The sequence below is a fragment of the Temnothorax curvispinosus genome, unplaced genomic scaffold (genome assembly GCF_003070985.1).
Source record: "Temnothorax curvispinosus isolate PA1 unplaced genomic scaffold, ASM307098v1 QBEX01017816.1, whole genome shotgun sequence".
NCBI lineage: Eukaryota > Metazoa > Arthropoda > Insecta > Hymenoptera > Formicidae > Temnothorax > Temnothorax curvispinosus.
Window position 1 is genome coordinate 357,613 of NW_020227596.1, and position 71,710 is coordinate 429,322.

The 71,710-nt window shown below is 43.7% G+C and overlaps 4 protein-coding genes across 12 annotated transcripts in view; 2 read left to right on the plus strand and 2 right to left on the minus strand.

The window, feature by feature from the left end:
* Positions 1-20,442: 20,442 nt before the first annotated feature.
* Positions 20,443-30,075, minus strand: LOC112467822 (sodium-coupled monocarboxylate transporter 1-like). 5 transcript variants are annotated; one of them, XM_025036664.1, is made up of 16 exons: positions 29,673-30,075; positions 29,279-29,424; positions 26,047-26,236; positions 24,893-25,085; positions 24,345-24,504; positions 24,200-24,265; positions 24,065-24,116; positions 23,917-23,984; positions 22,794-22,948; positions 22,580-22,720; positions 22,188-22,412; positions 21,620-21,803; positions 21,434-21,520; positions 21,183-21,346; positions 20,937-21,095; positions 20,443-20,876 (listed from the first exon to the last, which is right to left on the minus strand). In XM_025036664.1, the coding sequence occupies exons 4-16, from the start codon at positions 25,078-25,080 to the stop codon at positions 20,750-20,752; spliced, it is 1,776 nt and encodes a 591-aa protein (XP_024892432.1). In that variant the 5' UTR covers positions 25,081-25,085; positions 26,047-26,236; positions 29,279-29,424; positions 29,673-30,075; the 3' UTR covers positions 20,443-20,749. The 5 variants fall into 5 exon arrangements, with proteins under 5 accessions (XP_024892432.1, XP_024892434.1, XP_024892429.1 ...); XM_025036666.1 differs by having other exon boundaries at positions 24,893-25,080; positions 29,279-29,514; XM_025036661.1 differs by having other exon boundaries at positions 29,279-29,514.
* Positions 30,076-31,544: 1,469 nt separating this feature from the next.
* LOC112467796 (manganese-transporting ATPase 13A1) lies at positions 31,545-37,546 on the minus strand. The gene is made up of 18 exons (XM_025036612.1): positions 37,283-37,546; positions 36,781-37,046; positions 36,463-36,691; positions 36,232-36,385; positions 36,010-36,162; positions 35,753-35,935; positions 35,544-35,681; positions 35,332-35,452; positions 35,095-35,249; positions 34,847-35,022; positions 34,531-34,770; positions 34,203-34,418; positions 33,938-34,127; positions 33,611-33,868; positions 33,207-33,543; positions 32,982-33,144; positions 32,758-32,901; positions 31,545-32,654 (listed from the first exon to the last, which is right to left on the minus strand). The coding sequence occupies exons 1-18, from the start codon at positions 37,544-37,546 to the stop codon at positions 32,547-32,549; spliced, it is 3,495 nt and encodes a 1,164-aa protein (XP_024892380.1). The 3' UTR covers positions 31,545-32,546.
* A 1,365-nt stretch (positions 37,547-38,911) lies between these two features.
* Positions 38,912-44,204, plus strand: LOC112467830 (protein spaetzle 5). Of its 5 annotated transcripts, none has more exons than XM_025036683.1 (8): positions 38,912-39,217; positions 39,290-39,504; positions 40,068-40,222; positions 41,768-41,857; positions 42,545-42,673; positions 42,811-42,966; positions 43,067-43,309; positions 43,541-44,204. In XM_025036683.1, the coding sequence occupies exons 2-8, from the start codon at positions 39,472-39,474 to the stop codon at positions 43,710-43,712; spliced, it is 978 nt and encodes a 325-aa protein (XP_024892451.1). In that variant the 5' UTR covers positions 38,912-39,217; positions 39,290-39,471; the 3' UTR covers positions 43,713-44,204. The 5 variants fall into 5 exon arrangements, with proteins under 5 accessions (XP_024892451.1, XP_024892452.1, XP_024892453.1 ...); XM_025036684.1 differs by having other exon boundaries at positions 38,912-39,202; XM_025036685.1 differs by having other exon boundaries at positions 38,912-39,078; positions 39,218-39,504.
* A 12,613-nt stretch (positions 44,205-56,817) lies between these two features.
* Positions 56,818-71,710, plus strand: part of LOC112467832 (DNA N6-methyl adenine demethylase-like) — a 51,124-nt gene continuing 36,231 nt past the window's right edge. Inside the window, exons 1-2 of the mRNA XM_025036690.1 lie at positions 56,818-57,093; positions 63,803-66,273. Coding sequence (XP_024892458.1) covers positions 65,179-66,273 — 1,095 coding nt within the window. The 5' untranslated portion in view covers positions 56,818-57,093; positions 63,803-65,178. The remainder of the gene's footprint in view (positions 57,094-63,802; positions 66,274-71,710) is intronic.

The following is a 71,710-nucleotide window of genomic DNA, read 5'->3' on the forward strand; positions in this document are numbered from 1 at the left end:
GATGTTCCGCTTATACATGAGAAGAAAGAGGATAAGAGAGAAAGAGCGAGTGAGAGAGAGAGAGACAAAAAAGGGTCCGTGAGTATAGATTCGACGTGTGCACGCGAGCGAGTTTTTTAATCTTTCAATGGGCCTCCTATGCTCTGGAAAGCTTCGCTCTTCCTATCCACCCCGCCATCAGCCCTAGCCACTCGATTCTGCAAACCCCTCTCAAACCTTCATCCCACTTCAACCCTACCACCCGCTGCCCGCTCGACTGCCTGTCTCTCGATATATTTACATATTTTCGTGATATTTCGCGACGTTAATCCCTGAGCCTTCCTATCCCACCTCTTCCCCTTTCCCACCCCTTTACTCCAGCGAGCGCGAATTAAATGTGAAAACTCGCCTCTGGCTATTTTCTCTTTCTCTCTCTCTCTCTTTCTCTCTCCCCTGCTCCCTCCAACGAAGCTTTATTGTCAAATTCGCGCTCGGCTACGGCTTCCTCTCACTCACTCGGCGATTTTCTCTCGATGTTTTTTTTTTCGTCGTCAGTGCTCGGTTGTCGTTGTTATTGTGTGTCGTTGTACATACCAAGTCGTTCCACTTTTTTCAAGTTGACGTGGGCGAGATCAACGCGCAAAGCAAGGAGGACACTTGGTCCGAACAATTCGCCGACGTGAATTCTTCTGATAGCCGCCGACTGCAACGACGGATGATGGGCTCGATCGAGTATATTCGGTCGCTGAAATTTTTAGGGAACGCAAACGCGAGGCGAGAAGACCCCGAAGGGATTCAAAGGCGCGGAAATTGTGTCAGCCGTTATGAAATATGCAGGCGCGCGGCGCTGCTCGGCTGATCCGTCGTTTTACCTACCTTCGTATGGGGAAAGCAATGGGGGGGCTGATACCGCAAGCCGAAGAACATCTTCATAGCCGGAACTCACGTCAGATTCCTTACATGAAGCATGAGCTCCCACTGGGACTGGCTGAAGTACCAAACACAAGTATATGAGATACGCACAGCCAGGGAAGCTCAAAAATAAACTTTCGAGGATATATATTTTAACGCGATGACGTAGATACGCGTGTGTGTGCAATAAAACGCGTCTTGTCCACTCGAAATGCCATTTGTGATTTATTCGCTTCCCGAATGTTAAAACATCGAGCGTAAATCGATCTTGACGACGGTCAATCGCGATGGGACAACTCGTACTAATTTTTCGGAATGTCCGAGAGCCATTGGACGAAAGCCGGCAATCCGTCTAGCTCTCTCCTCGAGAGGATCTGATACGGGGAGGATTTCAAGGGGCGCGCGCGGTCAAAGAGCGATTTTGAAGGGTTTGCCGCGGAAGATCCAGTCGGGACGCAATCCCGCAAACACGGGAGCGAAATCGATTCTCTCGAAGCGAACAACCCGTAGGAGGCCTCTCTCTCAGCACGCTCGATTTACGAGCGATTCAACGACACCAGGGAGACGGACGAGCAGGACGAGATAAGATTAGACATGGCACGAAAGCCATCCTGCTTCCCGACGAGAATCGCGGAGGAACCGTATCAGACGTGCCAGTGAAACGTTGGACTTAATTACATCGAATATTCTACAGTTATTTTTACAAAAATTTAAATTGCGAAACAACATATTCTTTAGTATAAGTATATGAACGATTGCTCTCTTAATCGCAGTTTTTAAAATATTGACTCGTATGATTAAGACATCAAAGTTGTTGGGCTCTTTCCATTCTCGAAACAACAGTTCCTTAGCAGGCCCAAACCATCGAATTGCATTGCAAATTGCATGATTAAATTGTTGGAGAGTGTGTCGTTCTATGTTCTATCTGCGCGCCGATGGTTAATCGCGCGCTTTATGGGGACGATCGCGAGAGGCCGATCGTCGCAGCGGAAACCACTTCCTCTTTAGCGTCGCCCGCGATACGATCTCGGCGCGCCGCACTCACGAGGATCTAATACGGTCGGAGTCCCTAATCTGATCCCGTAGAACGCCGAGAACGAAACCGTTCGCAGTTATTACGCGCGACTACGTCCTCGATAGGGGATATACATGCACCCACACGCGTATCGCCGTTATGGATACAAACACGGATGATAGTTCGAGAGAGATCGGGATCGTCCCTCCGGGCGCCAGTTGCATGGGGAAGGGTGAAGAGGGAGAGGGCGCGAAGGAAGGACGCTTATTCCGTAAGCGCAATTTCTCACACGAACTCAAACCTCTATTCTGTTACGCACACAAGCATACGCCTTCACCGATTGCCGACGATGCGATTCTCTCACACATTCTCTCTCTCTCTTTCTCTCAGCATCTCTACGAAGATGCATCCTGCGTGATTGGCCGTTCGCACCACAAACGATTGTCAGTCTAACTACGGGAATGCGACTGCGATTTATGGTGAAGCGACAGCGAACGAATGATTTAGGCTTCGGACGATTGACTTTCAGGAAATATTCATTTGATGCGAGCAGCGTTTCTCGCGTAGTAGAATGTGAGGTGCGGTGTAAGAGATTGAGCTTTTTGCTGGACATGCGAATTACGCCTTTTTTTCCGAGTTATGAATTATAGTTATAATTATAGTTTGGATATAGAGTCGTCGATCGAAAGGGTCGCAAGTATGGCGAGAGATGCCTGTTGTCGGTACTCGGTGGTCCAAGGTTGTTGCAATGCGCGCACGACGTGGTATATACGCAAGGAAGGCATAAACCGAGACAATAGCCGCCTCGGGGTATTCGAGATGACCGCCATTAGAGGAACGCGTTCCCCATCCCCTTCGTTCTCTTCTCCGGTTCCTTGCCGGGCGTTCGCTCGGTCCGAACGACAAACTCCGCAACGGCGAAATTTCACGCGCGCGCCTGGCATTATGCACCTGCGAGAAAAGCCAACCGACAGCTAATCGCGTTACCCCATTACGCCCGCACGCCGGCATGGCATTTGGAAACGCGACTACGGGAGAAGCTCCTGTGATCAGCTTAGCGTGCCGCGCGCGGAAATTCGGAAGGTACCGATTAAGCCTTCGGCGATTGCGCGAGACCGACCTTAAAGACAAGAGAGGAGGACGTGGCCGAATTTGATTCACTCCTTGACACGATCGAAAACGCAAACGGTCTACGATCTACGATCGAACTCCGCGTGGAAATCTTGGCGTCGAACGGAACGGCACGGCGCGGCGCGGCGAAACTTGCAGATATCCGCGGTAATATCGGAATCGGAATCTGGAATTTCCAGCGGGAAGTTTGCGCTGGACTACGAACATTATTCTCACGCGCGATAATCGCGAGCTTTGCAACGAGGAAAGCGACGAGCGGGAGATAGTGGGCGAGAGAGAAAGAGAGATTTCCGAGGTATTCGAGGCGCGAACGATAAAGGAGGAGTTTCGGGCCGAAGCCGGAGGGCAAGGGAGGTTTCCGCGCGAGGATATATGGAAGGAAAGGAAGGAGAGGGAGAGGGGGTGGCGTACGTGGTCTCTACGAGTGAGTAATAAGCACCTGCCCGCCTTGGAACCAGCGACTTGATTCATTTCGCGGTAAGTACAGAGCGCGCCGGACGCCCAGGCCCGCAAACGCCTTAGGCCGAGTTCACCGAGACCTTCCTGTTCTTCTTCTTGTCCGCCTGCCCATAATACCTACGCATTCCCGATCTGACAGGCCCACGTTTTCTTCGCTTGCGATTTCGTCTCAGTTCCCGCTCGCGTTTGCTGCCTAGACTGCAGATACATCTTTGGATTCACACTTTGCGAGATAAAGCGAATAAATAGAATACGCTGAAAGTATCGCGAGGAATAAGACTTTTACAGTGTGATCTGATATACTTTGTATTACACTTGAAACTTATAAATGAAAAAAAAAGAAACATCTCTGGCTATAATACGTGGATTTGTCGGAAGCGTCCTCGCGGGAAAAACGCGCGATAGTTTAGCAACTCTACTGTAATATAATATAAAGGAAGCCACCATAATGTCTCATAGAGAAAAGAATATTCCGTTGGCGCGAAGGTGCTCGCATCACGAGGGAGTATATCGCCCCAGCGTATTTTGTAAAATTCAGAACCCGCCGCTAAGGCCTCGTTTCACGCGCAGTAAACGCGCTTCCAAATTCCGTCCGGGACTCAAGAATATTTCACGATCTCGCGAAACGATCGGTATAGCGCCGCGGAATCTTTATCGCGCGGTTTTGCCGAGTAAATAGTCGGATTCATAACGTTTATCCTACCTTTTACTGCCTGTGCCATCATGGCTTGCCGCCTGCTTACAGACTGCGAACAGATCACATTTGCATCCCTTCCACATTTTTCAGATGCATCATATAAAATAATTTATTAATGAAAAAAATAGGAATTACAGGATAACATCTTTTTCTATCTTTTTTTTTGCATATTACGCGAAATTAATTGGCCGACGTTGCCTATTAGAAACTCTTTCCGCGACATTTAAACACATTTATTTTAGGCCGGGACGAGATTAACTAGCCAGGCATAAAACGGCCATTGGACAAAAGCTGACCATAATTGGTTCCGGGTGGATAAGATTGCAGGAAGAGTGCAAACATGTGGGAGGAGCAGAAAGGTCAGAGAAGATTCGCGAGAGGATACGAATTAACCATTCTATCAGGCCGGCGGCGGTATTTTTGTCGAATATTTTTGAATTTCGGCAAGCGGCTATCAAATATTTGACTGTTTGCCTTCCATTGCCAAGATCCTTGTTGACACGGCGCAATTGATCGGGATGTCACTTTTGTCTTTCGCCAAATTATTCACGAGCCGCCGACTCGATTCGAGTCACGGTAGTATCTATCGCCGTGGGATCGATGTATCGATCTCCAACTGAGACCTGATTGTCGCCACGGCTATTCGCGGAACGCTACTCTCTTCTTCCGCGAATGACCATAGAAACCATCCGAAAATTGATTGAAGGGATCGATTCGCGAGCAGCGATATTGTCTCGCAGAGGACGGTCTCATTGATCAAATAACAGCCCCATGCGCGAAATGTAATAACACCTGACTTATTCAAACGCGATCGATCCAAACGCAATTTTGCTTATTTGACGACAGTTAAAGAAAGCTGGGAAATTTAACGTTAAGGATCAAATTAGCCGGCTCGGTCCTCTCAAAATTCTTCGAGCCGTTCGATCATACACGACGAACGTGCAATACGCGGAGGAAGCGCGAGCAGTTGTTTTTAACGGGCGCCTTTTCACGTCGCCGCTGCCCCCCCTTTTCCCGCCTAATCGCGAGTTTATGCCTTTATTCCGACGAAATAAAGGGATATCCCGGGGGGAAGCGTGCGATGCGAATATTCGGCGGCATGGAACATTTAACGCCGCGGCGCTCAGGCCGCCGTAAAAACGACGCCGCCGCCGGTGCGACTGACAGGAAGAAGGAGGGCCGCGGGGTAAAGGAGGAGGGGATGGAACAGTCTCTCGTATTTGTACTCCCGACGCCGCGCCGAACCGGTATATTCCCTGCCTGCAAAATTTCACCTGGTTTATATTTTCTGTCGTTTCCGGCGCATCGCGTAATTTTCATCCCCTTCGAGCCTCCCCTTCGCTTGCCATTCCATCGCTCGCTCCTCTCGCCCTCTTGGATTTTTGTGGGGATAATTCACCCACTCGCGACCGCGCCACTGACACTTGTTTCGTCCGTCGGCGAAGGACGCTTCCGTGCGTTCTATCCACCTCCTCTATCCACTCTCTGCGAAAAGGGATCGCGCGACGGTAATCGCGAGAAAATTAACGCGCTATTACCTTGCTGACAACAGAGACGAGAGAAAGAACGATCGAACGGGTTAATTGATCACACATGTTGCACACGATAAAATCAATAATCTCTTTAGTAACGCAAGGCAAGGTGGTAAAATCTCTTCACACGTAAATACAATTTTCGGTAAACTTTGACATCACGAGAAATATTTTTCGAGCAGGCAGCTCGAATAGCAAGAGAGAAAGCGGAAATAAAAGGATGTTGGCGCAGGGGTGGTTCATGGCGCAAGAGGGACTCGTGCGTAAACGGTTTTTTTTTTTTATTTCACCGCTTTTCCTCCGTGTCACGTACATGCTGTAAAACCCACGAAACATATCCGTCCGATGTGTGATCATTTGTTAATTACCGACGAGGAATATTTATAGACATTTAATTTACTTTCACCATATCAGCAACGTTGTTTTATGAATGTCAATAATTGAAACAAGACGAATAGAGTCGGACGATGAATTTCTCGCGCCGCTCGCCGCTCGTTTTCGTGACGAGGCGTTTTCGATCGTCCAGGAGGACGCCAAATGGGACAGCATCACCCTCTCGGTATCAGTGGTCACGTAGGACGTTTTGACGTTGTACCGACACCACGACGTCGCCGAAAAAGAAGCAAGAACGACGCAACCGGGGGAGAACGAGAACGAGAGAACGAGGGAGAGTAACGCGATTACGTCAGGTACACGACGGAGGGGAGAGGGGGAAGTTCGTGAAACTCGTACGTGGCGCGACGCAAAGTGGTCGGAAACGAGGTTATCATTTTCTCCGGGAAGAGCCGTCAGCTGGACCGACGGGGAGGGGGGAGGGGTGGAAACCGTTAGACACCGCGAAAGTTGACGGGGAAAACGTTTGATGGACGAATATTCGAAGTTTTGACGGGGCCGTCGGCCGATCTCCATGAATTACGAATGAATTCGACCCCTTCTCCCCTCTTCCTCTGACTCTTTCTGCCGCCTTCCGTGTCGACGTTTGCTTGCCTTTCCGCGAAAACTCTGGCTATCGAGCAAAGTTATTTGTTTTATCCCTAGGAGGCGTTCAACTACTCCAAAAGGAAACGGACGACATCACCGCGGTCACCATCACCATAAACAAGTCCGTTCAAAGGAAGTGAAGTGGTGCCGTCGAGTACTTGAATATTTTAGAAAATACGCGAGGGATCGCGAGAATGGAAAAATTTTCTATTTAAAAAAAGAACCTTATAATTTTCAAGTACTATAAAAAAGATAACAATTTCTTTTTCTCATTCTCTTTCTTTCTCTCTCTTAGCGTTTAGGTGATTTTTACACGAAAAATTAACCGGTAGAGAAGTCGACTCTCCCGCACAAATTATAAAGGCAATAGATTTCGAATCGACCAATTGGCTCTGCCAATTGGGTGGCTGTAACACGAGGTTTTTTTCGCCACGACTTCGCTTTGTCGACGAATGATTATTCGTTGAATTTCGCCGCCCCCGCGAGCTTATTTTTAATAAGTAATCGTCGTGCCGCGTATAGCGCCGATTAATAATTCATACGTAAGGATTATGGATGGGCTGGCGTGAAGTAATTAGCATATAGATAAATTAAGAGTATGTTCAATTATTATAATTATGTAATTATGATAATTACCTGTCCATTTCTCGTCGTTCTTTCATTTAACATACGATCCACAGTCAAGATTCTAACAAGGATCGCTGATCCTGGAAATAAATCTCTTTAGTCATTCGTGATTTTTATCTTGACTGAAAAGACTACGCGTTTTTTAAATCATTTTTATCGTTGACTTATTTTCCAGTAAAAATTACGCGTATTTCTGTATGTACTTGAGCACAATTTTACGCGGAACATTAATCATGATTGTAAATTGTACTCTCCCGCCGTCCGGACGACCCATCTTAATTATTTATTTCGAAAACGTTACATCAAACAGAAGCGAGAAATTAAATATCGTTTGCAGCGCTTCGAGTTTGTGCGTTACCTGCTTCCTCATTTCATTTGATTTCATTTTGCGTATTCCGACCATTTTTTGGCCGAATATTTTTTATGATCGGCCGGCTGCCATCATTAACTTTTTCAAATAAATTAACGCACAAAATTCAATACCGCGCCGCCTGATTCTCCACGTTCGCCTGTTCCCTGTTTTACATAATATCGCTATAAAATGGGGAAAAACGCACTTTGCGATTATCTCGATGATTCGAAATTGCAGCCACGCTCGCCACTCTCTTTTACATTTTGTCTGTCAAAGGATATTATTAAAAAAAGGTAATAATCGGAAAAAGATAATTATTCAATAAAACTGCGTAATCCTCTCCTCCCATGTTACATAAAGCTTACTATTGACGATACATAATGGAAAAACGCGTTTAATATCTGAAAACGGAATTGGAGCAAAATTTCTTACAACAAAAACGAGATATTCCTGGGTAATCGAAGATTGTAAAGCTAACTCTCCACGTGACATAAATAACGTTAATCATATTTGCATAAATTTCATGTGACCAGTTTAGATATTGTCAATGTCAATATTAAACAACATTCTCGACGACTTTTGGAAAAAAAAGAATATTAAAGAAAATAGCTATTGTGTGTTGATCCACTAAAAAAATATGTTGATATTTCTATTTAAATACCATCTAGATTACTGTCCAGTAATTTGTTTATTCGATAGATTATTAGTTTTTTTTGCCACAGGCACTATTTATATTAATTATTTATCTATCGTGATCTTGTTAAAGAATTCATATATAATAATTTATTAATTTCATTTTAAAAGACACGCAATGAATACTATCTTAAATGTTTTGTTAAAAATAATAATACACATTTACACTCACATCTATAAATAAATTTTCTTTTTTATTATTTCATGAAAGTTGCACATAGAAAATAATTGCAAGATCATTTGCAGCAGTTACCCGTTCATTTTTTTTTTCAACATTAGCACACATTTACTATGTTTCAACATGTGTAACCAATATTGGGCATATTCATATGATATGCCCAATATCATATGATATATTCGCATATGCGCAGCATCAGCAACACCGATGACCACTGCATTCGGTAACGTTGGCGTATGTACGCCGTGTGTGGAACCGGCTTAATCCAAATCATGTTGGATCCGACGACAAAGAAAATCCGACGCAGTGACGGAAAGTGGCTAGTAATTGAAATTACTATCGCGAATATAGTTCGACGAGCACGATTCGATAAATTCGATCTCGCGCGGACCGCGATTGCTCGCACGCGGGATCCGGCTCGGCTCGGCTCGGCTCGGCTCAGCTCGGCACGATACTCGGCGCGGCTCGCCGCCTAAATCGAGAAGGATCGTAATCAGCCGAATAGAGCGTGCACGAAATATAGGCGCTGATAGATCAAACAAACGTCGGATTGGATTATTTTTATCGTTGTTAATGGCGATGGCTCGGCCGGGTTTCATTTCACAAAGCCCAGCGCTAAAATCAATTCCCTTCTCCTCCTCTTCCTGTTCCCTCCCTCGATCCCCACCTCCGTTCGATACACACGCGATACCTATACACGCTCGTGCCACATCTCTCGCTCGCCTATCGTGTACACAAAAAAATGTATCTCGTAAACTCCGGAAGTAAAAATTTCTCTTTCAGATAGCGACGCGTGATTATCAATCGTTTCGGATAATCTTAGGGCCACTCTACAATACGTTGCAAACGATGGCAAGTGCTAGTTGAAAAGTGTTATTTTCGCTTGCCGATTATACCAGTTGCTGTCGCCAAAAAGTTAAAAATTCGCCAATTCTTTTTTGACAACCGCAACTGACAAGCGCAACCAAAAATAACACTTTTCAACCAGCAGTTGCCATGGTTTGCGATGTATTATATAGAATGGTCCATAAAGACACGATACTATGTTCTGTTTTTCCAGAAACTTTTTTTTTCAACCTTGGAAATCTCGATCGTTAGCTTATAAATATCAAAATTGTTTACAAGATATTTCTATAAACACAAGGGTAACATTTCGCAGATTCCATTCGTCACGACTAAGCTTCGCGCGCGAAATGAAAAGCTCGATCATATTTCAAAAGCGCGATTCCCAGGTAATTCATTGAATTTCAGCGGCCGTGCGGCTGCTTCTTATGTTACAAAGAGTCGTCGGGGAGTTCGCGTCGCGTCGGTCCCGAAGAGCTTACGCTACCTTTATCCGGACATATTGTGAGGAATCTTCTCGCACGCCCGCGGTGAATTGAAGGGAGAGGCGCGCCAGCGCAACGTTATTGAGACAGCATTTGCGTTTCGGTACGCACGAACGCTGTAAGCCAACTTCAATCGGAGGAAAAGCAGCGTGCGAGCGCGAAAGGTGAATGCAGGACGGATGATGTGAAATGAATCGGGCAAACGGACAGACGTGACAGACATAATTCCCCAAGTAAGCAGTACTTAGGGGGAGCCCGCCACCCGGGGGACACCTGTCGATTCCCACCGGGAAATATTGGACTGTCTTCTCGCGCTCGCTTTCGCGTTCGCGTTCGCAGCATTCGAAAAATTCTCTCCGCGACCGGGGCTCGGCTTTTATGCATCGCGACATCAAATTCGCCCGCCGTCGCTGATTTTCCCGTAAGGAGGGGTGTCTCCCTGCACGACTTGCGCTTCTACAGACAGTGGCAATAAAACAGTTTGTACGTAGAAAGCAAAAACTTAGGACAGCTTTTCACATATTTTTAAATTAATTATTACCTTGTTTGTCTGGTATATTTCATAATATTTGAAATATTAATAGTGCCCAAGATTTTTAAAACCTCCATATGATAAAATAGAATAAAATTATTATACAGTGATGTTAGCAGCGTGCCTGTGCCTAGGTTTAAATATCATTGCCATTAGCTATCGGCTTTAATTAAATGCCGTACCATGGATAATTAGCGATGGGTTTCGCTACTTTAGCGCTATCCATCAGCGATATCCACCTCATAGACAAACGGGGTCGTGAAAACGCTAGGGAAGTCATTCAAATACATAAGTCACGCTTATAACTCGAACTGTTAATTACAATGCAATTAACTTCGAAACGCGCTCACGCGGATTCGAAGAATGCACGAAGAGTGAGAAAGACGGATGAGAAGGAGTAAAACAAGAGGACAAATCTGTATATGTGAAGGAAGGAATCGACTAAGAGAATGCGCGAAGTAAAAGAAAAAAGGGAAGTGCAGAAAGTATAAAGGAAGCAAACATATATGATGAAAGGACGAAGTGAGAGAGAAATCGATCGACTAACGTATTTCTTTATTATAGACATTTATTAATCCATCATTTTATCCGTTATTAATTTCGTATAACAGTTCCTTTAGTTAGCCACGTAAGATTTAACAAGTGCGCAACTACTAAAGCCGGATGATATCGGAAAGTCGATGGATTTATGAGAATTTGCCCTGGAGGGTGAGAGTGGAGGGCAGATAGGGTCACGCGGGGTCACGGCGGACCGCAACGACAGGCTAACACGATTAACTAAAAAAATATTTCATCTCGCAAAAAGCTCATAAATGAATTTTTCGCTCTTGGTCGGGCCGATCCTCTGTGAAAACGCGCGTGTATGCGTATGCTCATAATTTGCATAATTGACGTCGGTTCGGTTCTGGCATAATGAAATATCCGAGTGTCTTTTTCGACGAGCCTTTCAGTCAATCACAGCCAGGCAATTTTATTCGACACTAATTAAACCTGTATTTGAGTTCATTTTTTACGCGCGTTTGAAAGCCAGACAGTATAAATCTTCGACGGCCGAGATCAGTTTACCATTAAAATCGATTTATGACTTTCGTCGGACGTGCACGTCGCTCTGTCAAGATTGTTTAAAAATACTGAAAGTAGTCGAAGATGAGAGCGTCGAGCGCGATCCTTTGTGAGATATCGCTTCGATTCGCTTCTCTCTCAAATAATTATTTGAGAGAGAAGCGAATTAGAAATCGCTAATTACCACGTTGACCGCGGAGCACGGTGCTTTTCTGTCACATCCGACCAAACCCTTTCGCGAAGCGTCATAATGAGAGAGAGGGAGAGAGAGACTCGTATACACTATGTCTCGCTAACTCTAACTCGAAGTCGTTCAACGGCAACAGACATGTTATTACTTCCTAATTGGGCCATTATTCACGAAACTAAATCCACGTGACTGCGGTATACGCGGCTTGTTCCGTGGTGACTATTGCAATACGAAACGCTGCAAAAACTACCTCTTACAATCCCTCACAAACGGAAACACCAAAAACAGTCGGTCCTATCGTTATACCGCGTTCGTTATGAGTAGAAGAGAAAGAGCTTCTTCGCAGCAGTTGTGCGATTGTTTCGCAACGAGGAATTCCGATAGGCGAATATACGATCGTGGGATTCGCACTAGAGAAGCCTTCAAAGGAGGATGGCTTTCCAAATACAAGGACGACGTGACTGCATGTTCCGGGAGTAGTTCTGGGGGAGTCCTGTTTACACGCGTTCGCAAATATAGCCACAGGTATCGGAGCCAACCGAAGCGAAGAATTGATAAATTAGTTATTCCGTCAGTCGGTCGCCGCTATTTCCGTAGCCACGTTTGATCCTGAGCTTTCGAATAATCATGTCCGTTTATATCGAACATGAGCATTCGAGTTTTCCCGGTATCTGTGAACTAAGAGCGATGTCGCGCGTCTGGGTAATATTACTTTCGAAAACGATAGGTGACTTTTGTTAATCACATTCACAATTAATTCCGAAGCAAACTCACGCGGATCTGATGCAGGATGCAATGTATAAACAAAAAAGATGAAAGAGGGAGGATGATCTGACAGAAATTTCAGGTAATTTACTAGTAAAGTGAATTATCGATATTTACTTCGGCTGCCTTGATTCCTGAATGTTGCAGTCGTCGATTCGAAAATGTCATTCAACATGAGAATAGAACGTTAGACGTTGCGTTTGACATCAGAGATAATCAAGAACGTCCAATCTGACCATTTCAAATGAAATATTTGGGATCTGCGTATGAGCAAACAACAGCGGAGACAAGGCTGCCGGTCGATAACACGTCGCTGCACCTCGAGCCGTGACGAGACTGCGACATCGGGATTGTGATTAGGGGCTGGTCGGCAAACAATGCCTAATTACATAATTATTGTGCTACGGGCCGTAATTAAGACACATTACTCCGCTCGCTTGGTAATTCATTACGCTTAATGCCTTCCCTGCCTCCGTCGTTTCATCGCGGATGACAGTCGCGACGGTTCTGCTAAATACCGTTACCGTGAAATATCACCCTGCCAACTGGCCGCTGCCAGTTTACGAGATCGCGATCGCGATGTAGTCTCTATGATCTCTATCATTCCTGATTCGCGCCAAGTGACATCCAGCGCGCTCTCTCATTCTTCTTCGTACACTTATCATGCTATATAAAATTCGAATTCAACACGCTATAAATTTTCAAAAATATTCAAAAATTTGAATATTTAAATATTTGATCGAGCGTGGAGTTTGATGTTGACTAACAATAAGTCTATTCTTTAAAAGAGACTTAGACGCGCGCGCGCGCGCGTGCCTCGAAATGAAGCGGAAAGTAAAGAAAATCGCGCGATAAATTACAGTGATACTTATACAGAGATGCATGGGGACTTTGAATATATTGTAATCATAAAAAAATTTGTGTCTTCTGTTTTTAGATCTGCAACATATTCAATGTCCACAAAATTCGAAGATGTACAACTTCTCATTATACGCGCCTAAAGCGATGCATAGACGCGAAGCACGGATCCGGTGAGTTACATCGTCGATATAATTGTATGGAAATAAAAAGCAGTCCTTATCGTGAGGCGTATCTTTGCCCGCGGTAAGGGGGAGACCGGAGGAAGCCTCCTTTGTGGGTGGATGAAGAATGGGAAGGTGGAGAAAAGGGGGCGCGAGGGATTTATGCCTCGGCTAACATTACTCTTAACCGTAGCTTATTATGGAAATTTCCTTAAATTGTGGGTTGGAGAACACCGAGAACAATGCAAACAGAAAACGGATAATTATTGGACTGTGAATCGCGGCGAGGCACGACGCGTCATCACGAATGCCCGGAGAAAAGTCAACAGTCGATAATCGAGTCGCAAATATTCGGCGAGAGAAATAATAAATAAGGCGCATGCCGCGGAAATGTTGCACGTTGTGACGATTAATAAATCGATCCGATTACCGTTTAAAATTTATTCGAGGAAAAAACGCTTTGTCGATGTTCAAATTATTACGATTTAAATAATATATAATTCGCTTCTCTTACATTGATATTATTTCGTTATATTTTCAATTTTATTCTGTCTCTCTTTTACGACGAAGGGATACCTGCTTGATAAAATACCTTAGCTTTACAGAACTTACAATGATACAGTGGAATAAGTCGAAACGATCTTACCAACGGAAAGCAATGGCATCCGGAGTTTACAAGACGTCAGGATTTTTAAAAATATAAGATTATTACAGAAATTATAAGATTAATTTTTATGATGACAAGACTACATATTTATGTATACATATATAACTTTGATAATATTGAATCGTTATAGCTTTCCGAAAAGCACGCGGACAATTGTTTCATTTTCCTGAATGATACTAGGTATATCTTGCGTTGTTATCCGTCGGTTTGTTTAATCAGCAGGTGCGAGGGAAGGTTCTGGAAGGAAGCAAACAGTAGCCGCTATTAATTGAAGGAGCATCTGCTGGGCGATACGCGATTAGAGTTACAAGCGCCGCGGCAAATATTGTCTTTTCTAATCTGATAGTGCCGGCGCACTATCTTGGAATTAGCGTGGACGAGGAATCGAATTCTTAGAGAGTTAATTGGATCCTCCTCGGGGATTTGGCGCGAAGATTCCGCGCGCTCGAAGACAAACGAGAACGGCCGCGTAACCCTTCCTTCCTTCCTTCCTGTTTAACTAAGCTGCACAATGGATACACTCCATAGCGTGCTCGCACAGTCTCACTATAACTAATGGTATCTTAACAACACTGCGCGCGCGAAAGTCCGAGTCCAACGAGATTCCGTCTCTCTTCCTCTTGTCACGGCCATCAATATTAAAGAAACAAATGCAAATGCTAACTTTAAGCGCGCCTAGAAATCGGTAAATCTCTATTAAAAATTCCAGAGAGATAGATCTTGCGTGTGCCCAATCCTATTGTATATATGACAACAAGTGTAATATCTTCTTCAGATAAACAGTAATTTGGTTTGACGCTGCAATAAGCGAGAAAGGAGTCAGCGTTCTCCCTCTCCTCTCGCGAGATAATGTCGCAAACAGATCTGAAAGCACCGGCGAGACAAATGAGCGGGATTTGAATAAAAAGGAGGAACAGAGAGAAGTGGCGTGGGAGCGGCGAAAACACTCCCGCGCGTCGATCGATTCAATTAAATTATTCGTATCCATCGTGCTCTGGACCACCCCCGTCCCCCTCTTCCCACCTCCTCGCGCGCACGTCCCCACCAATCCCGTCGTTGGTCAGGGTAACAAACCGAGGCAATTAACAATCAATCACAGGTGTCTCTCGCGTCATTGAAATGACGTCAAACATTGTATTTGTGTAATTGTCCATTTATTCCAGTCTCTCGGCTGTCACCTGACAAATTGCGAGCCTCCAGTCCGCCCCTCCGTGCGCCCCCCTCTCCACCCTCCTCGAGCCCCTTTCACCCCATCACGAGCATGCGGACCGGTCGCGATGCCGCGCGCTCGACGCATTTTCCTGTCAATCGCGAATGAATTGTCGCCGGTTATATTAATTAGCGGCGGCCCTCCGGGAATCGTTACCTACAGGATAATTGCGATCGTCGAGTTCGATCGACGTAACATACTTTCAGGCGTGCGTTCGCGCACCTGCGCGCGTGCTGCTTCGTTTTTGCTGCGAGAAAAGGAAAGCGTCGCTAATCATAAATCCGATGCAGAGAGTTATCTCTTTTTTTTTTTATCGGAAATGCGGACGGGGCCAAGAAAGTTTTATTCTCCCCCCGGCCTCGGATTTACTTTTCGCGATTGCGGATCGTTATGTTGATGCACATCGTCATCAAACCACCACAGGGAGAAGGAGATTCGCGCTCATCCTCGAGGAACGTTACTGGCGCCAAATCGAATGCGACGGGAAATCGGAATGCTCGGTGTAACGCGAATTCAAAATACGCGTTGGTGTTTGATTGAGACGTCACTCAAACGTGTATGTTGACTGATAGCCCCATTAACACGTTGACGCACTATCTGTGTTTGCTGGCGCGCTCAGCGCCTGAGTGCGATCAAACCCGCGCAGCGATTTTCAAATATTTTATTACTTCCTTTATCATTTCATAGAGCGTGTCACGCTCTATGTCATAATAATGGAAACGTATTTTGCGATCTATCGCCGCGATCTGGGCGCGAATTGAAAGATTTATACCCGCGAGGAGGGATTGATGCATAAGTGATGTATAAACGACAAGTGCCCACTGCTCCGTCATAATAATTTCACGAAGAGTCCACACGCCACGGCAAGTGACACTCGCGCAAAGACTTATAACGGCGACGAGACGACAAAGCTATAATTTTATCTGGCCTGAAAGGGTCATGACGACGATGACGACGACAAGGACGACGGGGACGATCACATCTGAGTGGAATACCGACATCGGCAGGTATCTCGTAATCGGCAACATAACCGGGGAAAAGTTCGGCGACAGTTCCTGACGAGTGTATCCGTCGTCGTGCTCGATCCATTAGTGTAATTGCAATTTATTTAGTAATTACTTTAATTAGTGAGCACCCACCCGTGCTTCAAGAGGTTCGCTGGAGTTGCATCAACGGGGAGAGAAACGGGCGGGACGGTGAAACACAGATGAAGGAGGAGGTGGAGGAGGGAGGGAGGAAGGGGGGAGGACAGCGGTAGGTAGGGTACTAACGGAATTAATTAATGAATTAGCCTTAAGGGATAAGGCGTAAAAACAAGCGGAGAATCGGGTTGAGGCGGCGCGGACGAGCGCCCGATTAAAATAAGTGGACTAAGTAAGCGAGTAACTAGCTAAGTGACGACTAACTGCCGTAACGTCGGAAAAGAAGAGCGAGGCGGATTCTCCGTGAGAATTAATGGCGCCCCCCACCCCTCTCCACCCACCCGAAATCCTTTCTTATCCGAGTCGCTTTAATACAACCGGCCGGTCTGATGCAAATTAAACTACCTTCGGAAATCCTTTATCGCGCTGCCGCGCTTAAGAGATATTTGCGCGCAAATATTCCGGACTAATTCGATCGTCAGTATAATCGGCCCACGCGATTTTTTCCAATAACTATTAACTCCGAAAATGGTTGCGTGGAAAGATTAAGCTGACACACCCTGTATAAGATAATGGTTGGAATTCGTTAGTAGTAGGGCCGATGATATCGGCCGTGTCGTGGATGTTTCATTTCTTTTGGATGAATCCAAGAATTATCCGTTTGAATATCAGTATTACTTTATAATATATAATCTATAGAGAATTATCACGCAATTGCATACTACTGTATACATTTCACATTATCAATGATTTCTGCTCGGTTGCGAGATAACTTCTGTTTAGCAACTAACAACTTGACACTACCAAGGCTGCCTCGTTCCGTCGCTACGTACGGCTGGAGGCTACCGTGTTTTTTTTCTTTTTTTTCTATAAAGCTGGTTCCAGCTACAAATCAGTTTCACGTGACTCGCGCGGTCGGGCCGGACGACACACTCGTGCGGAAACAATGCCGCTAATGGAGAAAAATCGCCCAGGTGTGATAACGCGGTGCCTTCGTATCCGCTAATGTGCTACACGATGTGCTACAACTACCCGCGCAATTAAGCGAAACATGTCGTCGGGATGCTGAAAAAAAGAAACAAACGGCTGTTGTCATTAAAGAATCTTTTTCGTAGTTAAGTATAACTGAATGTGATACAAAAAAATAATACATCATACTTATACTTTAAATGTGGAACGGAGATGCTGCACAATGAGACGAATGACTTATCAATTACATGACAATAAAATTTCTCGTAACGCGAATTTTATATAAAGTATGGAAATTGCCGTGCTATCAAAGAAGACCACTGAATTGACGAACGTTCGATCCTATTCGGCTTCCTTCGTCAGTGATCGATTTAACTGGACTAACAACAAGTGCGCAGAGCGGTCCGCCGGGATGCGATTGACCTGATTTTCCACAAGATTAATTCGCATTATTCACTTTCGGAATCGTGTCTAACCTTTCGGTACAGGGGTTTTATTTTTCTGCCCGTCCTCTCCCATCAACGTGTAGATATGCGACGATCCATATAACTAGGGAGGGAAAGATGGCGAGGGATTCGACGTGGCCGAAGGATCTCCGGGATCCTTCGAATTGGAGGGAATCGAGAGACTGTAAAATTGTCATTCGTGCTGGCAGCAACGCCGGAATGTCGCCGCTGACCGCTCGCTGGGAATTCACTCGTGCTCCCGCCGCCTAATAACTCGAGTAGAAGAGGGATGCTTCTCTGCAGATACGACTGTAACAAGGAATAATTGAATTAGAAGGACAAATGGTCTCCTCCTTTCGCCTACAGATATTTCGTTGGTGTTTCCACGACGTTACCGCCAAAAAATATTTTATAATCCCGCGCACTCTCACCCGTAGACAATATAACGCGTTTTTTAATACTCGCTCCTCAGATTATTTCCAATCAACTATTACGATTGCGCGCTGCGCTCCCATGAAAAACGAGAGAAAGAAAGAGAAAAAGATACGACATTTAATTAATACGCGGGACACACGTAAATTTTATTCCGTCGAGGGTCGAAGCGCAAAAACGAAACGCGGGGGAGTGGAGTTAATTAATTATTCCCTTATTACGCTACACCGGGACAGGGAGAGCGCGCCGGGGAGCGCGGGAAGAGAACGAGACTGCAGTCGTCTCATTTCTGACTACCTAGCGAAAATTTCGCTAAAGTGCTGCTCATGTGGAAATGACATAATTCGCGTGCGGCAAGGGCAATTGGCAGTAATTAAAGTGGGGCGGTGAGAGAGGGGTGGCCGGAGGGTAGCGGGGCATGAATGAAATTAAGGCGGGTAGCGAAGATGACCGTTTACATGGGTCCACGTCTGCTCGACTACGCTCTCTGTGCCGCGACAATAAAACGAATTTGCATACGGGACAACTCGCCCCCGGACGAATGTCCCGTGTCTGCGTCTCTCGTAGCGGAACATTTTCCTCGGACGGACAAACGGAGTCATCGGCGCGCCCGAAAAAGCTGAATTGCCGTGTATTAAGAATTTATTAACCGTCGTTTTCACCGAATCGCCGAAAGTATCTCCACGGTCGCGTAGAGCAAAATTGTGCTGTTAAGGAAGCTATTAAAATGTTCGTTTTACGTATGTTGAGCTCGAATAGAACGGAGATATTAGTTGCTTTCCATTTACGTCAAAACTCAGATAATTCTCACTTGTGATGTTATTCTGTCTTTATTATTCATTAATTGCCAAAAAGAATAGAACGACGTCACAAGTGAGAATTATCTGAGTTTTGATGTAAATGGAAAGCACCTATTGTTCCTTTCTTCCTGAGATTCACCGTTTGCTATCTAATGTCCATTTTTGCCAAACAAGCTGCACTTCCGAGCTTGGTACACCAGGACGAAATTTTCGCGCAACAGTAATGGCAATGTTCGGGAATGTTTAAGAGATAAAACGGACAAAGCCAAAATGCAGAAACATTCGCAAGGAAGGCGAATGCCGAAGCGGAACACGCCGCAGCATTTTTGCGGCGAGCGAACGACGACTCGCGTTAGTGTGCGCGCGCGTTCGCTCGCTCGTGCTACAACGTATTTGCGAGATCCGCCGTGCTGATGGACATATAATGCGACGTGTGATTGTAGGCCCGCCAATCGCGGCCGATTGTGCCCCTGAAGGCCCGCTAACTATCTCAAACTAGCCCCATTCAAGCCTCGCGACCTCTCTCTATCCACCTCTATCTGTCTATATCCATCTCTGTAGCCCGCCACCTCAGCCACTCTACCCCTTTCGCTCTCTCAACCCCGGGTCTCTTCCGACCATCCCTCCCCCCCTCCCAGTTGGTCCGTCTCCAAAGCGAGCGCGAGCGCGCGAATCTACGCGCGTCGCGTCTCCGCTCCGCTCCTCCAGTTCCTCCGCGTTATATGTATTCATATTTCATATATATACACACACATGGGTATATATACACATATATATATATATATATATGTGTATGTATGTATATATATATATATGTATGTAGATATAGATGTAATATAAGCCACACGCGTAGGGCGTACGTGGAAATTCCGAATCTATCAGCCGCCCAGACGAATGCAAATGGCGCATGAAGCGCGCTTAATAAAGCCTGTACGCAACTTGCGAATCGCAATTTTCTTTAGGACGTGCTGCCCGTGACGATCACGCGTGGACTTCGTGCGAAAAATTCCTGGCTCTTTCGTGCGAACGACGCGATTCATCGGGATATTAAATAAATGCATCATTTAGTGGTGGCTTTTCAGCGAATTCGCGTGTCTTGAATACAGCGACTTGATCGCGTGACTATTCTTTTGTGAAGTATTTTTCCGAGGATAAGTGCAGTTTATATATGATCCAATGATCGAAAGAATCAATTATCTTTCGCGAACCAAAATAAAATTCGACAAGTATCAAAATGAATGATGAATGATTACAATAATGAACATTTTATTATTTCTACTTATTCTATGAAAAATATACATACAATTTGTATTATCTATATTACTGCGATAATATATGTTCTGACATATAAAAAAATATAACTTTATATTTTCTCTTTTACGCACTTAACTCAATGTACATATATATTAACATCTAATATACGTACATTAAATTCAGTTTACCCGATTGTCCAAAATTAAAACATATTTTGACAATCGAAGGTTTATTTTGTATATTAATTTCTATAAATGCATACTTTGAAAAAAGTGGAAGACTTACTTAGTCATACAAAATTTATAAAAAAAATCTGAAATTTTCGCAATTGTCAGTTTAACATATCAGTTGATCACGATTTTTTTTTTTTTTTCCTACAGAATGTCAGGTTGCGATTTTCGGTGCATAACCGATAATAAATTCGCCGATACTTGCAAATCGGTCGCCACCGACCCGGGCGATCCATCTACCTCTGCTTGATATTTTTGTCGTGGTAACCACCTGTAAATCAAAAGTGACATTTCTTTCGTTGTAATAAAAGTTTCTAAACAAGTCGATTACCTATGAATCACCGGAGAGAGCAAATCCTTGTCGATCGATGAAGGATCTCGTGCACCTGTCATCCAGGTGACAATCCCACCCACCACAAGTACCACCAGCGTGCCAATAGGAGCAACCCAGTGGTAGGATAACCGATACAACGGGAAGACATCGTCTTCGCTGCACAACACGCGCGAGTTAATACACAACCGATACGAGATACATTAAGAACGTTAATTAAAATAAAAATAGACAGAATAAACTTACTTGGGCCATTCGAATTGCTTTAAGAAATGTTGGCTGACATTTCCCGCACACTGCGCAACTGGAAGTTTCTTCGGTACCACGAGACCAGAAGCGATAGCCGCATTCGCACCAAAACTGACCCATCCAGACATCATAAATCCTGCAATGGCGCCAATAAAGGCACCCTGCGCAAAACAGATATACACGAAATAATAGAGTTTGTTTGAAAAATAATTTATTCGTTCGAGAGTTGATCAGATTTTGTTTCGTACCTTAGAATTTGCCCATGGAAACAAAATTCCCAGAGTAAAAACGCCAAAAGAAGTCCCAGCAGCGATGGCGGCCAAACTATTCGTTACCTAAATCGTAATAATAAAAATTACAACAGCATTTTGAAGTTTTAAGATACATAGAGAGATTGCGACGGAATAACAACAACATAAAATCCGGACACTCACAGCTAGAACTCCTCCTAGTTTCTCAATCAAGAAAAGCAAGCACATCGCCAACAAACCGAACAGGACGACAAGGGTTTTCACGAAAATCGTGGAACAACGATCGTTGGGCTTCATTTTAAAGCAACCTTTGACGAAGTCCTCCAGAATCACAACGGACGTTGAGTTGAAGCCCACTGATAGTGAGCTGTTGAAAAAGGACAATTCTAATATTTGCTCGTGACGGCTCAACAACTAAACATTCCTCACCAATTATATTAATTTTCTCGATCGACCGAATGACTCACGTCAAATGGAAGAACAAATAAGTGAACTTTTATTTTTTTTTCTTGTTTTATGTTTAAATTATAACATGATAAGCACGGGACAAATTTCAAAAAGATAATAAATTGTTTTGCTTATGTGCTGTTCGATTTAATGTGTAAAAATTACTCGTTTATTCAACAAAATTTATTTTTAAATAATTTTTTTTATAAATATTCGAAATTCGTTGATCTGGCACAGGTATCTGAGCAAATAATTATTACATTTTATTTAATTTATTTAATTACGTTAATTCGATCTCCATTACCTGAGCGCCGCGCCAAAAATTCCGGAAATAAAGAGGCCAGGTATCCCATGCAAATGATGGGCGATCTCCATGACATAAGCCGGCAACAGTTGATCGTCGGCCGTAATTAAGCCGGAAGCTCTTGGATCGCATTTCGGTGGCGACCACCAAGCGAGGAGGACCAGTCCGCACCAGCAGCATATTGAAATAAACAACATTATGCTGACGGTAAATATCGCGATGGATCTGTAATGGAGATATGTAAAGATTCGCGACATTGGCTATATTAATATAGACATAAATAAAAACAATATATGTATAATACATATATTACTTTCTATTATCTCTTATAATCTTGTAGCATAAAATTACCGTGATTAAACGTTATTAATATAATCAGTGTACTCACGTACAATTGAGATATTTTCGTGCTTTTTAACGATTTGTATCGTTGCACCATAGTTTGATTGACAGCGATGTACGCTGTACTGTACAACCAAGAACCAATCAGAACTGTCCAAACGGTGTGTCTCGTGTAGGGGGATGGATCGAAGCTATATAACAGAAGGGAATACAAGACAATATTCGATAAGCTTGCCCAAAACAGATCGTTCTTTGAATTCTTACTTGAAAAATTCGATGCGATCGGCATCGATGGCCCTATTCCAAATTTCAGATACTCCTCCCATTTGATAGGTCCCTAAAGCGGCAACTGAGATAGCCCCCGCTATCATCACGCCAACTTGTAACGCGTCTGTCCAAACCACTGCTCGAATACCGCCCTAATAAAACAAAACAAGAAAGAAATGATAGCGCAGTGTAGAATAATATATCTTATTTATAGGAGGAAAGCGCTCTCGAATTTCTCGGAACAATTTTACTTGATCTACACGCGTATCCGGTTTAATCAGTCTGCTTTCTCTTGTAACAACAAGAATCGGAACAAGATTATAAGTTAAGAATTTGATTATTTGATTCGGATGATATTATGCAATTTCCCCCATCTCCCGATAAAAAGCGATATTTTCGCGGCGGCGTTACCTATTTCTGAAGAATGCGATAACGGGGAATGCTTTTTCGAGTGCTTTGCAATTGCATAATAGTCCACAGCACGTTCGCGCGTGCGCAGACAGCGTATAATAAACAAATTTGTAAAGAGCCACTCAACCACGATAAATTCTCATTAATACGAGATCCAACAAATTGCTCGGATAATTACAGGCGCGCGATCCCGCGATTAATCACTTCAGCGCCGGCTTTGTGATCCGCTGCTACGATAACATCCGCTCGACGTTCTCCGCGCCATTGTTTCCCCGCGCCATTGTCGGGCTTTCAGTTTCCGTCCATAAACATTTCCAGTACTAAGGCTCTCGCGTGAGATTCTTCACGGTATTGTCCACTGAAAATTGTTTCCTACGGTAGACCGTGTCCAAGGAACTCCAGCCATTCCGCGGGAATTTGGCGAACGAGCCTCCCCCGGAAAATTAGCTTAGGCAGCTTAGGCTTCCATTTCCCCGACCGCCACGACCGTTGTCGTATAACCGCTCTTGTTAACATTCAAGTGTACGATCGTCGATATGACAATCGTTCGATCTTTCATGCAGTCCTGATCAATCTTTCTTTTCACTTTTATTTACGCGGCAGATGAGAGAGAGAGAGAGAGAGAGAGAGAGAGAGAGAGGATTAATTTGTCAATCAAAACTAATAAAAGAAATTAGATGACACTTATCGTATTTAAATCGCAACTTACCAAAACAGTATAGAACACGCAGACGACACATACAATAGTTCCGATCAAATGTATATTGATGCCGCTCACTATAATGAATTATTAAGAATCTTAATGGAAATAGATTAAAATCTTAACGTGAATAATATATAACGTGAATATAAAATACCTTGATTTAACGCCAGCGCGGGGACATAGACCACGATCGATTGGTAAAGAATCTGAAATGAATCAATTCAATTTTTATTCACACGACTTTTCAAAACAGTTGTGAAAAAAAGCATCAGGCCAGATGTAGACTTACCACGTCAAAAACGAAAATTGAGGAAATCAGAATCCGCACGGGTCGACTAAATCGAATTTCCAAATACTGAAAGAAGAGTGTTTACCGTCAAAATTGTGCCTCATTGAGAGGCACATTAAATGGAAATTAAACAAAAAGGACGAACCTCGTAAACGGAGTTAAGTTGCAGAGTAGTAAATACAGGAAGATACACAGTAGCGACCACGATACCGGAGAAAAGAATCGAGATGATCGTGATCCAATATTGCGTGCCAAAGTTGTAGATTTCCGCTGGAGTACCCAAGATCGTCACGCCTGATATGAAGCTACAGTTACGATCGGAATTGATTAAATATTCTGACTAATCAATTAAGCCCGAATCGAACGATAAATGTCAATAAGCTACGAGTCAATTTTTATGTAACATTTCTCTCTAAAATTGACATAAACACTGCTCATAAACGTTAAAAGTTAAAATAAACATCACGAATGTCAAAAGAGCTTTAATCTGAATCGAGATACAGGATTTGCAAGATCGTTCAAAAAAGAATTTTTAACAGGTATTACAGTTTCTGCCTTCCCGACGTTAACGAATTCTTTAATTTTTCCGTTACGTTTCAGGGTGTTTTAAGTTCATGTTTTTCATCCGGTTGTTTTATTTCCTTTTCTTCTTTTAATAGTCTTAAATCCTATAGAATGACGAACCAAGCTTACCTGGCAACGAGAGAAGCGGACACGGGAAAGAGTCCTAAGCTCTTTCCTCCAAGCAGGTAGTCTTGTGTGCTTGACTTTTGCGCCCTTCTGAAGTGCCATAAGCCGGCTGCGGCAGACACGAGGAGCATAAGTGCAAACACCATCCAATCGATCCAATGGAAGTATCCTCTTTCCGATACAGCTACCATCTTTACTGAAATCAAAGAGCGAAATATATCCAATGCATTCTGAATGGTGCATTTATGTATAACTAGATTTTTAAATATACATATACGTATGTATCGGAATGACCTATATAGCATCAATCACTGATACAATTCGGTTTTAACATGAATTTTTTTTATTAAGCGGTCTGATAGATCATGGCATACTTTATTTGTAAACTTTTTGAATTTTTGCAATATCTTCAAAATTGAAGAAAATATAGTACACGAAAGTGTGCAGTGACGTCATACTTTATATAAGAAATGACGTCATACTTTTTGAAGTTGCCGTCATCAAAGAAACTTTAGCAAGTTATAACTTTCTCAAATTTAGGTTTTTTTTTAAATTGAAAAAGTACTAAAAATCGGCTTAGATTCTCTACATTAATTATGGATACCGTTTAATAAAAAAAAAAAAAAATGTTAAAACCGGATTCTACCAGATATTTGTTAGCATATCTTAATCACAGTCAGCACATTAATTTACCACGTATATGGATACATCATATTTTAGCATTTTATCTGTCTTTTAAGAATGTTTACATTTTACATTGTAACATCCTTAATTCTCTCTGAATAGTTCTTCGGTTAATTAAAAGTTATAAATACCGCTATTAAATAATTTTACTTATTATGAAAGCATATCGCCGTTTGTTAAAATCGATTTTTTTTAACAAAATGGCAACGAATTGAAACTCAGGTATGGAAAATCTGTGAGAAAATGTCGTCATTTTTACGTAATTATTAAAAAATAAAGTTCGATTTAAAAAAAGTAAGATCGTCACCGACCTCTAAATGTTTCCAGCGTATTTTGTGTAAATTTGAAAACGATCCATCGAGCGGTTTTCCAGATATGATGTCCACCGGCTTCGAAAACAGTGTTTTGAGAAAAACGCGTTGAAAGTTTCAAGTATGGTTCTATATTGTTAAGTGAAGAATTTTTAACTTTACCTCTAAGTTGTCAATTCCAGGACCATATAGAGTACCCTCAGCAGCAATTGCAGCTTCACGGGAAGAGGATTGTTTTTGTCTGCGAGCAATTCTTCCTTCGCGCGTCGCCTCCTATACTCGAATTTCAGCTAAATTGATGCGGAATTTTCGCTTTCGATGCCATTATTACCACTTTACGTACGCTTCGAAACTGGAATACACGAACAGAAGAGCAAGTAAAAGTCTACTAGTACGTCTACTCGCTAGCTCAACGGCTTTCGTACTGAATTCTAACGATCCTCAGCTGAAGGACACAGGTAAGGTCGCTTCCCTAGGTCCCTAAAAGGGACTCTTTTGCCTTGAGCAACAATACATAATGAAGATCGAGAGGACAACTGAAACCTAAAATACCGCTGGAGCGATATTTTCCGTGCGCGCCACGTTAGGTAGCGGAGCTCGAACTCTCGAACGCTCAAACTTGTTTTTTTTCTCGGAATTCTATAACTTCGTCAATTTTATAGATATCGATGTGAAATTTTCAGGATATATTCTTAACACTTGAAACTTTTAGAAAACGCAAAAAAAAGCAAAAAAAATTTCTAGGTGGATGTAGCTCCGGGGGGACCATGGAAGAAATACTTATGTGATACCCGGGTTCCCCTCCCCCCCCGTAACGGAGCAGCGCTTAGGAGGGACTATAGTGGAGGTTTTAGCCGGTAGGCCATGGGTGACGTCGCTTCGGCGATATGCGCCCGTGGAATCCGGCACTACCCCGCCTCGGGCCCGAAAGGCGGGGTGTCTTTTGAAGATTTCCTCCACTAAAAAAAAAAAAAAAAAAAAAAAAACTCCTTAACTACTAATTTAATGAATGTCAATCGTAAGTGTCACATTATCTAATGGCAGATACAGAATCGGCGGGATGCTTAATTATTAACAACCTTGTCGCGACTGTTTGCAATGACAGAGTCTTTCGCGATAATCAGGTCAATTATTTCAGTCAATATCAATATATACCAGCTAAAAACTATCCCGATCACATTTCTTTCCGCATCGAATCATGTCATGCATTGTATTTTTTTTTTTTTTTTTTTAGATCAGCGTTAAAATTATGAGTCCCATCTCGGATTACAAAGCCGACGTACCGATATTTTTAATCCGTTAGACCTACGGCAAAGACTTAATCGACTGGCGCGTCGCCAGAAATATTTCGCCGAGTTTTTATTCGGCTTGTATCATGTAACGCGTTTGCTATTTAATGTCTATCAATGTTATGCAGTAATTAAGTATCACTCGTGACAATAAAAATGTATCAAGGATGTATGTCGCGTCATCAATTGATCGCAAAGGATATCGCGACCATATTATTAATGCCCGCTGTCGTTAACGTTTCCTTGGGTAGAGAAGCTACTGACCCATGACTTCTTTGCACGTGCTAGTCATTTGGTCTCGTTAACGTTGAATGACAATTGCGACAGTATTCTCAGTTACACAGTTCGCGATGCCATTCCTGAAATCCCGTATTTCCGTTTCACACTAACGAGCGGTGAAGTATGGTTACAATAGATAATGGTTTAATCAGAGAAAGATAATACTCTAAACCAAAGGGACTTTCAACGATAAGACTAGGAAAAATCGTAAATTAGAGACGTGAAAGATATAAATCGCTACATTATCACGCATTCCGATCTGTTATTTTTATATAGATCTTTTTTTAATATGTATTTTTATCTTCTATTTTTATATTCTTTTGAATAATCTTACGAAGAGTTATTATCATGAGTGGACGTTTATGGTGCTAGAAAATACATTTGACGGTCGATACTATTTCTGCAAAGTCGCATGGAATTCCGAGTTCAAAGTTCTGTTATTTTCCAATCAATCGCCAGGGTCAATTGCCGAGGCGCGCGAGCGTTAACAAGCGGAAAGTAGTCCGTAAGCCGATCGTGAAACCATGCCAGTTCTCATTACCGTTCTCAGTAGAATTTGCATTGCTAATTAATATTCGAATCATCAAGGCGACTCGATTTTACAATGAAAATTTTTCGAAAATCATACTTGTACCGCGTACTTCATTAAAATTACAAAATCTAATTACCATGCTTTTATGAAGTTACATGAAATAGCAGTCTCATGAACGACCGTTTGACTCGAAAGATCTTCAACGAGAGAAGCTGTGGTCGGACTGATTCCGCGCGTTATCATTCTATGTAAAGTCCAATAGTCGTGTTCATCAACGTCATGATAATAATGGAATTCGATAAATTATCAATAGACAACAGACACGTGAATGGAAAAGACAATCGCTTTAAAAATTTTCTCGAGGATTTCATCGACTCCGGAATTTTCAACTTGGTTTCGATCGATGAGTACTTCCTGCCTGATAATTACTTAATACATGCGTCGGACGAATGTAATTAGTCGCATCAGCAGTGGATAATCGGCGCTTACCGACTATTACGATCACGCGTGAGATAGTCGACGGACGGTACACGCTTCTATCATTATAAATAGTCATTTTTAGTCATATTATATTCAATAGTTATATTTAGTACAGTCATGTGGTTCACATGGACATTCACGAAGATGTGCGACAAGATCTTGAGAAATAAGGATGTGACAAACAATGATACGCGGACGATCCTTAATCAGCGATCGGTAAAAGCTGCATGAGACGCCCGTTTAACTCTCTCTCTCTTCCGCTTTTGGACTTTCTCTTTTGAATTTCCCTCAATCTGTTCCTTTACGCAAACACAAATTGATGATTTGTGCAAATTGTAATCATGAATGAAGCAATGAAAATTATTTTCTCTTTAGCGATTGCGTGTGGAACTGTGGAAGAACGGAGTAGGTTTTACAGCTGCTTGTCTCGAATGCGCGTACTTAATGAGCGTCGCGCGTAACGAGCAGCGTCTAAAATTTAATCGTCCTATTTTTACCGAAGATTTCGAGAGAACTACATTCGTCGCTCGTCTCGGAAACTGTTTATATATTACAACAATCTGCATCTAATTCGCGCGAAAGAGACCGAGAAAGAGACCAGCTAACAAAAACCTCTGAATCACATCTAACCGGTTTGATAGGAAGAGGGAAATTAAATCTACACTGATATTCAACGCTAAATGCCACACGCACGAACACTCGAGGAATCCCGAAAAAAACGATCTTATATTCGACTTCTTTTTCCTCTTGATAAAATAAATATTCTGCTGACTTTCCCGGTACGCATTCTTAAAATTGTTGACGCCTTACTAACCTTGGGGTGAAAACTAAAACTCGACACTATTTCATTCCAGTCTGATTCTAGATTTCTGTTGTACCGGGTTTTAGCGCATCGCGCACCACTGTGCGGCGGTGCTTTCAAAAACAGCGACCAAGTTCGTCCTCCAAACAGCAAACTCCCTTTTTTCAAACACACAATGTCAATAATTCTTCTGTTCTCCTATTCTCTCTCTTTCTTTCGTTCTCTCTCTTTTTCTCTCTTGTTCCTCCCTTCAAGTTTAAAATCTTTTCTCATCGATTATTCACATAATGGTCAAATCGATCACGAATCACATAATGGTCAACGTAGTTTCGTACAAACTCCGTTGTCTCATCAGTCAAACAAATGGGAGCAACAGGGAGAAAGAATGCGAAAATTTTCAAAGTACCCCTCGAGAATTTGCCGACTGAATATCGAATCTCACGCAACAGAGTCCCGTCGGGAACTTTTGACCGTTTGATTCCGCACGAGGCACATGGCGCGAAGTTTCACCGCGCGGTGACGCCAAGCGTAAGTGTTCTCAGCGTTCTCCAACGATGACGGTGACATATGCTCTCCGTTGTTCTCGCCTCTTAACCGCGTGGACGTCGACCGGCTATCATGCGCGGCTCAACGCGGCTGACCGAAGCGTGGATGCGTCCGTAAGCGACGACCGCGATCGACTGAGCACGGCTCGACACTCTCGACAGCGTATAGCGATTACGTCGCGAGACACAAATCGCGCGTGCTTTCGCGCGTGCTAAAAAAAGGCGTCATTGACAGTGGCACGCACAGTCAGCGACTACGGCCGAGGCACGACGCACGACAGCGCGCGGTGATTTGAGCGTTATCGATCAAGAGACTGACGAGACTTTGCCCTGTTACGAGTCCCTAAGGCTCCTTTCTAGTCTCCACACTCATGACCTTATATATTAGGCCTGTGACGTCAAAATCTCATAAAATCGTATAATAATACATAGCGGCCAAACGAACTGGAAACTCACTTTTTTATCATATTGCATTAGTAAATACATTGATGTATAACAAAATTTAATTTGCGCGTATCGGCGCCTTCCAATAAAAATAAAAATAATGGTAGCCGGTGAAAATTTACAGCTATTTATTCATCTGCGAACCGAAATGAGCGTCTTCGGCATCTTTGCCAGTCGAATCTGCTCGGTGTCATGCCGAAAGAAATGAATTTATTTCGATGTGTATTGCGAGTAAAAAAATTCCTGGCGGCAATTGAAAGAATGGCTACATCTCAATAAAATTGGAACCAAAAGAACTGCTTCGCGGTTGAGCAGTTTTAAATACTCAAACGCGAATCTGTCGACCCTAAAATCAAAAATGATAACCCCGACGAATATGACGACCGTAAATAAAATCTCCCCTTGCAACGTCAATTCGTCAATTCGTTCATTTTGAATGAGCATTTTCTTTATTAGTATTATTATATAAATGTATAATAATATTACAACTACATTTAGTCCGATTCGAATAAAGAAATGTTGATCTTTCACTTCGTAACTTTGTCGCAGAAATAGTGACATGAAACAGTGAAAATTAATTGCACACCTCAAATAAAATCCGGAAATGACCGGAAACTAAAATAACGCACAATTGCTTAAATTCCCAGACGTGAAATCGTAAGAATATCACACAATATGCAACATCATCGAAGTGGAATGGAATTGTTGACGTATAAAACTACATACAATCATATCCAATATCGCAGTTAGAAAATCATTCGCATAAGTATTTTATGTTTCGTTCATTTAATAACGAAAGAAAGGTTCGATTACAAATATTACAACCGTAGCCGTTCCGTGTGCATATCTGTACAAAATGTATCTATATACATTTATATAAATCTATATATAAATATAGATTTATATAGATTTATAGATATCTATATAGATTTATATATAAATTTATATGAATCTATATATAAAGGACCCCACTATATCCTTAATCCTTATGGAAATTGGGTTTCGGTGAAATTAGCTGAAACTTTGGAAATAAATAGTTTGTTTTATGTGATGCTGATCAAAAGTCACAATGGGCAAGATTCGTAATAATCAACTGTTTAGATGCTATCAGCGATCAAAAGTCAAAATAAGGCGTTATGCATGTCAACACTATTGTGGGACAGTGAACTGCAATGTATTATTCTGCAGAATCATACTACTTATTCTTTTTGTTAATACAAAAATATGTATTTATGTGAAGAAAATATGTATGCATGCATGTGTGTATACATATATATGAATTATAATCTTATAACATAATTCACATACTGCATATACATTTTTTTCACATAAATACATATTTTTGTATTAACAAGAATTAAGTTGTGTGATTCTGTAGAATAATACATTGCAATCCACTGTCCCACAATAGTACTGACATAATGCCTTATTTTGACTTTTGGACGCTGATAGCGCTTAAACGATCGATTATGACGATTATTGTGAATCTTGCCCATTATAACTTTTAATCAGCATCATAAAAACTATATATTTCTACAGTTTCAGCCAATTACACCGAAATCCATTGTACCACAATAATACTGAAAAATAACACCTTATTTTTACTTATGAACGCTGATAGCATATAAACGGTTGATTATTGTGAATTTTGCCCGTTGTGACTTTTGATTACGCATAAACCATGGGGTCCTTTATATGTTTGTGTTAAAAATGTCTACATGTTTGTGCCAAGTGCAAGTATTGTAAAAAAAAAGTAAACCGTTTTATCTACAAGTTATATACATGTGTATGCGCGTCTTTCCTTAAGCGATCAATATTTGGTGTTAATATGTTGACAAAATATTAAATTGTCCACAAAATATTGTTCTACATCAATAAATATATAAAGACAATACTGACTTGATATCGAAATAATTATAGACACGATTATCGAACATCATTAATATCCTCATCGACAATAAATAATGATCGCCGGAGCGCTGTTTCTTGTTCCACGGAGAAAAAGTTGACAGCATAGAGTGAACAATTAGGTGAGTAATGATTGGATGCACATATTTATATTTTCACATTACATTTTTATACACAACGTACGAATAGAGAAAACAAAAAAAAAATATCGACATAAAATACAAAATGCAATTGGAGACAATAATTCATTCACGTATTCACAGGTACACATCATCGATCCTTAAATATAAAAATCGTCAGCTCTTAACGTGGAACAAGATCAGTAACAAAAGTTACATACAAAAATCTTTGATACAGTCTGTAATCGGTAAAAGGTAGTTTCATCACAGTTTGTGTTGTCTTCCCTCGCCAAAGAGCCATAGGCAAGCTCTGTCGACTATATAAGCGAAGACAAAATCCGCGACTAGCATTTGAACCAGTATCGTACGGAACTACAACATATAATAGTATGTAAGCAATATATGTGATATACATTCAACGGCGAATAAATTACGATAAGCTCAATTATATATTTGCGCGTGACGTAAAACTTACTTGGCTTGGAAAGTCTACAATCTCGAACTGCACCGCTAAATCCGGCAAAAATCCACAAGCCAGTAATAAAATAATGGCAGAAGTGCCCACAAGACTGAACAAAAGAGTCTTATTTTGTGTCAAACTTTCCATGAATGGCTGGCCCTGTCAGAGCGTGACATAATTAGCGTTTATTATCAATGATATTGCATTAGTTGGATGATAGAATATAAGGGATAACTTACTCGATAATTTATAGCAAAAGTAGAAACCTGAAGAGCCATTGCGATTATGTACACAGTACTATTAATTATATTCGCCTCAAAGGGTTCTTCCTCGCTGCTGTCATTTTCTTCCAATGAACTCGGTTCATGGGAAGTGTTCAGGATAGCTGCCAACTTATCGTCTCTATAAAAGAAGTAATTTGAAAAGCACAGTCGAGTGATTTCGTTTTAACTTGCACAACTTACTTCGGAGATAAAATGGTAGCTTCTTTCACCAAGTAGACGAGGCAGATGAAATGTACGGCAAACTGCAATAATACAGTTGCGATGGTGTACAAATTGAAGATATTTGGTAGCGGTCTTTGCTGCGACAGAATTTTCAGCGGTTTTGATCGTGAGATGAAGAGGAAACATGCCGCTAAAAGAATACCCTGCAAAGTCGCCTGCGCGTCGCTAAACTTGATTCCATCCAAATACAATACTGACTGACTATAAGCGAGTATCAGCGCATTCAGTGCCAATATTTTGAACATCTGCAGAGTGGTGACAAGAGTGCAGCGTCCCTGCTTTATCACGTGACATACTGCAAGAAAATGAATACTTGTGGTTCCGGAAAACGAATCGATTTGGCAGTGTCCCGTGATGCTTACTGCATTGAATGGATGACATTTTGCTGGTGAAGGGGGCCGCGATGGAAGCGTCACCGAGTTTCACAATCACAGACTGCTCTTGCACCTCGTTGTCAATCTCCTTCAGCATCTTCTGCAGCTTCGTGCGAGTGTTCACCGGGGCAGCTCTCGGATTGTTTCTTGGCCCGTTGTTTACGGGCGATGTTAAAGTATCATTCCTTGGATCTTTTCGCTTATCGGAAATTATTCTTTCGGGCGGACTGGACAGAATTGCGACACCTACCAGGGGGAAAAAAAAAGAAAAAACGAGTACATCCAACTTTTACCGCATCCTCTTCATCAACTTACCCACTTGTGCGTGTTTCAAAGCTCCAACATCGTTCGTCCCGTCACCGCACATCAACGTCGTATAACCTAAGGATTGTAGCGATACGATAATGAATTCTTTTTGCTTCGGTGCACATCGCGCGAAGATTACGATATGTGGCAAGAGCTCTCGAAGAAGTTTCCGTCGTTTTTCCTTCAGATACGATAAACCCTAGAAAAATACATTATGCAGTAACAAACGATCGCTGTAATTCTAATTGATAGAAGATCTTGTTTATCTACATACTTCACCCGTTACGCAAAGCGCGTGATCCCTCCAGATTTCTTTGTACGATTCGACATTTTCATCGCTTAGAGGAACCTGCGTCAACTTGTCTATGCTTTCCCACAACCATTGATCATCATCCACAGTCAGTATAAGTGTGCTAGGCTTCTTCGTGAAATGCAGCTCGCGGCTTACATGACAGGCCGTCAAAGGATTATCACCCGTTATCATCACGACCTAAATAATTGTATGTTAAACTTATTCAGTTTCTGATAATTTTGCGAAAATATTTTTTTTCGAATACACTTTTATGTATCGCGATGTCTCAACAATAAGGTCATACACGTACCGAGTGCGATGAATTGACGATCTCTTTGATAACGGCTTTCGAGTCAGGTTTGAGAGGGCAGCTGATAATGACAAATCCCGCAAATGTGAGATTGCTCTCCAACTTTTCACGAGTTAATTCTCTCAAGTCTTGAGAGGATAAGCTACCAGTAAGTTTTCGATATCCCAAAGCGAGCACTCTTGCGCCGCGTCGTGAAAGAGATAAGTAAGTTGAATCGTAATTCTCCGGCACGGAAGATAACTGAAATGGCAGATTATATTAATAACGACAAACATAAAAATCAAATGAAATTGTAGACAAATATTATTTTATTCACCATATTCTTCAGGGTTTCTGGCGCGCCTTTTACCATAGCCATATAATGCACTTCTGAAGCTCCAGGAAGAGTATATCCAGCCACAACGCACATTCTTTTCAAAGCCGATGAAAAGTGATACCTCTGTATAATCTTCAGTGCTGGAGATTTGCACTTTTTAGGAATTACAGAATCACCTGAAATGGGACATTAGCGTAAAGCAATGCTTCAATATTCTTGCGTTGTATTATTTGCGAATGTATACCTACTTTTCGTGAGAGTCCAATTGATAGCATTGAGAGTGGCCTTCTCTAGTGGATCCCCGACAATACCGTCATCTAATTGAACAAGAGAATGACATGTGGCAAGCACTTGAATACTCCCCAGAGGTGCATTTGTTAGTTGAATCACGTCCGAGTTGCCGCTTAAAAAGAAAAAAAATTAAAATCGTATTTAATAGCGCGAAAAGTTATGCGAGCATAATAAAATGAATAGTAATTTCTTACTTGATACCCGCGATACCCTCGACAACCAAATTATCGCTGGTAAGCGTACCGGTCTTGTCAAAACAACAAATGTCAACTTTGCCAGCGAATGGAATTCTGAATGGTTCTGTGCAGAACACACCTATGAACAGACGAGGCATGGTAATTTTTACGTGTATATGACTAGTATACGATTAAAAGCCTTCGGCAAAGTATGAATCTGTCTTAAATACCTAACTTGGCTAGAGCTACCAGAGATGTGTTAACAGCCAGAGACAACTCTATAGGTAACTCTGGTGGTACAACGGACGTCAAAATCAACGTGCATTCCAAAAATAGTTTGTACTTGTTCCTCGTAGGATCCTCGCTGCCTAAAATCGAAATTTTTGCGACGTGTAACTTCATCGTATAGTCCTCACCTTTATGCGTAGGATCGAATTACCTTTGACCCAAACATACGCGGCGGCGGCAATTGCAAAAATAAGTAAGAAGAGAATGAAGCCAAAAGTTTCTAAGTTATTGGCTGTAACGCGTTTAACGCCGAACAATATCGTTCTTAAAAGTTTGCCCTGTGACGTGGAAAAGCCGGTACGCAATACGTAGGCAACGCATCCATTATCGGTCGCTGTAACATCGTGCGTTAATATCGTAAGGTGAGCGAGAACATTATGAAAAATGAAAGATATTAATTGATAATACCTCGAAGACCGGGAGTATTTTTGCTAGGAGCTGTATGCTGTACAACTTTTGTACCACCGAAAAGCACGTGAAGTTTACCATCTCCTTCGATATCTATAGTTCTACTTCCATCAGTATCTTCTATAGGTTCTTTCATTTGAGGTACAGATTCACCTATACATTTTCAGTCGTTATAAACCATATGTTCGTGACTTGAATGTGATACTAGCTTGTTTAAAATACCTGTTAACATGCTTTCGTCAACCACGCACGGGCCTCGCAAAAGCAACATATCGCATGGCACTAAAGTATCACGTTGAGATCTTGTAATAGAGACGATATCCCCAGGAACTAATTGGTCCGTAAATAATACGCGCCATCGCCTATTTCTGTACACCTAGAAGAAAGAATAAGCGTGGGTGAAATTCATTAGAAATAAGCATGTTACAAACAGACAGCAGCTCATATTCGTACCATTATCATGTATGGTTTATTACCCATTTTACGAATCTCGGCCATATTTCTTAGTTGCTGCTGCACCAGCGTACACTCGAACATGATAAGCATGATCAGGGTGAAGATACTGTAATACCAATATTTATCCAAGCACCAGAGTGTCACGCAGAATACTTGAAAGACGAAGAACGGAGCGATAGCGCGTTCTTTAAAGAGTTCCCAGAACTCGGGTACGACCATGTCCAACCTGGAGTAAAAAAGAAAAACAATAATTTTCAGCGATGTAAAAGGTGCCTCGCAAGAAACAAATAATGCAAGGAGTCGTTCACACTGTACTTGTTTTTTCCATATTTCTCTTCCGCTGCCTCAATTTCCTTTTCGTCAGGATACCCTTTCCATTCGCAATAATGTTTCACGGAATGATCGATCGGGAACTGCAACCCTCTGAATGACTTTACGTTCGGGTCCCAGTAATATTTTGTCTTTTGAAAAATGAACCAAGGCTCCTGCTGATCCGTATGACGTAATGAAATCAGCTCCGAGCTCCCGTTGTTTGGGGTGGGAACTACTTTAACTATCCTCGCTTTGTACGGATCTTTCGCCTGGAATTTCATTTATACGGGGTAGAAGAAGTGTCGCGAAAGAAAACGGTGAGGTGACTTGACGCGATATATTCGAATGTACCCGCCGAGTAGTGTCACGTGGCCGACCTAGCAGAAGACCGGCTGCCGTTCGAATGGCTGCCACGTTTACGGGATACGGGACATATTGGGGCCACGAAGAGCCACGTGCCCGACGCCCGTTACTTGAAGCAAATTGATGGGCGGTCGCTACTTACCGAGCTGCAGTTCAAGAACGTGTGGATGTGCACCGACCATTGACAGCAGAGGCAGAGAAAAATCTGCAGCACGCCGATCGTCGCGATGCCCACCAGGCCCGCGTCGTAATATTCGTCAACACCGTAAACGAAGATCCAACAGTAGATCCATAAGGACTGCAGGATCACGAAAGGCAGGATGTAACCGTTGAACATCCATTTTCGTGGATTGTGCAGGCTGACAGATTGCACGAGTTCGTCCACCCGTGACGAGGCCGCCGCCATGATTACGCCGACAACGATTTAACAAGTCGTCACAACGAGCGAGAAACGTCTTAACGTCCGACGAACTTTAAGCACCATTCACATCGAGAGATCCCTCTTAAAACACGCGATCCGTATACGGGCGATGCAACGCGAGCTCGGGCGACCGCGTTTTGCACATGCGGAGAAGGTTTGGGGAGAATGAGCGAGCCGATCGTGCCGCAGGGTTATGTTAAAATCAATTGGAATGGATGAGAAGTGTGTGTGCCAGCGCGGTTCTAGCTTCTAGCGTGGCGAACAGCACGGTATTTCTCAGTAGATAACCCAGTCCTACACTGAATGTAGATATGGCACTTCAAGCGCCATCACGAGCACCGCAAGCACAACTCCAAACTAAAAACGAACATGGCTATGGAACCGCTGTATTCGAACGCCGTTCACTTATCTTTAAGCCAAGTGGGAGAATACGCGTACTACGTACTTCATCTTTCTGAACAATTACAATGGGCTCTCCTTATCGACTGGTTTACCTGGACATGCTAGTCGCAATCTATTTGTGAAACACAAACGATCATTTAAATATTTTCAGAATGTTGCCAACATTTTTGATGTTTTATTTTATATAAATAAAGAATGATTGACAGTTTAAAATATCAGCGATGCAGCTAACGGATTCGCCATGACCTATCACGTTTCTAATAGAACTCCTGAATAATAATAAAGCAATTATGTAATGATCATTTATCTATTCCCGTCTCTCTGCGATTATAAGATTACTATCTGTCTACTGTCCACTTTAGATCACTGAATGTCTTGAGCAGGGACCAGGACACATAATTTCGGACTACTAAATGTATTCAAGCCAAATATTTAAAATACTTCCTTATTACGATTAATTTTAATGTGACTTTATTTCCTGGGTCAACTTATATTTTTAAACGTTCGAAATGTTTAGCATTACTTTCACTCAACCTTTCAACGTCCGGCATTGTCGTGTTACAGCGGGATGATGCTTGATCTCAAATTTTCACCAAAAAGCAATTTATCTCCATCGAAAAATTTATAGCGACAGACGTGTGCGATATCTCATATAGAAAAAAAAAAGAAATTTTAACGATTTCTGTCTACTAAACGTTAAGCTTCAGTATAAGAAGTAGCATTTCTCTTTCTCTTTCCTGACATACCAGCGACGTCGCATAATCAAGATGTATCCGTGTCATCCGGAGAAAAACTCAGTTCACGCTGTCATAAGGTCGATGAATCCCTCGCCGCACGTATTCCAGTGAAAGTATGTGTCCGCCTACCCCACCCTGAGCCCCGCAGAACTCGTGCACGTCACCCGAGGAAGGGGCCAACGCAACGCACAGGTATACCCACGTATCCCACGTTGCTAGGTAGACTCGCGGCGCGTAGAACCGAATCGCGCCAGTATCTGGACCCAGTGTCGTGGACACTTTCGAATCACGCTGGCCAAAAGTGGAGAGACGTCCGTTATGGTTGGCCGTACTCTGTCATAGTCGGTGCGACAACGAGCTACACGCGTTACAGCAACGGTAACGTCTAGAGGAGACGCGAGATCGATCCCGATTCGGATTGAATATTTCTCCTTCTTTCTGGCTTAAAATCCGTAAAGTTGACGCGGATCGAGACTCGGCCGAGGTGTCGTTTATCTAAAAAGTAAAAAATTCGAAGGTATATCGAACGCGAGACTCAACCCGGCTTTATTCTCAACCGGGGCTCTCTGTCCTTTACGATCGTCCTCAGGGCAACGATCCTGGGTCGAGTACGGGTTATCGTTTATCAACGGTGACATTGGCACGGCGATTGATCAGCACGCGATGCCAATTAAGTGACTTCGCGGCCTCCTTCCTGCCGAGACACCTGCCGCGCTCACCATAGGAGAGAAGGTTCTATCAAGGAGGGGTGAATCATAACGATAGGTCGAAATGGCGTTTGCGTGGTACCTAATATTATCAATCGTAAGTGATCGGTCCAATCTCATGTTAAGAGCTAACTAATCGCCGTAGTTGCAGAGTACGCAGGAAGCTGGATATAAATCTGATGTAACGTTCTTTCTATTAATTGTAAACGCGCACGCTGATGTATATACCTTTCTAATCGCGAATCGACATTAACTCATCTTCTTGATTAATAGCTGACGCTTTTTTATCTACCGATTGAATTACGCGTAGGCTGAATCAGAGCCGATTAATACTGTCGCAAGAACGCGTTTGTACCGTACAGGAAGTACCTCGATAAGCGATCAATTACAAGTCGGTGCAGCATTTCACAATAAGAGTGGTCCCACATTGTACATTGTGCTGAGTCAACACTAGTGATCTCGTGCTTCAAGTTTCATTGTGTATTTGACCGCAAATGCAAAACGCGTGTAAGCTACATTTCCACGTGCGTATACGAAGGGAATGAATATTTCGCGTAGAATTAAGAATCGAAAAAGAAATTAAAAAATTGGCATTTTCTAGTCTTCCGAAATATAACGTTTTTTTTTTATGAATTTGATTATTCTTGTATGTGCCAATAGTTTTTCTTGATGGTCACCCGGGGCGAACCCTGCACCGAGTACGGATGTCCAGGGCGGCCGCAGTACGAGCCTTTCGTACCCGCGCCTCCAGGACATACTCCTCACTGCGCGCCACCGGGGCAAACCTTCTGCGAAACCCCGGACCATTATCCTCGGTAAGTACCCTTAGAACTCTTCCCTTCCCTAAAAAAAAAAAAAAAAAAAAATTATCGCTGCCGAATCAGCGACGAGGTAACGCAACAAGTGGAAATCTGCGATGATCCGGTCGACCCATTTCCAATTGTTGATATTCCTTTCGCCGCGTCCACCGTGTCCACCTTCCGCCTTCCTCTATGCATACGAATGATCGACGCGCACGCTGAGAAAAACTTCTGGAGGGGAAAGTTCCGCTAACTCCTCTTCTCCTCGAGGTGAGAATCCGTTTCTCGAAAGCATCGAGTTCGCCTTAATAGGCTTGCACAACCAATTTTATGCCGGAACGACTCTCGCCCGTAAAACAATTTTTGTCCCTCGTTTTTTATAAGCGCGATCTATGGATCTAGCCCAGAAAAATTCGCATCTCTGCCGCGATCGAATCACAGAAATCAGATGTTTCAGCGTCCGTTAGTTACCCTCCGCCCGCTGTTACCGTGCTATACATACGCAAGTGATTCGTCGGGTAGATTTCCCAAACGCTCGCTTTTACGCTCAAATCCTATCCCGAAGATGTTAGGAAGAGTTACGTAAAGTGAGCGGCCGCTATAATGTAAGAACGTTCGTGAGATCGTTGCTTAGCGTACCATGACCATGGCCTTGGCGCGGTCATACGTTGTTGGATAATTATTGGGCCCGTTACATTAGTTCCAAATCGAGCCCCGTCGTGTCCGAATACCGGTATGTCTTTCTTTCTTCTTCACTGAACAAATCGCTCCTTCGACATGACCTCAAATATTTACAATTTACATGAATAATACTCCTATCGAGTACTCGCGAATCGTACATATTTGAATAAGTTTGCAGAAAATGAATAATAAAACAGACGATTGCGCAGAAATAAAACAACGGTGTTTTAGCGCTTAAAATTAAATTTTTTTTTTACAATTCGGATATCCGAAAATATTGCTGATATCGCATTATTCCGTCTTGTGCAGATTAAAAATCTTTCAGCACTGCGCAATAAAATAAGTTAGGTTTCGATAAGCTGCAACGATCCCACCCGTTGAATAATTTTAGCAATTGGAGAAACTTGTGATTGCGACAGCTGTCACTTCCGATAATTATGCGCGTAGGAACGACTCGAACAACGGTCAATTACACTGTCAGAAATATCAAATTGCTGACTCGAGTCAGACCACGTCGGTTCACGGCATCCCGCGTGTCATTTCGCCGCAAACAAACACGCTGCATCTCGCGCCTGGCTAATGCTTGCTCAGGCCTAACACAGTTGCGCAATACACCCAATTGAGTACGCACCTGCGTAAATAACCTTTTGTCAACCTGGAAGAGAGACGAATCTCGGTCGTCCGGCCGAGAGACAGAATGGCCGGTATCTTTGATAAGCGTTGCAGCAAGACCGCGGCTCGCGTGCGGAGCCAAAGGTCGAATGTAATTCTCGAGGGAATGCATCATTCGTTTTTATTAACGCATTGTATTCCGTCCTCGAGAGAGGTAACGGTTTCTTTCTTTTTCTTTTTCTTTTTTCTCTCTTTATCTCTTTTTAGACAACTCATCAAGTTTCTCGTCGACAAATGCAGCTTCGATTTTAACACCGCGTTGCAAGATGAATCCCGCGAAGATTTCAACGTTTACAGGTACATTTTCAGTATACTGAATTATCTTGATATATTTATATACTGACAAAAGAAACGGTAATTATTTAGAATTAAAGTTTTTTCCCAATTTTGATATTTTTTACGGCTGTCTTGGCAAAAAACTTTGCTGTGATTCCAACGATGATCAGTCGGAGAAGGTTGATGAATGGAGGGGGAACAACGCTGTGGCTCTGGTCTCGAATCTGAGCGCAGGAAGGGCTCCCAAAATCTGACTTTCAAACCCTAAACCAAATTTGGCTCCGCCTCTCCCGGGGATCCAAACATTTACTTCAATATGCAAACAATGTTTGAAGTATGGAGTTGAACATATATTTATCATATGTTTGATCGATATATTTACCTAAATTACAACTTTTTAAAAGAAAACGCTAATTGAGAAAAGTTACTAAAATTCGCAAAAAAATATAACTTTCTTATCTCCTCCATACGATTTTTCAACTTGACAAAATACACTCTTTCGCAAAGAAAAAAATTGACAAACTTCAGAATTGGGAAAAGCCTTAATTCTAGGTAATTACCAAAGAAACTTATACGTGAAAGATATTTAAAGCAGATAAGTTACGAATAACTTAATAATTTCTACCGTTAGAGATATTGATGTATAATTAATCATTAATTGGATTATTATTGATATTCCCGCATATTCTCCTTATTACCATTTTTAAGTTCTCCTCCGGATTATAACCAAGGCTATGATTATCCACGACATGACGATCAATTATACACTCAGCCTCCTATAAGAGGACAGCCAGCCTCAGAATATGGCCTTCCGTCCAATAGTAGCCGTTATCATAGGTAATACTCGTTACGCATACACGTGTCAAATTATTTACATCATCGTAACAGACATAAGATGCACTTAAGTAGCGATACCAGCGAAGTAAAAATGATATTAGTATACAAAGTTAAATTTTCGATTCGTCGAATTGCAGTTACAAATACTCCGCACCGCCACAAGCGCAGAGGAATCCCTTCCTCCCGGAAGTAACGCTGAAATATCATCAGGACGTCCCACGACAGATCGATCGTGCTTATTCGCAGGAACCCATAAGCGTACTAGAACCAAACCAATCGTGGCTGACCAATAGGTACGAAATATTAAAGAAATTAAAATGGAGAAGTTAAAATGGTGACTGTTTCTTGCGCGCGCGCTTAATACCTATATTTACATCTTGTGTTAAATAATAGATATTCGCGGGGTGGCAAGATAGCGCCGCGAAGTTATAGCGTGAACCCGTTGTTGGGCTACGCGAAACTTAAGGACGACCGTGTAAAGAGACAGTCGGATCCGGAAGTCATCTCCCTGTGCCCCACACAAGCGCAGTATATTGCTCCCCAAGCTGCTCTGAACAAACAGGGCAACTGGATGTACGTTGTTAATCTTCCGGGACAGAACAAGTACACGCAGCTCGTCAGAAGCGAGAAATGCCTGTAAGTGTACTCGGAGAATTTGTGATGATAAATCTAACACAGGGTCAGAGGATTTCTAAAGAAATTGCTCTAATTTAATTCGCGTATTACATTTTAATTTTCACGTTTACTCTAAGTGGACGTTAACTCATAGGAGAGGTCATCTTTTTTTATCGCATCGGAACGATGTCCTTATCGAACTCGAGGGAGACTATAAAGAACGAGGAGATACCAATCCTCTTATGCTTTTAGGAACGACGTATGCAACGGTATATGCTCCATTCCGGAGGGATACAGAAGTAGATGCCAGCAACAATTCGTGCAAAAGAGACTAGTCGCGCTCGAGGGGAGCGGGAATCGACTTTACACCGATTTGTTCTGGTTTCCGCACGGTTGCACGTGCCAGATCATACCGAATTACTGAGAATGCGGCGACTACGGCGCGCGGCGTCGCGCTATAGCGCAAATGGGGTGCGTTTTCAGGGGATAAGCACTATTAAACGCGGTTGTACACGTCGTTCTCTTCGCGATTGTAATTCCGCGACCACAGAGCGCGCCTGGCAACGGCATTGAAAGTGAGTACCGATAATGTAGCGTTCTATGAACGATGCGCACCCGAGTAAATGTGTACCGCGACGTGCATTACCAGCGGTGTAAGGCGGAGACGAATACACGTTATCAGCGTATCATTAATTGCCATTGTTAATTGCAAATCGCAAACGGCGTAATTCTGTTAAAGGCGTCAATGAACGCTCTCAACGTGTCTTTGCGATGAACAGGCGGGGAATTTTTCAAAAATGTCGCTGTTCCGATATCACATACGATATTACATGTATACTCGCGTCGCCCATTTTTAGCGTAAAGGTGAAAAGGTGAAAATGGGCAGTGAAAAGCAGCAGCAAGTCGTACCGATTGGCTACAAAATAGAAAAGTTCTCGAGTTTCTAGAACTTCTCTATTTTGTAGCCAATCAGTACGACCTGCTGCTGCTTTTCACTGCTCATGAAATTTCACCTTAAGAGATGTATATATACATATACATATACATGGTCTTTTATATACTTCATTGACTATGGTCAAAGTTATCTCGAATATTTCTTATTTATCTTTCGGCATCTTCGATCGTCGATTTACTCAAAATTCTACAAAGGTAGGTCGTGCAATTTCGCGCTATTATCGCAGATCAATTATACATATCGTTTTTAATTAATATTACTCTCTCTTTTATTTCAACAGTATGTGAAAATTTTATTTAGGAGATGTCTCAATAGATATAGTTGTATCGCCATGATTAAGCTTATTTATGCAATATAGGCATATTTCTCTCCAGTAAGATTAAAGAGGGACGGCGCGGCGGAAGGAAATCTCGTAATTGTGTAATAAAAAATTAAAAGCAGATCTTTTATGCGCGCTATTTGTACGCGAATAAATAACACAGATAATTAATTTATCGTTGTATGCTGTTTATTGATATCGGCTGCTTTTGATTTAAAAAAAAGAAAAAAAAACGTGAAAACATAAATCGCGTAAAATCGTTGCGTGGAGAAAAATAAAAGATTATTATTTTAAAATCTGTGAATCTTCAAACTATAAATTATTATTAGAGATTACGAAAAACTTCTCCTTAAGATGGACAAGCGTCGATTGTCATGCGACTTATCGTATACTAAATAACTTATCGGCTGCACAACCAACAGAATGTTGCGTGAAACATAACATCGCGGTTTTAATCGTGACACCTTATCAAGGTGGATGTACTAAATGTTCGAAGAAATCGAAGAGAGACCCGAGAGGGCATAAAATAAAGGATCTCGATTTCACAATTTGCGGTTGAAAAAGGACAGACGAACGAGCGAAAAGAGGGACGAAGGCTAAGTGACGAGAGGCGGGATGAGGAGGGAGGAACTGGAGGTCAGACACGCGCAAGTTTCGCGTGGAAATGTTGTGGGGTAACACGACACCCTTTTCGCGCCATTTCCCGACAATTTTCGCGAGCCCTTGCTGTAACCAGTAATGCCAGAAATGAGACGTGGCCTCATTTGTGATCGTCGCTTAAGCGCCTCTACCTCTACGCTGGAATTTTCTCCCGCTAGGAGCGTCCCACTGCGAAGCGGTATATAGATCTAAACCAATCAAAAATAGTTTCAAAAATTCCTTTTAGCGTTTTTGAAAATTCGAATGGCAGACCTAATATGGTGACTGGAATTCATAAAGTCGACGAAGAATTTAATAAAATCATCAAATTACATGAGAAATCTGGTGAAAGAATAGATCTAAGGAGAAAAATAATTTTTCTTTTATTATTGTTAATATGTTTGTTTTATAACAGTATTATAGAAAAATCCTTCGCCTACCTTAGTATTTAAATAGCTTTGAGTAAATAAATTTTCAATTAAAAATTATCGCTGAAAAACACGTTTCCAAGAGAGAGAGGGAGAGAGACCATTTAGCGCGCCCCGGATTCGCTGTAGATTCCGTTCTGCTTGGAGAAACGCGCTCTCACACGCACCCACTCGCTTGCACCTGCTCAAGAGCCACCCCCCGGTATTCCCCTCGGCATCCCCCCGCGTCCAGCAAAAAGAAGGGTGAATTCTAGGCGTACGTACGTATGTACGTACATAAGTGCAATGCGTTGCACCTACATACGGTGCGCCTATACCCGTGCACTTGTACCTTATGCGTTTCCCTCCACTCGTGCGTGACAGAAGTGTCTGTACACATGAGGTGGATGGTAGGCTACTTGAAGGGTTTCCGTTTATATGCACGCGCGTAAGCGTGTGTGAGCCAGCGACGGACGAAGGGGCCTTCCGCAGAGAAGCGAGGTCGTCCTGCGATGGCGTGCGTATGTACGGAGCGAAGGATAATATATCAATTAAGAGAATTCTATTTCGCATTTTTAACACTTCGCGTTTGACTCTACGATGCACAGGTCCATAATCGGAACCTCATTGTAAAAGTATCACGACTTTTTTTTAAAAGAATATTTTTTCATACTTGTTGTAAAAACGCCAAACGGTATAGCACGATAATTTACCGCAGTTTGCCTCGCATCTGGAGCCTCGACGAGATTAAATCGAAATTCCGAGTCGATTCACGGCGTCCAGATGTCACGTTTCAGGAAGAGGAAGCCCACCTTTGATCCCTACCAAGTCGCAAGATGACGAACGAAGCACATGGACCGCGCAAACGACGTGGACTTGCTTACAAAAATATACCAAATCCATAAGCAGAGAAAAGCTGCTACGTCACGCGTGTGTGTGTGTATGTATATATATATATACGCCATTAATTCGGTGGGAGAGTTCATTAATTTCGATTGCGACGCGCAAAACCGTACGCGTCTTGTATCAAATCACATGTCTGACCCATTTCCGCTTCCGTGCCATTTCCTGAGCGCGCGCGATCGGATAGGTCAAGTTTGCCGACACGGTCCCACGTTTAACCATAAAACCTTACGGCGGTCGCGCCAGCACAATCACAATTTCGCGAAATCGCTTGATTAATTAGGCGCGCCGTTATTTCAACCGAACGTCAATTGGTGAAAATACATTGAACGGAATCGGGGTTTACTGTGCGTAAAAAAGACTGCGTAAGGTCAGCGCTGACGGCACCGACTTTACCTATGATATTTTTTTTCCACGAGCGAACTTGCATAAAAAAAGCGACCTTGGGTACCCGGTAACAATTTTTTTTAATGTGACGTAAGTTCATCGGCGGCGTTTAATGCACCGTGCACGCGCGAACGCTCTGCGTCATCGAATATCACCGTGACATTATTTATTGAAAGCGAACTATATAATATGGGAGGCATCCGAGCGATCGCCCTTCAATTGCGTTCGAGAAAATATTTCACTCGGTTCGTCCGAATAGAAATTGCGAGCTCAAAACGGCAACTGAGAGATATATATATACATATATTTTTTAAAGAGAGATAGCAGCTTTGTTTCCGTTTCTGCAACGAGATCAGAACTACGGCCGGAGGGTTCCGAACTTTTTTTTCTCTTCTCGAAAATTCCTGCCACCCCCGACGGGGAGTTTTACAGTAATCTCCGTGCCAAAAGTCTATTGTGCTCTCTATCTCACTCCGAGCATCCATATCCCCCTTCCTCTTTTTCTCTCGTGCTACACCGAGCCGGTCGACCGGCAGCTTCGAGCGCCGGGATAAAGTCACGAGCAGTAATTATGAACGATAGCAGGGGAGAGAGAGGATATAATTGTGATTGATGGAAGAGAAGGGAGGAGCAGGGGGTGACTTCCTTTTAATCTCGAAGCTAACCCTTTCGTTCATCCATTGCCGCTTCTACTCGGCCGACACCGCACGGCGCGGCGCAGCGCGGCGACGCGGTTTTATTACCTCGGATTGTATCTTCGCGGGAAAAAAATTGAGGTCTTATAGATCTTGTTCCGTTCTAAGTCAAAACCGGAACTGTTAAATGATAGATTTTATGATAGCAGCACATAAAATTTGTGTTTATTCTAGTATGTTATAATTTCTATTTTTATGAAGAGCTCCAGAGAGATGTAGATATACGTATATTATTTTCATCAGTTATATATATGAATCCTACTCGGAACAGATTTACCCAAGTAGGAAGTGGAAGTAAAATCTGGAGAGATTGACGATTGAAAATGGTTGAACTGAGAATAAGTATCTAATGATAACGTGTGTTTGATTAAAGACGAGGGAAATCAAAGACGAGGAAGAGAGCTGAATTAATAATCGTCGTTGTTCTGTATGGACGAGAATAATGATAGTCTATAGCTTAAACGGACGCTCTAAATCGTCGTTATAAAACACGAAAGAAAGCCTCGCAAAGAGCGAGGAAGCCCGGCGTGTCCGCTTCGTACGCGCATTATCCCCGATGCCTGCCGCTTCGCGTGCATGCGTGCATGCGTGCGCGCATGCTGCGTATACGCGTGTGTGCGTGTGTGCGTGTGTACGTGTGTGCGTACGTGCGTATTCTCCTCTCCTTTCTCCGTCGCGTCTCTACGCACTCGACTCCGCAGTCCACGCACCGCCGAGCGAGCGAGCGAGCGGGAGTCTGCGATCAATGCGTGGCACTGCCACTGGTCGTCATGGCAACGTAGCGCGCCACGCACAACGAGCGAACGATCCGCGTCGATCGTGCGTAAGTGCGTGCTCCGGGCGCGCGCGCGCGCGCGTGCTTACGCGCTCACGCACGCACGCACGAACACGCGCGCATGGCCTCACTTACACGCTCACTCACAGACGGCCTCCTGCGACGTGCCGCGACGAGACTCGCGAAAGACCGCGTGCAGAGGACGATCGATGGCCCCGCAAACTTCGCGGCGGTATACTACGAGCACGTGACGCACCCGACAACGAGTCCGCATGATTGCACGTTAAATGTTTTCAAACCTTTTTATCGATATCTTCGTATGTAATTGTAATTTAGATGGTAAACAGAGTTATTTTAAATAAAAATATGCTTCATCTACATCGAGGAGATTACAAAACAAAATTTTGATTGCTAGCTCGTATGCAGTATTCCTTGGCTTATGCGAATAATCATCTTCAATGACTTTTTTAAGGGAACGGCGTCGTGTCACTCGTGTCACGTATCTCTCCTTATCAAACGTGATAACAAGGATCAGAACTTGATCCTGGGAGATGTTGCGGGTTCGCGTGTGACAAAAGTTGCGTAATAGGTATCACCACAAAATTAGCCGTTAACAACACGGCTCCTTTTTTTTCTGGATTTTCTGGTTTACCGTGTCGACAGCTGTCCCGAATTTCCTGTTGAGTTTTTGTCAATTTACCTGAGTTTTCCTTCCTAATTTATGTCCTGTGAAACGTCCCGTTTCGCAACATGCAACCGCAAATTAATTATTCACGTAGCACATTAAGTCTCCTGATGGTTATTCTATTATGAACAGTTGAATGCGCTACGTAATTAAGCGTTAATTTAATAGTAGTTTATTTATACTTTCATTCTTCCTAGCATCAACATTATTGTCATCAAGAGTTGACTGATGTTGTAGAACGTATCTGCCATGGACTCGAAAAAATTCCAGTAGAGAAGGAAGCAATAATTCAAAAGGACAATGCACAGAAATTGTCCTGATGTTTCGCAGCCGCAACCATTCGCGGGAACGACGACGTCAGATCGCGGCAGATGTTTCTAACGAACTCTGCGAGAGAAAGTATCGATCGTGATATCGCTACGATTCGTTGTCCGTCATAATGAAGATAAGTCTTAACGACTTTGCCATGAGGAAATAATCGCGTACTATAATCGCATTCTGCATTAATGCTTTTTATATTTTAGTAATATTTATGACTATGTATTTCTAGCTAGAATCGATATATTATTTATAAAGATCAGTATCTTTTTTAATATTGAAATATACAAAAACATTGGAATATACCAAAAAACTTGGCTCGCTACATGTGTGTGCGTGTGTATGTGTGAATGTTGATAGCACGAGAGAGTAAAGATACGTGCAGTATATCACATTTTTCTTAGAAATGTCGAACGTCCTACTACCGCGATTATTACCCTATTGCAGAAGGGCAAGAAAAAAAAGAGCATTTAAACCCTTTCGGTTGGGGTGATTTAGTGGCAGGCCACTACATCGAAGATGGCACGCGTTGGATAGGAAGGGAGGAGGGGAGGTTACGCGACCCCCAATTCGCTTGAACACCTAGAGTAACCCCTGATGGCACCCTCGCACTAGGGTTCTTCGATGAATTCACCGATTCTCGGCTTGTAGCGCGCCTATCACTATCACGCGCAAGGTGTTTACAGGTCATATAAAGAATACAAATTTCACATTAATTTCTTGAATTATTTATTTATTTCATGATAACATTAAATCACTTTGTAATACATTGCGTAGCTGCGTTTTTTTCGATATTCGCCAAGATCTCTTTAATTACGATGACGCAAATTATACAGACAAGAGATTTCACAGAGCGATCAAAAGAAAGAAGAGGTATCAAACCGTGAGAATAAATTTCCCAAAGAATATCTCTCTCTCTCTCTCTCTCTCTCTCTCTCTTCGTGGTCCAGGTGATATCCCCGCAACATCAGAGGTCAAAGGCCGAAGGGATTTCGTACGGCAAGAGACGAGAATACGAGGGACGATTTTTCATTTTTCGTTGCCCACGAAATACCGACAATGGACGCGTGTCACGTTGCAGCTGCTTTCACCACTGTATTTGACGCAATACGGCACACGGCACACATGGCGCAAAATCGTTCCGTAAGACCGAAATGCACCAGCGATCGAACTTTCCTCGTTCGATTCTACTCCACTGATTCGATGCATGGATACGCCAGATCGATATTTCTCGAGATCCGTTATCAAACAGTGTACGTAACAATTGGTACGCGCAAACGTATTTCTTTATGAGACTTTGAGATCTGAAGCATGACAAGAATTTGTGTTCTTTTTAATGACAATTTTGATAAAAAGTCTTAAATAATCTTGTAAAATCTCAAAATTGTATATAGCTTATAAGATGCCAGTACACGGAGAAAAATAATTTGCTGGCACAGCAGATTTTTTACTGTTAAAGCAAAATTTCTTAGTCAGGTATTATATGGACAGTAAAATGATTTATTGAGAGTACTAATCACTTTTGCTGGATATCATTTTGCTGAATCTTTTTATCTATCTAATAAATCTACGAATTATTTTACTGTAAGAACAAATTAGTTCTTGTTGAGTTATCAATTTTTTTGCTGTGCTAACAATATAATTTTGTTACAAGAGCAAAATTATATTTTTACTATATAAGCGATATATGTAATTTCTTCAGGCATTCTCCAACTGTCTATGGGTACACAGAGAAAAAGAACATTCTCATTTAGAGAGTTGACATATAAATCTTACAACGAGGTTTTAAAACCGAATTTGCCTTTTGCTTCGTAGCGGGGTCTGCTTATATACGCGGCTGGATGTATTTTAAATGCGAGAAAGCTCTTCTCGCCATGCACTGCCTAGTGGCGTTGTTGTGAACGTTGGCTATATATCCTCTTCGCTCAGTGAGGCGACAGAGGCTAACGAGCAGTAGTTTTGCTCTGATAGCAAATATATTTGCAAAGAATACATTATTTCGTTTCAATAATTAACGTGATTCTAAAGATAAATACACTGATCAGAAAATTTTTTCTATTCTCGCAACTAAACAGATTTTGCTTTAATGACGGATAATTCGTAAAATTAGTTCCGTTAACTAAATTTAATTGTTGTCGCTACGAATATGCAGTAGCAATGACGATTTTGCTGCAGCAGCAGACTTATTTTTCTCCGTGTAGATATAATTATAACCTTCCGAGATTGCAAAAAAGATTCATGACGTTATTCAATGGAAAATAACTTTCAGTTGAAGATTTGCGACAGCGAAAGACCGATGCAGTTGAAAAGAGATGCTGACCAACGATAAAATGTTTCTCCAGATGTAGTTCTTTCGTATCGAACTGATGAGAAAAATGGATTCGCCTGAAACGATACCTGATTTTTCGACTGTTCATTATCCAAGCCTGACTAGACGAAGTCCGAAAATCACCTAGATCCGATTGGATCCGACGCTTCTCAATCTCTGGATATTCCTTCCTTGTAACTAACAACTCTGATATTGTTAACAACATGCGAAATGTCTGCAGTTTCGCGCAGCGGCCTTTCTAATAAATTTATTCCAATTCGATCCAGAACCCGTGGCAACTCGCGAACAAGTAAAATCGCATCCTTTCTCGAAATCTAAAATAGTCGTAATATATGGATAACTAACATTTTTTGCAACGAGAGTAACATTTTTTGCAGCGAGAACAAAAGGTTTTGTACTGTTGCTAAACTATAGCTCTCGCTGCAAAAAATATAGCTCTTGTTGCAAAAAATATAGCTCTTGCTGCAAAAAATATTAGTTATCCATATTTTACGACTAAATTTAGCTAAATTTTTTTCCGTGTATTCGATTAATGCAATCGTATTGAGAACCTATGCGACGAGCGTATTGAGAACCTTGAAAGTAGAAAATTCTCGAATTCTGGACGGGTCAAAGAGACATTCTCGGGACGGGATTTTCTACCTGAGCGTTCCTGATTTTTTCGATAAATTGATTTATTTCGACGTCATTGTGAACACCTTTAACAATGAGAAGCATTTGTCCTGCGGAATTTAAAGCAAAGATGTAAAATAACCGACTTGCAGAGCGGCGAGCGTGGAAGGATTCGCTTCTCGATTCGCTTTTTGCAAGCGAGAGACTTGATCGAGCACAACGCGATCTAGTTAGGGCCGGAAGGGTGATTTATCAAGCGGCCGCATCATTACGCGCGAAAGGGACACAGCAGTGCCGTGATTCGTAGTCCTTCCATCGGGAAGAAGAATACGTATTAATTTATGTCTGCATTCGCGGCTGTCATTGTCATGTTAATCGGGTCTCCACGCATTAGCCGTGCTTTTCAGTGATGCGTGCATGCATCCCGTGCGTGCGTGCGTGCGTGCGTGCGTGCGTACGTGCGGTTCGCTCTTGTCTGTCGCACAGAAGTCCTGAGACACTACAGACAGCCATTCGACTGATTCGACAGTGGGGATCTGAGAAACTCGGGCAGAAGGGCTTTTCGGGATAAACTTGGCGGCCCCGGGCCACTCCGCGACTCGACGGGCGGATTCGCGGATCGCTTCGATCGCGAATATACGACTGATACAATGTAGGAGACGATGATAATGATATTATGACGATATTAAATCAGAAATCAAGTCACACTATCTCAATCTTCAATCGCGAACGATTGACTGCTCTTCTCTCCGTAAGACATCTTCGCTTTTCATCGATCGCATCTCGTCGAGATTCGTTAATTCGAATAATGGAACGCGAGATTCTCGGACTGTCGCGCCGCTTAACATCTGGCTTAACTAACGCAGTAATCTAGAAAATGATGAATATACCCGCACCAAATATACGTGCGCGCAGGATCCCGTTGAAAGAAATTACGCCCGTATCTGCGTTCCCGTGTGTGAACACCTCGGATAAACATCTTGTTGTATACCCTCATGAAGAGTTCGGCAACTGCGCGCGTGGCGAGGACAATTCGGATCGAAGATCGAGATTTTCGCGCCAAGAAAATACAACGGTAGAGCCCGGCCGAAAATTCGGTTTCGGTTTCAATCTCGGCCAGTTTCGGCTAAAATCGGAGTTTTGGTGACCATAGTCGGCCGAAATTAAAAAAGATTGTTTCGGCCGGGCTATATATGACGGTATTATCGTCGTGCGACACATTTCAGCGTGTCTCTCGGAGCCCCATGTGCGCACAGCCAGCACGAATCTCTGGTCCATTTACTACATCCACGTATTTTACGTTACGTTACCGCGCGCGTGACTTGTCGGCTGCTGAAATCGCACGCACTCGAGGGGGTGGAAGGTGAGAAATTCGCGGGAAGGGTTACGCCGGGGTTGCGCCTCGCCCCGGGGCCCGAAAAGTCGTTGATATCGAATCCGAGAGGTCGCTGAAATAAATCGTTAGCCCTCGAGATAGAGGGGGAGAAAGGAGCTTTCCGAGGGCCGCGATTGGTTGCTCGAAGGATGAAAACCCGAGGCCTATAGCTACGTTTTACGAGCGTTCTCGTTCTCCATTTTTACGAGTCCCGGAAAAATGAACCGAATAGCTCGCAAATTGAAGCGTAATTTCGTGAAGAGTATGAGCGAAACTAACAATAAGTAAAATCGACTATATTAAAATTTCATTGATGTTCCTACGGGATATGAAAGGGGTATTCACATTAATATTTTGTACTTTATTCGTGAAATAACTTGTGGAATGCAAGATAACTTGGTAAATTTTTCTATTTAATTAATTATATGGTAGATGAAGTATTCAAATTTTTTTCGAAAAGGGCGTGTTTCAAAGCATGTAGCTTTTGCAGATCCGTGACTTTCCTTAGCGATGCACTTCGCAAAAAGTACCCGGAACGAAGAAGGTATAATAATAGAAAGATAGTCCAGTAATTTTAAAATTGTACTTCGGAAAAATTCCAAGTGAGCTGAACTTTTGCACGCACTTTTATTTAGTTTTTATAAATAACATATCAAAAATCCCCATCATTTGATCGTACGCATAATATTTTCGTAAAAGGTGTTAAAAATTGGTTTTTTGCTAATATCTAAGATTCCTATTAATTTTACAACTATAACACAAATTAATCCTATGGATTATCTCCAACAATGTATATTTATTCAAACAAAGATGAAAACGAAAAACAAGTAGAAGAAGAAAAAAGAAAAGTATAATTTTATGTCATTCTGTACAAAAGAATGTGTGAAATAAAGTACTTAAATACCCATAACTGTCTTAGCTTGCAATTTTAACGCCAGAATAAGCGAAAACAATTACGTGTACAAAAAAATAATAAACCTATAACCTTTTTTCTCGTCTTCATTTTTTAAAATAGACGTTATAGTTGTAAAATTAATAGGAACCTAGATATTAGCAAAGAACCAGTTTTTAACACCTTTACGCGCTGTAAAATATTATGCGTACGGTCAAATGATGGGGACTTTTGACGTTATTTATAAAGACTAAATAAAAGTGCGTGCAAAAATTCAGCTCATTTGGAATTTTTCCGAAGATTGTCGAATTTTGGCTCATAGTTCGTATCTTCTGTAGGAGGCTGCTCAGCGGAGCAAGTATGGGTAACAATCCCCCTTCCGGCCCACCCCTTTGTCGCTCGCTCGCTCGCTCGTTCGTTCGCCTCGCGCTTCGCGTCGCGAGGCGTTACGACGCGCGTGCGCAATTTTCAACCCCATCTGCGGACTCCTCCCTATACCTCTTTCCCCGCGCCCTCTCGCCAACCCTCGTTGGCACACGTGCATCGGTCGGAGCCCCGCTCGAACGAACCCCGTCGAGATCGCGCTGTCCTCGTTCTCTTTCCCCTCCCCATCCCCCTTATATTCCTTTTCCTAGCCTCGCTTTTCCTCTCTCTCCGCCCCCGTGGTCCTGGAACCGAGTCCTGGGTTCCCGCCATGGCGGATGGGAATGTCAGCCGACAAATGCCGACCACGGCCGAATCGCGCGCAAGACAAGCGGACGAAAACGGGCGGGCAGCTGTGAACGGACGGACGAGCGAGCGAGTGAGTCCGCGTACGGACAACACACAAAGCTACCCACCACTACCACTATCGTTACGACTCCTACTACCGATACTACGCTACCACCACCATCACTACTACTACTACTACTACTACTACTACTACTACTACTACTACTATACTACTACTACTACTACTACTACTACTACTAGTCGGAGAGAGCCCACAGTGGGCGCGCGGCGGATACGTCGCGCACTCAACACGAGATAGCCCGCCAAACCAAAGGTATAGATACAGTTTCGTTCGTTCCGTCGTGGGCCAACGAGCGGCCGGCCGGCGCGTCGTGTCCTATCTTGTTCAACGCGCGACGCCCAGCGTACACGGTATGGGGGGAAGTGTGCGTCCTGCATGAATGTGTGAGAGGGAGAGAAAGAGCGAGAGAGAGAGAGGAAGGTGGAGGGAGAAAGAGGGAGAGAATCGTCGTGCGTATAGAATTAGGAAGTAAAGCGGCGCGAATGGTGGTGTGCGGAACGGTAGTCCACGATCCTGCAAGGACAAAGAAAATATAAAAAAACGAAAAAAAAGTTTTATCTAGGACGGCCGCGGATTATCTAAGATTCGAAAAATCGCGGAAAATACGAATCTTCGCGGTTACAAATCTGTTCGGTTTGAAATTGAAAAAGATACCCCGACTCGCGAGAAGCTTACATCGATGGACTACATGGAGGAACTCCAGAATGTCTGCCGCAATCGCCGTCGATGGAATGCGTTCACGAATTTCGGAACAGTGCGTGGGGATCCTGCGCGTACAACCACGCGTCGGAGAGGATAATGAGAAAGAGAGATAACACGGAATCGCTCTTTTCTTCGTTCAACAAACTTTGACTTTACTCGCTGCCTGCAGGAGAAAGGTGGACAAAGGTGATGAGAACAGAAAGAATATAAAGTGAGTGTGCGCGACAACGCGGTTCCTCGTAGCGAGAGGTGTGGCGGCCGAATTTCTGATAATTACGAAAAGACGTAGCTCGGTCGTGGACGTCAAATTCTTAATTCTTCCTCAAAATAAGGTGCGATTATGAAATAAATTGTGGAAACCACTTTGAACGGAATATCGTAATTTCCACCAAGCAAAATCGGTTTGATTGAAATTTTTTGAGAAACTCGTGAGTAAAGTATCTCACGGCGCGTCGGCGTAAATTATACGAATTGCCGGATCGCCATTGCAATTTCAAAGTGTCCCGAAGGTAAAACGTTGCGGACCAGGGAGCAACTCGTAAACCACTGGCCTATATCGTGCTGTCCGATGCATTTTCGTCCGGCTCTGGTCCTTTCGCGTTGATCAGCATCGCCACCGACTCGCCCCAATCCTCCACCACCACTCGCGGCCACCACCGCTACCGCCAGGCGGCAGGCATCGCCGCGCCAGTGGCGTCGTAGCAACCACCACTACGTCGCCACCACCACCACTATCGCCGCTGCCACCGCCGTCGCCGTCGCCGCCTCCTGTGGCCTGTGCTAGCCGGCGGCGGTTCACGGTAGTGTCCTCGAACACGGCATGCACGTATCGTGCTGCGAAAGTTTTACGAGTCTCGCGGTGCGCCAAACGAGAAACGTGTTCGTGTGCCGACGTCGACGTCGGCGTCGCCGTCGAGACGTGTGAGAAACCGGGACAACGACGGCGCGTTCCTCCCCGAAAGAATCCGCTCCCTCCTAGGCTCGACTTACGCACCGCAGCGCGTGTGTGTGGGAAACAGGTTCTTAGAGCATGCATTATTTCGTTTCCGTCAGCGGGGTTTTAGCCCGCGCAAACGGGCTCCCCCGAACTCCCTGACTTCGGAGGAAACGCGACTTCTTCCCGCGATCGTAACGTCATTTTTTGTACAATATTCTCTTTCATATAAAATCTTCGCTTACAGTTTTAAACGTCGACTCGTGCTCGTTGGATGTGTCACTCGCTGCGTCGCGGACGAACGCAAAGCTTCCAAATTTGGATCGATATGTTTACGTTTACTGGAAAGTGTGCGATTTCCGCGTGCTGCTCCGACGAGAACAAACGTCCAAATCACCTCAAGTGGAGCACTTACGATTGTTCGTGAATAGTGTCAAACAGGTTTTCATTTGTCACAACTGTCAACAGCAAAAAGCGAGAGTAGGATTTGTCATTGTCAATGGTAGTCAATGTAATGATATCTTTGAACGAGCTTTTAAATTAAAGATCATCTATGCCGACGAGTGCCGCAGCTTGCTACAAAATATCGGATTACAATGAACCTGCTAAGAGAAGTACAAACGGAAAGAAATACTTCAAAGCTGCCTCAGAACTACGGGATGCCAACTATTCGAAACTGCCACCAATTTTGAAACTGCCGCACCGCTTTAAGGAATCAATCTACTGCGATAGTTCTTTTTCCTGTGTGCGTGAATAGCAGGCAAAATTTCGATTCTGCCCAACGTGAAATGAACGAACGACGAATAGACGAAATGGTGTGTATGTGTGTATGTGTGCGAGAGAGTGAGTGAGTGAGTGAGTGAGTGAATGAATGAGTGAGTGAGAGAGAGAAAGAGAGAAATTCATGGATTAATCTTTCGTATTACACTTAACGCATTCTAATTCCCGTATACGCTCCGTATTAGTAAATCGGTTTTTTCTGATATAACATATTTTAATAATCCGAAAAATATGTGCTGAAATCAATGTCGCTAGCAGGTTTGTCACAATCTGACTTGACATTCTAATCCAAGAGGTGTTTGAAATCAAAACTCAAGTAATCAAATTAAATCTCCAGACAACATTATTCTCAATCACGTTTTTCGAAACAACTCTTACAGCTCTTGAATCATTTGATTATAGGCTCGTGTATTTTGTGTTACATATTTCGCTCTTAATTATTGTCGTAAAAGATATTAATTTTTTATTTAAAAAAGAGGGCAAACAAGCACCAGTTTAACGGCGGTCATCGGTTGCCTTCTATTTAACCGCGTAACATTTTTTTTTACGCAGCACTCTTTTTCCGAAGCCTGTGGCGTGGGCTCGGACGTCGTTGCGCGCATTAATCCGTGGTTTAGCGAACCAATTTAAATATCAGCGTCGCGCTCGACGCAATTTTATATCATTTCCGATATCGCGCGCCTGTGTGGGTGGGTTTAACGCTGCGAAAGCCCTCCTGCCGCCCTCCCTGCGCTGGCCCCCTCCGTCCCCGTTGCCCCCGCGCAGCCTTCGTTCGTCTCCCTACCCTTAACACGAACCGTTACGCATCCACACCAGATATGCGTGTTTTACGATGCGTGTCGTCGCGTACTCCGTCGTCTTCTTCATCCTCGTCGTCTTCGTCGTCGTGATCGTCGTCGTCGTCGTCGTCGTCGTCGTCGTCGTCGTCGTCGTCGCCGTCGTACTTCTCCTCGTCACCGCCGTTTGTAAACGAGCGTGTGACCAGCTCTCGTACGCGATGCTCGTAACGTCGTCACTTTGCGGTATCTTGTGAGAGAAAGAAAGAGAAAAAGAGAAAGAGAGCACGCGCGCATGCGCATGTGCACGCACGCAATTCCATACAGTGGCGCGTCTTCGTTTTTGAACGTGTTTATTCGATACGATGTCGTCATAATACCGATATCTTCCATTTTTAGCACCTCAAAATAGGATCGGATTCAAAGTTCGTCGAAATGTTTCTCGTTGAAACTCGGGCGATTCTCCCCGATTTTTTTCGTCATTCCGGTCTTCCCATTTCCTCCTGTAGTAAGGAAACGATCCGGTGAACACTCGGGACACCCGATATATGTGCAGCCGAAGAGCGCGCAGCCGGCCGGCCGGCGAACGTGCGTGCGCTGGCGCGCGCGAATCAGTGCGCGGCCGAATGCGTCGCGTATGCGTGCGCGCCCGTCAAACACACCACATTTTGTCCGCGACCGATTTTTTTTCGCCGTTCCTCCCGTCGCGGAAAGGGCGAGATCGGGAGACGTCGAAACGCCGCGAGTTTCGGACGACGGTACCGTACGTAAAACCGTACAGCAACAAGTGACCTCGACGTCGGTTGGCAACCGGGTGGACGCGATTCGAAGTGCCGGTCCTCCCACCCCCGTGGTTCACAGGCCTTACCCGCTTGTCTGCCTGCCTGTTTGCCCGCCCGTTCCGCCCGCGCGGGGTGATCCCTCGATGTTCGCGCGACTTCTTTGTTTCCGCGATGCATCCGCTCGGACGGGATCGGCGGCCGCGCTTGTGAGAACCAATGTGACGCCCTGAGGGTGAAGGGAGGCAGGAGGATCTGTTTGGGTTTCGCCACGGATTCGCGAAGAAGTCGAGTCTGGTAAAAATAATTACGCGGAAGCGCGTCCCTCTTCTCTCTTTCCCTCCCTGACCTCGTTTACGTCACGATTTGAACGCTAGAAGGACCAAACGCGAGCGCGCAACGGTCCTTCGAGACAGGGCGTCGCGTAGTCTCCGTCTTGGCGGTTGGCGGCAGATCGAAAGTCATTGAAGCGCGAGACACGGGAGACGATGGAGGATGGAGGGCAAGACCGCTCGCGTGCGACCGAGCAATTCCCGTTCTCCGCTGCCCAACGAGCGCGCATCGCGCGCTGTCAATAGCGCGCGTCCCACCCATTGTCATCTCTCGTTGTCGATCAACGGCCGACAGCACCGTGTACAGTCGTCATTAGCCGTCCGCGACGCTCAGGGAATCGGACGAGTCGAAATCTAATAATAAACGCATCTCCTTCCGTCCGTTTCCGTCGCTCCAGGGAGTTCCGGAGCAGCTAAAGGCTCGGGAGAAGGAAGAGGGCAAAAATGAGCGCCGCTCGCGCTCGGCGGCCGCGAGCAAAAAAAAATGGGGGGGAGCTTCGGGTACACTTTCGCCGACCTCGCGCGCGAGCCGGCCGAGCTCTTCGGCTCTCTCGCGACAAAGGCCGCTTGATTCAAGGTCCCACGGATGTGCACGCGCACACGCACCGGGTTCTCTTCGTGTACGCGCGGCCCATTCGTCCGCGGCGTCCGAGTTGCATCGAGGACGCTGTCGGGATGAAGTTTCTTCCACGATATCTTCTTTTTTTTTTTCAACGATTAAATCTCAACGCGTTGAATCGTGCTGATAAAATCGTTCGACGTTTGTTTTCGATCGAGCACAAAAGTTGGTAAAATTCTTCAAGATTTTCTTAATTCATTCATTCTCTTTCTCTCAAGATCGATAGTCGGTTGGTTGAAGGATGATATTGCGCTCTATAATAGCGACGATTTTCTTCCGATTTTCTTCAACTCGATTTCGCGGCAGACGACTTGCAATTGTCTTGAATTCTCCGAAAAGTTCAAATCGAATTTACAACACTGAAGGTACGTCTTTCCTTTTCTCGTGCGTTAATCCGCTTTCTCGCGATGGCATCGCGCTAATTTCGGCATTACGCTGCGGCAAAAATGGCGCGCGAACCATTTTACCCCTTTTTCTTCTCGATACACGGCAAACAGCACGACGCGTGCTCGTATTCTCCAAAGCTAGTCCGGAGTTAGCGTACAGAAGTGTCGTGCTATGAAACTTTTGCTGTTTGCGCTCAGTTACTTCGATATCTTTAAAGACTTGATAAACGTACGTCTTTGTCTTATGTTCTTCATATGAGTTTCTGTGGTTCATTATGTGTTTAATAATCTAAAGCGTAGAGTTTGCAAAGTTAAAATTATCCAGCGTAATTCAGAATCGTTCTTTCAGTGGCGCGTGAAAACGCCAATTTCTCCCGTCGCCGCCGATTCGATGGAATGTCATCGCGAATTATTCAACTTCGCGAATCGGTGAGCGAGTGCGATTTTTCTCGGCGACGTTTGCGTTAGCGACGCACGGCTAATATTAATTCCAAGCGTGTGGAATCTCCGGGTCTCTATGGCAGCTGGTTTATATGCGCTTCTCGGAATTTGCGTCCTGCGCTTCGCCGCGGACGAAAGAATCCGCAAACGACTCGTTCTCTGCCACGACTATACGGAGTGTCCCAAAAAAGGTGTCCCTCAATGTCTACATTTTGTTCTTTGAGGAATTTCATAGCTTCTTTGTTAAAAGTCTCATCCAAAGCGTTTATTATAACATACTAATTTTGTAAATTTTATTATTAAAGAGAGAAAGAGAGAGAATTAAGGTTTATGCTATTTATTTTGGAGCTTAAAACGTAATTTTGTAACTCAGATGATACATTAATTAAACATTAAATCAATGTTTATTAGAGAAATCGTTCAGTGATGGAAATCCAACGATCGATGTTTTAAATCACCCTATATGTAGCGGGCGACGGTGAGATTGAATTTTTGTGCATGCACCTACAGTCGATTCGACGAAAGTGCAACCGGAGATAGAAAACTAACGGGTGTCAAATTATTTTTACGCGTAAAGTAAGAATTAAAGAATTAAATTTTGTTGCTTTTATCATTTCTGTTAGTCACAAATTTACTTTTGTCTATTTCAAGTAGGAGTTTTAAATGAGATATATTCCATCATTCATAGATTTTGAAAATAATTGAATTTTTAAATATCCTTCAATAAAACCGATATCATTTTTATTCTACAATTACTTTTTTCTTCTAATTAGGCTTACGGAAAAGGCAACTGTCTTGAATTTATCTTTATCCCATAACTCGGCATGTATAAAGCTATATATCGTTTGGAACAAAAAATAATACTATCCAGAATTTATGCGCGCACTATCGGCACAAGATTCGCGACCTTTAAAGACTAAAGTTCGCGATATTCAGTGTAGACCAAGATTTATGGACATTAGCAAAGTTCAATTGCTGAGACGAGAAGGGTCCTCCTGTACGAAATTCATTCAACCAGTTCAATTATTAGAATCCGCATAAATAGCGTGCCTCATTAATTATGGATCCATAATTAGATTGCACAAAATATAATTGTATACATCCGCGTAAGCATGTATTAATTGCAAGAACGACTTAAACTGAACTGTAAATTGTAAAAATTTAAAGGACAGATATTTAGATTGTCGCAATTCGCAATAATCAAAATTGAATGCGAAATAAAATCTTGATTTTTCGTGTTTATTAGTGTGCGTGTGTGTATATATATGTATGTGTGTATGCGTACGCGCGTGCAAAGTAAACGGTATCACTTGCGTGCAGCGCGAAATAGTGGAAGCATCTCTGCAAGGTCAAGCCGCGAGCGAAAGTGCTGGCCAAACGACAGTGCAAGTTTCCAGCGATAGCGAAAGCACCGGGCGGTCACAGCTGTAAAGCTATTAGAGTTTGAGGGTGGAAAACGGGACGGGGCGGGGTGGAGGATGGAAAAGCAACCGCTACATAGCGGGAGCTATCGCCGCCTATATATCTGCGTGCTTTGCGAAAGCCATGCTTACAGTCGTACGCGCATGTTACCTGAATTACATACAGGGTAGTGGAAGAGGGACGAACCTATTTTCAACGGACCTCCCATCTGTGGTATCGAAACAAGCTGATCGTGACTGTAACAATGCCCCTTCGTAATTTTGATTTGGTCCAAATGTGCCTCTCACTTTTGGTCATATTAAAAATTATACGTCTGAAGTTAAATTATACGTGAATAACAAGTCCGTGCCGTTTTCGCCACCCTGTGACGGAGTTTGTGCCGTACGCGTTATGGTTGTGTGCGTGTGGGTGAGTGAGTGAGTAAGTGAGTGAGAGAGAGAGAGAGAGAGAGGGGAAGAGAGAGGAGACGGGTAGGAGACGGATAGGAGAAAGAGGAGCAGCGAGAGAACAAGAGAATAAACATCGATCGATATTTCGCGGAGGACTAGCAGCCCGATTTTAACGACGGCGACGAAACTCTCGCGACTGCGAACAAATCTTTTTAGACTTGACTCCAAAGTCTACATCTATTTTAATACTCTAAATCTAAATATTAATTTTTGAGAGATAGATTTGTTACATACAGGGATGAAATAGTTCAACATTTTGTTTACTTTTTAATACTTTTTATTATTTTTTTCAAATTATTTCCAAAATTATCGATTTTGTCAAAGAAGTCTTTACCATCAATGACACGTCCGTCTTTTCTGTCTTCGATCGGACTGCTCCACTCGGAATGATGTGACGAGTTCAAAGCCATCGTCGGTCTTCTAAGCAACGTGAATGAAACGGCTAGGCGCGAGTATCAAAGCGAGCGTACGAGTTGATGGTGTGCGAATACCAACGCCGAACGTAATAGTAGCCTTGGCTTAGCGATGGTCACGTTATAAGCAACGTCTGTGACACATTCTCGCATAGTCTCGCGTCACGTGCGCGCTCCCGCTCGCGTGATGTATAACGTATTCGTTGATCCGCGCTTGCAGCTCCATTTTTTTTCGTCGATTTTTCCACCCTCGGTATAACGTGCAAGTGCTTTGCGAATCAGTTTAACGCCGATCGAGTAATCATTCTATATCATACCGGGAAAAAATTTCACTTTCTCACTATACAGAAATGGCACAAATATCTGATGGACAAATCTTTCTGTTTTCCTGTTTCAGATCGTACAAATCAACCGCCTTCTAACAAGCCACATTAACCTCAAGTGATTTCTATTTTCTTACGAAACGCGAAAGAAATATGTAATTAGTATGTTTATATCGATTTAAAGAAGGAACACACAAAAAAAGAAGATATCCCAAGAGCTTAGGTTCAGAAGAAGACAAAAGAGATTAAGAGCTATATTAGCTAATAAGTGTACAAAGTATATCTAACTAAAGGAGGAAAACAAGAAACAGATAAAAACAAACAAATAAATAAACAAGTCCGCCAGTGCCAAATTGAGAAAGAAAGCAAAGTGAAAGTGATCGTTGTAACAGAGAGAGAGCGAGAGAGAGAAAGAGAGCGAGAGTAGAGTAGAATAAAATAAGATTTATTTTATCTTGGAATATAAAAGAAATAACCTTTTAGGCAAACACATGCAGTGTTATCTACAAATTTCATAAGAATAAACACACAATCGAGTGCAAACGTACAGCATTTTAATTATAACAGAAGGAAGAAAGAGAGAGCGGCGACAGAGTGATACAGTGCGAGAGCAGGACCGTAAACCAAAGAATCTACCATTTTTTCTATTAATCATTCATCGAATAACGATAATCTCTCGTCAAGTGAAATAATAGTGAGACACACACCGATTTCTTCGTCAGAGCCAGATTAATTAAGCGAGCCGGCATACAATTTTGTAGAGGTTTATAGAAATAGCCGTAAAATATAAGTGAATTTTTTAAACTGGACGCGTCACGTGACAGATTTTCGCCAAGCGAAAAGAAGAAGAAGCAGACAAAGGGAGGAATCAATCGGATTCGCTTGAACACTCCCAGAGTAACCGATCTACTTCAGTTCGTAGCCTAAACCTGTTGAGTACAAAACGACACAGAGTTAAAGATATAGATAGACAGAAGCGAAGAGAAAGGAAGAAGAAGAAGAACGAGAGGACGAGCGTAATATCGAAGAATAGACACAATTACCTGGAAGACTACGTACGACCGGGCCCAGTTCCAGACAAGTGTAACTACTCCGGAATCTACTTCGAGATCAAGATTTGCGCGAATATCGCGGATGCCAATCCAGAGACGACACTCCATCGTCATCGGGGAAATCGGATCTCCAGGATCCGATTCGACAAATTAACAGAAATCGGAGTCCGATCTGTTGATCGAGAAAGGCGCCAATGTCGCGTATAAAAATTTCGTTGATTATCCGCTCGAAGAAGACCAGATAATCTCGAGCTTTCGGATCCAAAAAGGACGAGCGTCCAAAGGCCGCTCGCGCGATCCTCGGGAAGAGTTCCGGCAAGAGGATCCACCACCAAGTGGGGACGTGAAGCTCGCAAGCGAGGTGGAGGAGTTAAGGTCGCGATGACGTGGCGGGGAAGATGAGCGCCGAGGTGACGAAGGAGGTCGTCGCCACCGAGAGGGTCCCGACGAGCCCTCCGGCGGCGATCGCGACCTCACCGGGCGGCACCGGCGACCTGTCGGCGCGGCATCTGCCGCCCTTCAGCAGCTTCGCCGGCGAGAACACGATGGACGCCTCGACGACGTTGACGACCCTCCACCCCCAGGACGGGATAGGCCTGATGGCCTGGGACTCGTACTACGAGGGCCTGACCGGCCGGCTAATCGACGTGGTCCCGGCGAGCCAGTACAGACCCTGGGAGTCCAAAGGTGGCGGCGTGGAGGGACTGCCCAGCTTCGCAAGTCAGTTCACCGCCCCAAGCGAATCCGAACCTCAGTTGACGGCGTTGACGCCTTTATCACCGGCGTCCATTTCGCACTCGCCGCCGGTTACATCGGCCGTGGGCCTGCCGAGCTTCCACACGCTTGGAACCCCGCTGCCGGCGCCGCATCCGCATCGCGGAGCGGTCGGTTATCCACTGGTACCGGCGCCAGTACAGGCTCGAGAGGTCCCGTCCCTACAGCAGCAGATGCTCGACGAACGTCACATACAGCTCTTGGGCTCCAGCCCGGTCCAAGCGTTCCCGCCACCTCCACCGGGTCATCCGCATCATACAGTGCTGACGGTAGTAAAGCCTGAATATCCGCAATTGCACCACGCAAATTTCCAAAACCCGATGTCGACCGTACTGGACTCCTCGCCGACTTCACGGCCGATCGGCATCGACGGCCGTAAAAAAGAGCGCAGAAAAATCCGCGCTGGTTCAATGGAGTCGGAAGATGGCGGGGGCGGTGGTGGTGGCAGTGCTGGTACCGGCAACGTAGAAAGTTCCGGTCAAGTCGCCGCCGTCTCATCTACCGCGAATCGCGGCGTGCACCATCTCGGCGGGGGTATGACCGACGGGGATGGTGACGGTGGCCTTGGCGACAAACCGGCGAAGAAAAAGCGGAAGAGATGCGGCGAGTGCATAGGCTGCCAGCGCAAGGACAATTGCGGGGATTGCGCGCCGTGCAGAAACGACAAGAGCCATCAAATCTGCAAGATGAGGAGATGCGAGAAGCTGACGGAGAAGAAGGTGAGTGAACCGTTAACTCAAACGAATCGTGTTATTGACATCGTGGCATTTATTTACAATTTTTTTTCACGTTATTTGCGTAAGAGTAAAACTCATGTTTTTGTTGATAGCGATTTGCGTTGATAGATAAGATACAAACTTACAGATAAAACGCATATACATTTATATATGTATAGTTTGAACTTGGCCTCAATGCCTGAGTGTGCCGTGAATCCCTGAGGGAAATACAGAAATACAGATAACCGAGGTGGTTTATTATTGTAGCGACAGTGAATAGAGGGTTGGCGGGTTGACTGGCTGACTGTTCAACTGCTACCGCGCAACTAGGGATGGCGTGGAACTACCTACAATTCTGCGTTTGATCAGGGCCGATTTAGAATTGTCATATCGACAGATACGATACGACAGATGAAAAATCTAAATCTCGCCTGGGTCATTTCAAGCACAATAGATCTTTTAAAATGTTAAAATAGCTACGATAAATAAAAAATCAGCTCTTTATAGTCAATACGTAAATTCGATCACGTGCACAACATAAAGGAGCAATTTGTTAAAAAATCACCGCGATCTGTTTCAATCTGATTAGTAATTCAAGAACGTGCGGCGTACGTGTATATTGTCTATACGTCGCCGCCGCGGCCGGTGACTGTACGAACGTTCGATGTCTTGGGAAGGCGAAGCGCGCAGCAACAACGACTGGTAAAGCGGTCTCGCTTATCGTAGGGCAAGTTCAAGGCTCACCGCGGGTCATAATAATCGTATCGAACGTCGTTTCTCGTTCAGAAACAGTCGTTGTTTGCCGGCGACACGCGCGCCGAACCGTACGTCTCGCCCCGACGACGCCGACGCCGTCAATACAAGTCCGCCGATAACACTCCGCTATTTATCAATTAGCATTTCGTTGATCGATGCACTTTATAGCTTACCGATAGCGCGCTGTAATCTAATCGGCATTTAAGGCGACCAGGTATTTATGAGACTTCTCACAAATTCCTTGTTTTCTGATCAACAACGTGGCGCAATAAGAATGAAATTCTGGGTGTTTTCCGAGTTTCGAAATTTCGGGGTTTTTTTTTTTTCAAGATTTTCTAAGTCACCAAATTCCAGAAGCTCGATCTTTTCTCCTATCTGCCAGCGTGTCAGATTTCCGGCGGCTATTTTTGGCGACGCCGAAAGTCGCGCGGGGGGGCCCGAAAGAAAAGGGATGATAGATCGCCAAGAGTCGAAGACCGCTGTGTACAGGCGCGCCGTCACAACAACCCCGCACCCCCTAGAACTTAACACCCTCTTTATCCCAAGGGAAGGAACGGCCGGGCCGTCCCCGCTGTCTTTCCTTTCGCCCGCGAGAAAGAACTCTGGTGAGTTCATCGCACACCTGCTGTCGAGAGGCCGTATCCACCCTTCCCCTTGACTGCCGGTCTGATTTTTATCGCCTTCCTCCTTGTTTTGACCCGATTTCTCATAAACACGATGGATCATTGACCCACCGCATCTTTTCGGAGCGTCTTCGCACTGTTTTTACTCCCTTTTCTCCGATAGCGGATAAGAACACAAAAAAAATAAGTTTTCGCATTCGTATTTCTTACACATATACAGAGTGTGGCGTTTCGTTAAATGTGAACGTACTTTTAGATTTTACGGATTATGCTACGCATATCATTGCGTTTCGCTGCTCAACGATTTAACTCGATAATTATTTATAACAAACAGACGGAGATCGATACGTGTATACTCCGCAGCTGCGAATTGTCTTTCGCGAAGGACGAAAATAAATGCGAGCGGCGGCCACGGTGAAGTGGCGTCTCGGTTCCGGTTTCTCGATAAATCGAAACAACGGAAGCCCGTCAAAGCCGGCGAAAAGGCGGACAGGAGAACGGGCGGGCGACGAGGGGCTGGAAGAGGGGAAAAAAGAGAAAGGGGATCTGTTTCGTGCGCGGACGAGGGTTCGGTTACGTTAACTCGCAACGCGAACTCGGCTCGTCCCGACGAAGCGGCGAGGAGCGACGAGCAGCGAGCGGCGAGTCCCGCGGAGTGCATTACCAATGCTTTTTGCGTTATTCGCTTAAAGCGATAACCGCACGATAACCGGATACAATTCTCGGCTGCTCAGGGTTATCTGACGGCAGGCCAATCAACCCGTTCGCTCCTCGTCACGGCAAAATAATGCGACGGGCTCGTGCCGTCGCTGCACGAGTATTAAAAAAGACCGCACGTTGCGCATCAGTGTGTGATATTTTTCTCGATGTAATGTTTTGGGTCCGCTATCAAAAACTTGATTTATCTGGTATAATCTGTCGCAATGAGTCGACTAACGTTTAAATCTAGGTCGTTCACAATTTTCGAATTTAATCATACTCAATAATAAAACTTTTTCGTTTATTTTACGATTTCAATTTGTGGAATATTTATTTCTCTTCCTCTTCTTTCTTTCTTTGTCTCATTACGCTGTTCCATTTTCTTAGAAAAAATTCTTCCGAGTTTGGTAAATTATTCGTTGTTATCTCCGATGCGGGTATTCACGGCACGATCGAGTTCGTCGACTTGACGATAACGCTCTTGGAACAGAAGGACGAAAGCGAGGCGGAGTTATCGTGTAGGCCGGGTACAAAAACGAGCGTTTTTCGCTCGCGAATTTAAATGAACGAAAAGGCGGGACCGCTTCCGAGTCAGCCCGAGAAAATCGACTCCCGTCGCGGGGTCTGAGAGCGGGAGGAGGAAGGAAGGAAAACGTAGAAAGGAGCGCGGAGGGGTGTGAGGGAGGACCTTGAAGCTACGCAGTTCCCGCTAACGGCAGGAGTGTGTTTCTCGAGTCGATATATCGATCCCCGCCCCCACTCGTTGTTTCCTGCCGCGGGAAACAGGACTCGTTCTCTTTCTCCCTCTCCCGCAGGATGAGTCACAGCCTCCCCGCGCGCGCACACACGCACCCAGGCACGCACGTGCGACGGCCGCGCGAGCGCGAGCGTGCGCGCGCCTCGGCGATCTCGAATTCACTATGCGTTCAACGCGGGAGGAGAGACACGGCCGAAAGATATTTTTTCTTTTTCCCCGAGTTCCGTTCCACTTCTTTGTAATGCTTTTCTTTTTTAGTTTTGATCAATAAGCAAATATTTCCTGCGTATCGACGAGAGTGCTGAATGATGATCGTTGTTGAAGTATTGATTTGAAAGTTATCTCATATTGGACTAATGTGCTGCACTTGCCAGATAATTCGCATGATTTTGATTAAAGCGTGACACGAAACTTATTTGTCGTCGTCTCTCTTCCGGGGTCTGGTTTTCGCAATTACAACGATTCTTCACGCACACGTGCAAAAGGAGGGGAAGGAAACAGGGACGGGTAGAGGCGTAGGGAGATAAAAAGTATGGCGAGGGGAAACGTTCTCTTTTTCTTTTCGTCAAATTTTCAGGGCTTACGCGTTTATAGGAAATTCTTTACGTCTCTCCGCATACCACCCCCATCCCCCATCGCTACCGTCTTCTCTCTTCCTCGTTACTGGCCGAATTTTCTACGCACACGCGAAGAAAACGCACGCGGGAAATGTTTGCACACGCACTCGATCGACCCGTTTTGCCACGGTGGAGATTCCTTGCTGCACCCCTCTATCCCCAGCTTCCCCAATGTGTCTCACCCTCCACATCTCTCTTCCACGATAACTCCATCCCCTCTTCGCCTTCGTTCTCTCTCTCTCTCTCTCTCTCTTGCACGCGCGCGCGCAGGTGTTGTCTTTCTTCCTTCTTTCTCTCCTCTCACGTTGATACCCCTCTCCGGCTCTCTTTGACGCCGCTAGCATCCCCGCTAAGACTATTTGCCAGGACACAGGGCGAAAATGTAAAGCCAGTTCTACATTATTCAACTACTGGACGGGATTCAATGTAGACTCATTCGCGAACATGACTATTTCAATATTAACTTAATTGTAAAATTATACATCATTGTATGAGTCTTAACGTGTCATAATACGATGCAATTCACAGCCGTCGATATATAAAAGGTTCGATACAATCGAGTCGTTGGCAGAAACGTTTGTCAGAAATTCTGCTCAACCTTCCGAGAATCGCGCGAAGGGCAGTCATCGTCATCGTGAGTACGTAGTACATTTATTCACGTGCACTTAATGACAAAGGTAGAGTTCCCCGCTGCACGGTACAATTATTCTTGAAAAATGCAAAATGTTCGCGGTCGCTAGCTTCAAGATTGAGTAGACAACTGAGGAGAGAAAGAGCTTTTGGAAACAAAACTGAAAAAATTGATAACTTTCAGTTTTATTGTATACGAATAAAAATGTGTTTTATTTATCGAATTAAAGGAAAACAATTAGAAGACCTGCCGCACAAAGTGAACGATTTACATTTCCTATTGATATAAATTTCTAACGTTACATGCACATTTCTAATCATATAGCGAAACATGATGGTAACAAAGTGATTTGAGGTCAGAGGTGACGTTTTTATTAATAATAACGAATTAACAGAAGCCTCAGCGCACAGAGATACAAAATTGATGTATCGCTTTTTCAGAAATCATTCTCCAGATATCAAATCAGTCATAGCAATTTACTTTCTAGACGAATTTTCTGGTCCACCTTCTAATTTGAGATTCTTAGATATCTCATATAACGCTCTTGATTGTCTTGCATCGGAATAAATTTAGCGAACGCTGCACTCGTATTGCACGCGTCGCACGCGTGTTTCTCTATCGATTTCGGACGTGCGCCTAAATATCGGCGCGGTCTCAACTGCGGTCATGGTTTACGGCGGATTACGAGTATTGTGCGAAGCCCCGCGGAGGATATAATCTGGCTAGATTCGCTATATCGATTTTGAGTTGCAGCTCTGTGCATCGGGCGCGTGCGTGCGTGCGTGCGTGCGTGCGTGCGTGCGTGCGTGCATGCGTGCGAGAGCGCGTGTGTGCTCTGAGTCATAGCCCGTGCACGTATAGCGTATGGGTGACGCTGCGTACGCGTGCACGCGCTCCACACGCACACGTCAGATCCTTCGATCTCGTGACGAATCGATTGGAGAAATTAACTTAATGGCTTCCTATTTAGCTACTGAATCAGAAACGGCAGGCACAGGCTTAAATTCAATTTTACCGGCGTATATGATATTTAATATCTGAAAAATTGTTATCTCAGTCGACGTTCTGGTATATTAAAATTAGAATTGCTTTTTTTAATATTCGACAATAAATTGATCATAAAAGAAAGTCCTTGATGTTGTACTGGTGTATTCCTCGCCATCGGGGTACCTTGAATTTCAAAGGGAGTCCAAGGTCTGTCTTGGCTTCAGGGTCGGTGCCAGGGAAAGAGAAACTCTCGCTCTCTCTCTCTCTCTCTCTCTCTCCGCTCTCTCATGTATCGATCCTACCGCTTGCCGGATGTAACGTCTTCGAGGCGTTCGCGATAGCTAAACGCGAACGCAGCAAACTGCCGCCT

Bases quoted from the DNA above. Each gene is read 5' to 3' on its own strand.
- LOC112467830 (XM_025036683.1), top strand. From the start codon at position 39,472: ATGGCGTTTGCGTGGTACCTAATATTATCAATC. The intron at 39,505-40,067 runs GTAAGTGATCGG...ATGTGCCAATAG, and splicing joins GGTACCTAATATTATCAATC to TTTTTCTTGATGGTCACCCG. The intron at 42,967-43,066 runs GTACGAAATATT...GTTAAATAATAG, and splicing joins CAATCGTGGCTGACCAATAG to ATATTCGCGGGGTGGCAAGA.
- LOC112467796 (XM_025036612.1), bottom strand. From the start codon at position 37,546: ATGGCGGCGGCCTCGTCACGGGTGGACGAACTCGTGCAATCTGTCAGC. The intron at 35,936-36,009 runs GTATTATCAATT...ACGATGTTACAG, and splicing joins AAATACTCCCGGTCTTCGAG to CGACCGATAATGGATGCGTT. The intron at 33,869-33,937 runs GTAAGTTGATGA...TCCCCCTGGTAG, and splicing joins TTTGAAACACGCACAAGTGG to GTGTCGCAATTCTGTCCAGT.
- LOC112467822 (XM_025036665.1), bottom strand. From the start codon at position 25,080: ATGGTAGCTGTATCGGAAAGAGGATACTTCCATTGGATCGATTGGATG. The intron at 22,721-22,793 runs GTAAGAATTCAA...TCTGTTATATAG, and splicing joins GATCGCATCGAATTTTTCAA to CTTCGATCCATCCCCCTACA. The intron at 21,096-21,182 runs GTAAGTTTATTC...CGTGTTGTGCAG, and splicing joins AAGCAATTCGAATGGCCCAA to CGAAGACGATGTCTTCCCGT.